General features: G+C 37.8%; 1 long non-coding RNA gene and 1 pseudogene across 1 annotated transcript; one reads left to right on the top strand and one right to left on the bottom strand.

The window, feature by feature from the left end:
- Window positions 1-2,491: 2,491 nt before the first annotated feature.
- Window positions 2,492-36,558, bottom strand: LOC113060283 (mitochondrial 2-oxodicarboxylate carrier-like; annotated as a pseudogene).
- A 1,027-nt stretch (window positions 36,559-37,585) lies between these two features.
- LOC113060359 (uncharacterized) lies at window positions 37,586-39,365 on the top strand. Its single transcript, XR_003278237.1, has 3 exons — window positions 37,586-37,649; window positions 37,810-37,913; window positions 39,253-39,365. It is a non-coding gene; the product is annotated as an uncharacterized LOC113060359 (long non-coding RNA).
- Window positions 39,366-72,089: the final 32,724 nt, after the last annotated feature.

Here is a 72,089-nt window from a genome sequence, read left to right on the forward strand (position 1 = left end):
GAAAACACACTTGCTCACGCGCCCACATCTGTTTAGAATTAATTTCTATGGAAAGTCAAGTCAAATGTCACATGGTTATCTTTAGCTGACTGTGTGCAATCAGTCTGAAGACAGGAGCACGGAGCATGGTAACACTGCACAGGGGCTGCGGCTGGACCAGGCCGGGGTGCTAGCTTGATTTTCAAGGCCGGCTGACCATAAGCAGACTGTTTTCCCTTGTGTACTAGAGCAGTGTGTCTTAAACGCTCAAAAGTAAGTGTCACTTTTTGTTTGTTCTTCTGGTACGGTGTGTATCTGGCTGCCACAGGGAAACCTCGCAATCTGCATTCGTGATAAAGAAAGAGTGAAGCAACTTCAAACGAACAACTGAAAGGAAGAAAAAGGTTAAGGGATTATATAACAAAAGACTTAATTACCTGATATAATGCTTCAGATGACTTGGAAAAAGGTCTTTAATGAATTTAGCGGAAAACTATGAGCACCGTCTGAAAATGTGTCTGGTGTTGTTAGCTTTCGGCGTTATAACTGACATCTATACATAAGATGAGTATAACAATCGCCTTCACTGTCAAGTCAATGGAGCGAAATAAAACGTGGCCTTTTAAGAGAAGGAGGGAAATGTGGTCTGGGTGGAATTCAAAGGATGATGTATTGTTTTAACTCATCCAACTAGTTATCTTTCAGCAGGACCGAAGAAGAAGACTGTGAATAATAGGAAACTGTCTTCCCCGACTAGGCCACAGCGCCTCATATTTTTATGATGACATCATTGGGTGTCCTGATTGTTTAGATCTTATTTGCATTTTGCAGTTTTATCATTTCAACTTGATGAATCAGCCTGCAGGCCAGGAGAGATGAATGAGAGTGACTGTCTTGGCTCTTGACGCCGTGATGACATACTGGATTTCAGAATGAAGGGGAAAAACTAAATAAATAAAACTGAATAAATAAACAAATCAGGTGATTCATTTCATTGTCACTACGGAGTAAAACCACAGAGATTGCTTTCCCACTGTAATCTGTTATTACTAATAACAATGAATTATAAGTAACAGACCAGTAAATTACAGTAAATTAACTTAAGCCTCAAAATTCAGATTATTTAAATGTTAAACAACAGCAACATTTCAGCAGAAGCGGGACAAAAATTATGGAAGACTTGGTAACTGTTTAGTATAGAGACCAATTCTCATTATTAACTATTAGCTTATTAGCATGCCTGCTATAAACACACTGGCTGTTTATTAGTACTTGTAAAGCACTTATTCTGCATGACCATAATCCTACCCAGTACCAAAACTTAACTACAGTACCTTACTAACAATTAATAAGCAGCAAATTAGGAGTTTGAGGCCAACAACATGGTACCAAAAACTTACAATTGTGAAGTCTAGGCCTAAAAAAAAATTCATGAAAGCTACAGAAATTTCTAAAAGTGAGTATAATATATATATATATATATATATATATATATATATATATATATATATATATATATATATATATATATATATATATATATATATATATATATATATATATATATATATATATATATATATATATATATATAAAACATGTAATCTGCTAGAAAACTCAATTAAATCTTTATTATTATTATTATTATTATTATTATTATTATTATTATTATTATTATTATTATTATTATTATTATTATTATTATTATTATTATTATTATTATTATCATTATCATTATTTATTTATTCCAGCAATCAACTGGAAGTCATGAAAATTCATGGTCAAAATGTGTAATCTTGGAGTTTTATTTCTTGGCACCCACAACCATTTTCACAGATTTATCATAGCAAGGAGCAATTATTAACAAAATACAGCTATTACATGGATACTTATAACCATTAATCTGGCTTTAAGGTGTTATAATTGCTGTTTTATAATTATTTTATATTAAAAATGATTTTAAAATCCCCAAATACTTTAGTAGAAGTAGTCCTTTTGTCTAACGATATGAAATTTCTTAACACATTTTAGTGTTAAGTGAATCAAGAGTGCTCTCAATTTGAAATACAATTGATGCAGCTATTAAGAAGTGAGACCTTGAGAGCTTTGAATATCTTCGACATGGAGTGACATACAGTATGATGAATTTACAACTAAATCTTATCAAGTCAAAGTCCTAAGGAAGCCATACAGTAGACGCATCCCTCAGACTTATTGTAAATCTGTCTTGTTCAGTCAAAGATGATTAATTTAGGTTAAAAATGAGGTGCTGTTTCTGTTTGGTATTTTCAGTTGGGGTTAGTAGAGCTACTGTGGTTACTATTACATATGCAGGCATGTGGACAGGTAACTCTCGGATGTCTCAGTAGTTGTGTTCTGTTACATATAAACATGACATGGAATGTTAAGATCCAGGGAGTGACTGTGCTGTTGCAAAGTGTCTGTGGTGGATAGTCTAGATGTCACATGTCTGAGGAGCTGTGATTTCGATCACAAGTTCTTCTGCAGCTAGTCAGACATATTCATAATCCAGCAGCATGACTGCATATCCTATATTCAGAAAGTAAATATCAGTTAAAGGGCATTGATAAATGTCATATGATAAAGGGACAGTGCACCTAAAAATTAAAATTATGTCATCAATTATGCATCCTCGTTCCAAACCTGTATGACTTTCTTTTATTCTGCTGAACAATGAAGAAGATATATTGAAGAAGAACCAGTGTGCGGACAAAAACCACTGAGACATTTATCAAAATATCTTATTTTTTCTTTCCACAGAATAAAAGAATGAACGATGACAGAATTTTAATTTTTAGGGACAATATAGGAAACTATGTATTTATTTATGTTACCTGGTCCAAGTTTCCTTATCTTGGGAATCAGTTCTTTGTATAAGGCAATATATCTGTAGAAAACACACACATACACGCACACACACTAAACTTCATGAAGTTTCATAGTTTTAGTGAAATGGACTTTAAATGGAGGGACATAAATGTCTTAGGTTTCATTAAAAAATATCTACATTTCTGCTTTGAAGCTAATGGGTTTTGAAATGATATAAGGGTGATTAAATGACATCTTTATTGGTAATGCATTCCTTTTTGGAACTTGAAAACTCACTTTATATGGAAAAGAAGAGAATTAACCTCGCTTTAAACATCTTTTGTGTTCCACTGAAGAAAGTCATACAGGTTCTCAATGACACAAGGGTGAGTACATTCTTTCTTTCTTTCTTTCTTTCTTTCTTTCTTTCTTTCTTTCTTTCTTTCTTTCTTTCTTTCTTTGTTTCTTTCTTTCTTTCTTTCTCTCTCATGCTTGGACTGTCTGTGATGCTGGAACAGGTATAGGGCACTAATAGCTGATTTTGTTGAGTACCTGCCCTAATGTGTTCAAGCTGATTTCTGGCACTGGGCCTTGCGGTATCCCTGTCCCAGCCTCTGTCCTCTGCTTGTGCTGGTGTTAATAAGGCTTGAGCCACTTCCTCTCTGCCCTGATGTCTGATTAGACTGACCCGCTGAGCGCCGCGCGCCTCGTTAGGACCTGCTTAACGACGTCTCCCATAGGGACCACTAATTAGCCAGGACTGTGTCGTGTTAGAGGGCTGGACAGGATAGGGTACCCTCTCAGCACCCCTAAAACTAAAACAGCTTCAGTGTCTCTCTCTTTAACCTATACGCACACACATACACACACACACACCCACCGTCTTGCCCAAGATCAGGCCTCAATTCTTTGCCTCTAATAACCAACGAGTTGCCGTTTCCTTTGTACAGAGTGAACGGGGCCAATCAAGGCCCTGAAGGGCCATAAAACTACTGATTCTCTCTCAGAGCTCCCCATGAGGCTTGTCAATTCAGATGGAGAGAGAGCGACAGAAAGACGCTGTGTGCATTATTAGTCTACACTAAGAAACAACAGACCACGTCAGAATCAACACAGTGTTAACACAATGGATTTACACAAGTTCCAATGGCATGCCAGCTGATCTCACACTCGTTGCATTAACATTTTTTTTTTATACTTTATTAATAGATATTATATAAAAAAAATCAGCCTTATATCATTTACCCATTATTACTGACTTGAGCTCTAGATGGTAAAACATGTCCATATCCATTTTATTGATCCAGATCAATTATCCACTAAACATGTTTTGTAAAGTTTATGCAATTCAAATAGATCTTTAGAAAAGAAGTGACAAAGTACATTGGTGCTCATTTTCTAACAAACTGCATAGCTCAGAACAAAAGGACAACATAATTACACTGAGATTTAGAGGGTGCTTAAATATGGCGGTTGTCAAAACTTGCCCTTTTGTCCCCTGAGGGCAAAGGATAAACAAAAAATGTTCTTGTAGTTGAACCTCATAGCAGTTCTGGTTGGTTTTATGCCTCTTGTCGGGTGTAATTTTGACACCTGTAATTGTAGGGTGATGGTTTAGGCCTTACTCCTCCTCACGGTACACGAGAGCCATGCTCTGAAAGCAGCTGCGGTACTTGATCTCCCCTGGAACAGGCTGAGGACCCTGGATATGGCTTTTAGCGATGTCGAAAGCAATGTTCACGCAGGACAAGACCGTTCCTGACACCAAACCGATAGCAAACCTCCTCATGAATCCAGTCGAGGATCCTGGCATACAGACAGAGAGATAAACTCAAAATAAAGAGATTGAGAGCTTTGCTATAGCATGGAAACTTTCTAGAGTTTGTTTCTAAGATGATTAATGACGATCAACACACATTTCCTGTATTTGAAGGGCACAAACAATGCTTTACTGTTTGCTGAAGATGTTAAAGAAATATTCTGTAAAGTTACAATACAATTGTGACTTTTGTAAAATAAAGTGGTTTGAAAGTCTAAAAGTTTACATTAAGATGTATATTTTACAATGAGATGTACATTTTACAAAATGAATATTTTACAAGTTAAAGTCAGCACTTTTGGGATGATTAGTCCTTAAAAAAGAAAAGAATATGGTGAAACACTGAAAATGGAAGTAATTTTTGAAGCATTCAAAAGCAGAAATAAAACTGGTTTTAACTTTACAAAGGAAAGGTTAATAAGTGATTTTATTCACACTAAAATCATTTTAACACACACAGTTTATTGCTACATTATTGAAGCATTGACATAACTTTTACAAATTGGCCCCATTACCTTTCATAACTGCCTCACTGTACCCCTTTGATACTAAATAAATTGCTGAAATAAGTGCTGTCGATTGCGCTTAACTGGACTATTCCTTGATGATAAAACAATAACTGTTTGATGACAGTTTTACTGGCAGTGCCATAATATTCAAAATTATGAGATAACACTATAGTTGATACGCAAATGCAAATTAACGAACACAGAGACAACGTAGGAAGATAAAGGAGCTAATAATTTTTTTTGTGATGTTGATAAGGAGAGATGAAAATGTGTATGAAAAAATGCAAGCAAGTGATCGAGAAACGAAGAACTAAAGAAAGAAGTTAAAGAAAGGGGGCACAGAGTCAAGGATGTAATGGCAAAGCTGAAATAAAACCTCATCAAGTCAGTTTATGGTAGCAGGGCACAGATTAGAGTTTCATGAGAAGAGCAAGGCTTTACTATTGGCTGAAGCAGGTCACATGACCAAGGGCAAACTTTGGGAGAGGATTTATAAACAGAGTTCACGCAGGCAGACTGGAAGGCATATGGGGACAATTTGGGTAATTGGGCTGTGACTCGACACTAGTGTATTACTGTACCAAAAGAAGCCTGAACCAGCACAGCTCTGACGTCTAATTGGCCAGAATATTTTTTACAAATGACAGCAGCCCAGCAGTGACACGCAACATCGACAGCTAAACCTGAATGTCGCATTGTAGGGGAGGAGCATCAATGTGTAACAACAGCGCTCCGCCTTATGTATGGTTTCAACATGAAACACTCCCTTCAACACCATTACATTTGCAGCACACTTTCTTGATGTTCACAGAAAAGAGTCGCTGGATTCATAGCGAATGCTCCTTAAATCTTGGAGCCTGTGCAGGATTTGGTTTGATACCCCTGGAGAAGGATCATTAATTTGGATCCTAATCCCAAGTGAGTGATTGGCTTCTTTGAAAATACTAAAGAAAAGCAGATGCTCCACTTAAAATCTGAATCAACCCAGTCGAGCTCTGCCCTTTTGCATCATTGAGTGCTGGTTGTTTCTGGCTTCTCAGGCAATGACGATCTTAGCACCAGAAAAAGGGGGAATACTAATCTTCAGTAGGACTTCAACTGTAACTCTTCCCTCCCAAAAAATACCTCAGTCTGCTTCCAATTAGTTCATTTGAGTAAATCTAATGCTCCAGTTTATACATGTGGAGCAGGCGTATGGTAACATTTCCATTAAACAAAATTAACTTTTGTTTAGGAGTTAAGCCCTGCCGGATGTGTAATCGGAACCTTTGAGGATGTGATGGAGAGTAAACAGGGAAGGTATTAGTGAGGTTTATATTAGCAGCTCCTCTCCTTCTCTCTCACTCTTTGTTAATGTGCATGATTGACCCCTCCTTTAATTTGCTTAGCTACATGTTCAGTCATCAGCCTGTAAATAGATATTTAAAAAAAACAACAACTCTGGATTTAGTTTCACTTTTAGACAAAAGTTATATGAGATGAACAACACCTTACCATCAATGTAGTTTTGTATAAACAGTTAAACTATGCTGTTTTGGACCCTTTTGACTCTCAGTGTATCGACAAATCAATCAAAATATTATTCAAAAGATCTTTTCAGATGCAAAAAAAAAAAAAAAAAACAAAAAAAAAAAAAACAAACAGGTTTGGAATGACATGAGAGTGAGTAAATGGAATAACTTAAATTTTTAGGTGAACTATTCCAAAATCTATTTTGGGTGCTCTGAAACTGACATACAGGACTGGCAGGTATGGCATCTTTAACATTGAAGTAGAAACCAAAGTAGATCATGTTGAAAATGCCATGCTGTCCTAGGGTGGAGGTCAGGCCCTTATTAAGCCCGAGGAGACTGAAGCCATCTGTGTTTATAATCATTCTGGCCTGAGCAAATGAAGAGGGTTGCTGCAAGGAGAAACAGAGACCAAAAATATTAGGATCCTCAAAATGAATAACTAAGACATTTTGTAAAAAGACAAAGACAAAAACAATACCAAGATGACAATTAATGGCTGTAGTCTCTCACCACTTTGAATCCCCGTTGGCCTGTAGGCTCACTTTCACCACTTCAAATGGATTTACAACCAGTGCCTCGGTTAACCCTGACCCCAGGCCAGCCACAGAGAGAGCTTAGCATATTGAAGCAGGCAGAATTACATTACAAGAGAACATGACGCCACAATACAAACGAGAAACACAAAGACTATAAAGAAAGTCACTCTGTGTTTAATTCAGAAAATACTTTTTTAGATGACCAGTCAACACTTAAGGTATGCCACACAAATCACATAACTCAAAGGAACAAGGCTACTGTGACACTTAGCCTTTTAGAAACGTGTATGTCCAGATGCAGTGCTTGATTTTAACCCACAAATGGATGATTGAAACTGCCACCATCAATCTTCCTAAGAGGTTAGAAAGAAAACTCTGACAGGAATCAAAGATGAATGAACTGGCTCAATCAGAATGACTGGGTCAAAGATAAAGTACTTCATATGTTGCAATAACAGCTCAACACAAATGTATGATGGAGCTAAAGGTTTCACAATTTCATACTAGCTGAACAGAGAAACATTGGCCGCATAATTCCCCAAATTAACAGCATGTTAATGTGTTCATGTTGGCATAGTTCATGTCTTTTGATGAAAAATGTAATTTCAGTTTAGTTAATAATTTGGCATGCCATTTTAATTTGTTGTGCATTTTTCACTGATTACAATGTCTGACTGCAGTGTCAGACTGTATCAGGCACAAATTTCATAAAACGTATAACATTTTTCAGTTTAAATGTGTATCAAACATTTTCAGTGCCTTAGAGACTCAATATACCATTAAGGTTTTTTCTTTCTTTCTGTAAAGCCTCTTATGCTCACCAAGGCTGTTTTTTTAATACAGTAAAACAAAAAAATACAGTATATTATTTGAATATATTTTAAAAATAGAATTTATTCCTTTGATTGTAAGGATCATGGCCCTGTTTTGTTGTGGTTTGCCGTCTCTGTTCCTGGTTTTCCTTATATAGACTTTTTCCTGTCCTCGTTTAAATTATGATTCCTAGTACCTGTGTTTGTTAATTATGTTTGTCGGTTCTACTTGTTATTTCTGAATGTATCTCTAGTATGGATGTACCCTGTGTTTCATGGATTAAAGGTCCCGTTCTTCGTGATCTCATGTTTTAAACTTTAGTTAGTGTGTAATGTTGTTGTTAGAGTATAAATGATATCTGTAAAATTCTATAGCTCAAAGTTCAATGCCAAGCGAGATATTTTATTTAACAGAATTCGCATAGAAAAACCTGTTTGGACTACATCCCTCTAGTTACTGCAGTAATGACGTCACTGTGGCGGGGGGGGGGGGGGGGGTGTGGTTTAGCGAAGTCTGCAGCGGGAGAGAGAATCAGGAGACGAGCGGTAAGTGAGTGGTTTGGGCAAAAACTATCAACACCTGTTTCTCGTTTCAGTAATTGGCGCGGAGAGAGTATAAAACGCCAGGAGACAGAATCAGTTGAGAGAGAGACGGACTGCTGACGGGAATCGGAAACCGGAAAGAGTAAACCGGATGTGTTGTGCGAACGTGTTGATGTCAGAGTAAAAGTCACCAGTTGGTGTTTGTGAAGTTTGAGTTAATAAATACGTCAGCAGTCCAGCCGACCCCTTTGTCCTCTTCCTTTCCTCCGACAAACTATTACACTGGTGCCGAAACCCGGGAGGAAGAAGGACCGCCGCCGCCGCCATGCAAAGCCCGTCCTCCACGTTGCTTACGGACATCATCGCCTCCCTCGCGGTCCTGCACCGCGAACAACACCAGGCCCTGCTGGACTTAAGGACCGACCAGGAAAGGTGCTTCCATGCCATCGTCCAGGCCCAGCAGGAGGGCCGCGAGAGGTTCCGGAGCTGGATCGATCGGGAGGTTTGCGCCGAGGCCGCCGGGCCGCCCACCGCACCCATGCACCTGCCGCTGCACAAGATCGGGCCCCAGGACGATCCGGAGGCATTCCTGGAACTCTTCCAGAAGTCGGCGGAGGCGTGCGGGTGGCCCCACGAACAGTGGCCGGTGCGCCTCATCCCCCTGCTCTCCGGCGAAGCCCAGGTGGCCGCGCAACAACTTCCGGTGGCGAACCTCCTGGTCTTCGATGACCTGAGGAGGGCCATCATCCAGCAGATCGGCCGGTCGCCCGAGCAACATCGCCAGCGCTTCCGGTCCCTGGACTGGGGCGAAGCCGGTCGGCCCTTCGCGATGGCCCAACAGCTCCGGGACTCCTGACGCAAGTGGCTACTGGCCGAGGGAAGTGACGGGGAGCATGTCATCGACCTGGTGGTGCTTATTATTCAATTCCGGGGACAAAAGCATAGTGTAGAGGTGGCGGTTAGTCCCCACCTCTGGCATCCGATAATTTTGGGAACGAATTGGCCCGCGTTTACGGTTTTATTGGGGTCGTTATGTGCGGATGCCTCTTGGGGAAATAAGGCACAGAAGGAGACCGCGCGGGTACAGGTGGGAGAAACAGAGCAAGGACCGCTGGGTTCTGCTTCAGAGGAACCGAACGAAATCGGGAGACTGATTCTCTCGGAGCGTGATGACTTTCCTCTGGAGCAGTCTAATCCTATAGTGGGCCATTTGGGACAGGCAGCAACACTGAATCGCCTCATGACCCATTTCTTTTGGCCGGGCATCCGTGGCCCTCCGCAACATTTCCGCTAAAAGTGGGAGGAGGGACCATCTCAGGGCAAAAACGAAATTCAGTATGTTCTGGACTTGAGAACAAAACTCCACACGTTGGGGCGGCTATCAATGGAGAAATTGTTACAAGCCCAGGACCGCCAGAGCCAACTGTATAACAGGAGAACTAGACTACGCAAATTTGCACCGGGAGAGAAAGTACTTGTATTACTCTCAATGTCGAGCTCTAAATTAATGGCTAAGTGGCAGGGACCGTTTGAGGTCGCACGACAAGTTGGAGATCTCGATTATGAGGTAATACGGTCCGATAGGAATGTGTCCCGTCAGATCTATCACCTCAACCTCCTTAAAAAATGGAATGAGGCGGAATCAGTGATGTTGGCAACGGTGATCGGGGGGGAGGATGATCTCGGACCAGAGGCGAATATCAAACCACAATCCCTCGCCCTGGCTCCAGGTGGAGATCACCTCTCGCCGTCCCAACTCACTGATTTAACTAAATTACAGGCAGAGTTTTCCGACGTCTTCTCGTCCCTACCGGGCCGTACTAACCTGATTCAGCACCATATCGAAACCGAGCCGGGCGTGGTAGTTCGCAGCCGGCCGTATCGCTTACCTGAGCACAAGAAAAAAGTAGTTCAGGCTGAATTAGGCGCTATGCTTGACATGGGGGTAATAGAAGAATCCAACAGTAACTGGGCGAGCCCAATAGTTTTAGTTCCGAAAACGGACGGCTCAGTCCGGTTCTGTGTGGATTATCGCAAGGTGAATGCTGTGTCGAAATTCAATATGTATCCAATGCCGCGGGTTGACGAGTTGCTTGATCGACTAGGCACGGCTCGTTTTTATTCGACATTGGACTTAACAAAGGGCTATTGGCAGATCCCCTTGTCTCCATTATCCAGAGAAAAGACAGCTTTCACAACGCCGTTTGGATTACACCAATTTGTTACCCTTCTGTTTGGCTTGTTCGGGGCATCAGCTACCTTTCAGTGCCTCATGGATAAGATTCTGCGGCCCCATGCTGCATATGCGGCTGCCTACCTGGATGATATCATTATGTTTAGTAATGATTGGCAGCGGCATATGCAGCATCTGAGGGCTGTCCTGAGGTCGCTGATGGGAGTGGAAGCAAGGTATCTGGGCTTCCACTTGGGGCATGGACAGGTGGGTCCCCAAATTGATAAGACAGCCGCTATTGCAACCTGCCCACGTCCCAAGACCAAAAAGGAGGTAAGGCAGTTCTTGGGGCTGGCGGGATATTATAGACGGTTTATTCCTAATTATTTGTACCTCACCAGCCCTTTAACTGACCTTACTAAAAAGGAGGTGCCAGATACGGTCCAGTGGACGGAGCCGTGTTTAGCGAAGTCTGCAGCGGGAGAGAGAATCATGTCGTTTCATGTCATCGAAACGCTGTTATTTTAATCTCGGAGTCCAATCATCTTTGTTTGGCCTTCCCAGGGACGCTGTACTTGGAGATTAATGGTTACAATTTATGTTTAACTCGGTTCCTGAAAATTATAATCCACATGTAAAACTATGCGCAGCACATTTTGATGAGGATAGCTTGCTGAGTACTGCTTCCTCAATCTCAATTAGTTAAATGCCGGATTCACACAAATATTATTCCTGAAAGATGGAGCAGTTCCCTCTTTGTCTGGAGAAGGAGTTGTTTGTGGACCACAACTGGTAAGTGTATTTTATTATTTAAGTTGGTGCGTTTAACAGTTTCTGTAACTTATTACTCAAAGGGCAACGCTGTTTAGCTTTGTTAACTAGATGTTAGGGCTGTGCACCATGGCTGAGGGTGATCTTAGGATGGAGCTGGATAGAAAGGGGAAAAGGATTTAATTGACTGGGAGACTGACCTGCTCCCTCTACTCCCTCCCTCTTGGACTGCGGTTTCCACATCCTGCCTGGAGAGGGCTCTGGTTCCCTAGCCCTCAGCCTACCATCAATTTGATGCAAGCACTGAGGGTCTGCCATTCTCCCTCGTTGCCCTGGCTGGAGAATCCCTAACCTCCGCCTTGGCCCGTAGACCCAGCGGCTCCACCTTGGTTCCTAGCTTCCTCGCCTCAACCATCACCTGTTGAGCCACCAGCTCCACCAGGCTCCATCATCCCTCCGGCTCCACCTCAGTCTGGCATCTACCCACCATCACATATGGAATCTACTCCTCTGGCTGCACCTCGTCACTCCTTCCCACTGGCTCCATTGCACTCCTTCCGTCTGCCAGCTCCACCTTGGTCCTCAGTTACCCTGGCTCCACCGAGGATCTCTAGATCTCTGCCTCCGCCTCATTCACCAGAGCCCTTGGCTCCACCTGGACCCCCCAGATCCTCGGCATCCACCTGACTTGATGGCACTCGGGCTCCTACACCACCTGCTCTGCAGCCGTTTGTCAGCCCCCTGAAGTCAACTGCAATTACTCTTCCATGGTTCTTCCCTCCATCAGCTCCACTTTGGGTCGACATTATGGCTGTGGCCTGGGGTCAGCTCCTCCTGCTCCAAGTACTTCCTGTCTTCTCCCTGGACTGTGTCTGCCGGCCCCCTCCCAGGTTGTCCGTCCTTCTCCTGAGCCACCTCCCAAGTCCCCTCCCCCGTTGTTCTACGGTGAAAGGATGCGCCTTCCTGTCTTCATTTAGTTTAATTATGATTCGTAGCGTCTTTGTCAGTTAAGTATCCCCAGTGTTTAAGTCCTTGCCTTTGCGTTCTGTGTTCGTTGGTTCTACTTGTTATGTTTGAATGTTTCCTACCGTCTCCAGTGTGGATGTACCCTGTGTTTCGTTTACTCATGCCTCCTGCGTGCTTCCTAGATAGCAAATTGTGACAATGATGATAATCTTATGATGAACCTTATATCTTATTATAATGAAAACAGTAACTGCTTATTATTTTTATGGAAATGGTGATAATTTTTTTTTCAGGATGCTATGAATAATAGACAGCTCAAAAGAAGAGCATTTGTTTGAAACTGAAAAAAAGATGAGTACTTTAATATTTATTATTGCTGATAGTGATTATTTATATGACATTTTTTACAATTATTATTTTACATATCATGTACAACTAAATCAGGTTTTCTTCTCATTGTCAGTGAATCAGTAATATATTTCAGTAATTTTAGATTACAATGACTTAATCATCATAAGGTTGTGTCTTTATCTCGTTATCGACAATAAAGAATAACATTAATCAACAAACATTTCCATCAGTAATTTTGAGGAAGATTAACACTGCTAAATGGACAAATAAAATATGTAGTAGGCTTTTATTCTTATGATTTGTAGCTCTCCGTTCAAGCACTTGACCTGTATGTCTGCAGGCTTCAGGCCTACTTGGAGAGTGACAAAGGAGATCTTTGAGTGTGTTTGCATAAGGTGAGCTGGGGATAGTCCACACCCAAACCCTCGATTAATGTGAAATTGTGTGTGTGTTGATTACACTTGCACATTTTGTCTTTTTGTGTGTGTGTATGCGTAGCCATGTATACAAGCTTGTGCATACACTGCAAGACAGTGTGAGAGCCTCATTACTCATTTTCTGTCTGAAAACCGGACATCTCTTTGACCGTGTTTACAGAGCCAGCCATGCGCTCTTTCATTTTTTATTTGTCATATTACTGCATGTCTTCATCAATCATACTGATTCGTTTCAGCTGGGGGGCGGAGCCACAGCTCAATCGCTCTGTTGAATTCACTTACGGGCTGGGAAATGATCTCACTCCACCCCCTGCCTCTCACACACTCCATACATCAATCTTCCCAGCGCCTGTGGGCTCTGTGCAGATTGACATCTCTAGCTAGAGAGGGCGGAGATAGGTGTGATTGATAATTCAGGTGAATGTTTTGCCCATTCTTGACTGTTAGATGAGGCAGAGGTTGTGAGTTCCGCTGCAGGGCTCAGTCGTGAAGCCTGATGCCACTGATAGACTGCTGTCAAAGTAATGTCAAAGCTATGTTTGACATGCCTTGCTGAGCCGCATTCGTCTCGATTACAGTTAGTTCCCGCTGCCAGCACGCCATGTAATGAGGAGAGTGCTTCGCTTGACTGTGAATATGATTGCGTGTGTGTATATATCTTGCCTGTATCAGATGACTTACCATGCCAGGTGACAAAGAAGTAAAGCTCAACTGCTTCTTGTACTGCTCAAAAAGGTAAGAAACTGCAAAGAAGATCAGGACAACCTGTCAGGAAGTGTTTTCAGACGCAACATGCATTCACATATATGCATACAGACAAGATGAATGCTCACACCCTAAGCAAACAAAGCTCAACTGTAGTGAATGAGAACACTCAAGCTGTCAACATGACACTGAGCAAACACAAATACACACATAGATGACAATTAGGATGATGTATAATTCTTTATATTAGTAAAGATTTGCTCAGCTTGACAGATATTAGATCATAAAACATTGGAGGAATGATGGAGGCCTGTTAATAGGTTTAAATCAACAGAAGCAGAGAATCATGGATTCATGTTGAATGAATAGAAAATTCTCTCATTATTTATGTCTTTACAAATCCGTATGATTTGTTCTGTGTTACACAAAAGAAATTCAGAAAAATATCCTAGCTATCATCGCCAATGACGCCATTACGTTGAGCGCAAAAGAACCAGTGAACTGTTTTCTTCAACCGGTTTATTGAATCGAACTGTCCAAAAGAACTACTGGTGATCCGAAAACCGATTCAACCGGTTCTTGACTCGTGAACGAGTCATTATCTGGCTCGGCTCTGTGTTCATCTTCGGTTCTCTCTTCTCAGCAGTTCAGACAGTGTACTGTTTGAGTAAATGAATTACTCTGGGATATTAGTTTATTTGAACTCAGAGGGAGTCAGCCACATTAAAAAAGTTAACAGCTTAAGTCATTTGTGGATTAATGCGTATTGGAGACGTACTGTTTAAAACGATTCAGTTCGATTTGTTGAACTGGTTAAAAAAGATCCAGTTACATCGAATGATTAGTTTGCGAACCGCATATGAACTCTCTCATAACAGACACGGAAGAGAAGACAATGAATAATAAAGTCGTAGTTTTTGCTAATTTTGGACCAAAATGTATTTTCGATGCTTCAAAAAATTCTAACTGACCCTCTGATGTCACATGGACTACTTTGATTATGTTTTTCTTACCTTTATGGACATGTGGAAAGTCACCAGAATATTATTGAGAATGTATCTTTTTGTGCACCACGTAGAAAATAAAGTCAAATGGGTTGAATTACATTATTACATGGTCACAGAATTTTCATGTGAATTTTCATGTGAACAAGTCCTTTATGGTAAAGGCTAAAGCATGTTGAGTCTACAAATCCAAAGCTTTCCAATAATGGAATTAAACCCCTTCCAGATGTTTTTAAGATTGGAAAAGTGAGACATTAATGTGCTCAGTTTCCTGTCAGACAACCATATATGAAGGTGCCTATAACCAGTGGCCTAAAGCCACAGTGAGTGCTCATCTAAACTCAAGAGTATATGTATGTACTGTTTATATATGATACTGAAGTGAGGCCGGTAGCAATCTTTGGCCATTTAGGTCAATATTGGGAGTTTTCAACAGCAAACACATGTGGCATGACGACAAACATAGAGAGAGGCAAAGTATTTTTGATCCTCCAGGCTAAAGCCGGTACTCTGAGGACATATGTATGTGGTCTCTGTGTTTGCTTACACTCAGAAGGCCAGGTTTCAAAGATCAGATCGTATATGGTTTGTGATGAGTTTAAGCTCAAATCAGATGTGATTCCTGTTACCTTCACTGCTCTCTTTGGAGTCTTGGCCAAAATAGGGGAGAAGGATTCCCTTGTAGAAGCCAAACACTCTGTTGAGGAAAAGTCATCACTCGGTTTGAAACACTTGATAAATAAATGAAGATTCATGTACGAGCCACATTTAAGCGTCTATTTGGCCAATTATGTGTGCAGTAATGAAACAACAAAAACAATTTGGATCTCATATAAAATTAATTTCAATATGGAATAACACTGATGGTAAACATCAAGGCTAGACTGTATGGGTGATTTGCCCCAATATGTACTTTAACTAATTATGTACTAACCTCTTACCACTTGATTTTAACATAATTACAAACAAAATGATTGAAACTGTGACACCCAAGAATACCATAACAAGTAAATATTTGTATTCCATTTTCTCAATTTTTACAAATAAGCAAGTAAGAAAGTAAGCAAGTAAGTAAAAACATGTTTTAAAGTACATTTAGACATTTTGGTAGCAAGCAAAAAAAATTATAAAACGAATAAATAAATAAATAAATAAATAAATAAATAATGGTCACCTTATATTAAAGGAAAAGCTAAAGCTAAACAAAATTTTATATGATCTGAGGTTGATGATACATTTTGAAGGTTAAGCACGTACTTGGAAAAAAGAATATAGCATGGAAAAATATTCACTGCATCAATAAATGGAGCATTGTGAAAGCATAATGGAAGACCAAGTGGCAGATAATGCAACAAATATAAATATATATATATATATATATATATATATATATATATATATATATATATATATATATATATATATATATATATATATATATATATATATATATATATATATATATATATATATATATATTTATATATATATATATTTTTTTTCAAATATTAAAAATAAATATATAAATAGATCTACTGCTACTACAAATTTAAACTTAAACTTAATATCTAAATCTAAAATATTTAAATATGTTTTTAATGTAATTACCAACAGAATTAAAGCTAATGTAGATTCAATGTAAAACCAGAAAGATTTAACTATGACTGATTATTGATTGTCTGATTGATTGATGCAGCTGAATTATTGGAAGAATCTTGACTGAATTTGTGTTTAGGCTTTATCCTAATTGGTGCAACCTATCTAAAGTGTCAAAACTTGCTTAAAGAGGTGGTTCAGTGTTTTTTTTAAATCTAGGCTTGATTCTGTTAACATATAAAATGCATTATTTTTCACATCATTTATCTTTATTCCACACTGCTCTGTCTCTTCTCTGAGAAACACACTGATCATTTCCTTATTTTACGAAGCTCCTTCTTCAGAAATAGGCAATGGCCTCTGATTGGTTAGCTAGCCCAGTGTGTTGTGATTGGTCAAACCGCCTCGAGCACGAGTCTAAACCCCCCCCCCCCCCCCCCCCACCTCAGCAGCATGTGCTCCAGATGTATTGTAAACGTCATTAATCTTGCTTATCAATTTGAGCACGATTGAGAAGCAGAGAATATTATCGAAGAGGACTGTGCAGAACCTGTGCAAGCATGGCTTTTAATGGTAGGCCTATTGTTTGTTTGTTTTCTAATACTTTTAGATATGCTGGAATTTGTAAATGCTGCAGCTTATTTTAGCTTTTAATATATGGTTTTATCCTTATTAAAGCTTTAATACAGTACGCCAACTGCACACGCATCCATGTACACCTCTAGTTTTCTCTTCCTCTTCTCTAAAGCAATACATCATGACCCATTGCTGCCTTTTCACAAGGGCGGGATTTATCTGCGTTTGTGATGTCATAAACCTGGGAAGTAACTCATTGTAGTCCCTACCAGCAGTTTTGGTAGGCATTCAACTACCAGAATTTTAAAAGATGATATCCCCGTTTGCATTGAACTTTTAGCTTCGTAACTTTGCAGATATTGTTTATCCTCAAAGACCAACATTACACATTAATAATATTAAAAAAGTTACATTTCAATGAACCACCCCTTTAAGTAAACGACCAAGTGGCTAGATATGACTAATATTTGCAACTATCACACATCTTGACTCATGGTGTTACACATAATAATGCTGAATCCTACGCTGATGTGTGAATACTATGGAAATCCACCCCCATTATCATCTATTGAGCTCAGCTTCGTGGTAATGCACTAATGTTTCCAGGGTACTGTTTCTAAACCAGAACAGGTTAAACTGGTCTAAACACACAAACAAGCACTTATGAATGAAAAACAAAAGCCCTCAACCAAAGGATCTACATTTTTAGGATTTCAATGTCTAAAAAGATTGCGAAAGCCAAACCATCTCTTGGCATTAGAGTCAAAACTGTTGAGATTCTTCAGCTTCTGCTATATAATTAATAATGAGTTATTAAGAACACATAACTGACACAGTATTGCTTTAAAGAAAGCAGCTTCAAGGGATACTTATCAAATAATAGAGTGTGAACTGCAAATAGACATAGACAGTAACATAGACAGGTTATCTGTATGATAAGCAAATGAACACAAACAGTCTTTGTCTTCCAACAGCATTACCATTTATATCTTTTCTCATTTGAATATACTGAGAAAGATGATATATGTTTGAATTAATCTAGATATAACCATACATCAAGGCTACTTGCATAACTGTCATGATACAGGTTTAACGTTTTAACAGCACAAATTGTATTTCAAACTTTAGATGATCCAAATGTGTTGGCCTACCATACTGTATCTTAACAGAAAATATTTTTTTAAGTGTGACAGTCGAATATTTTCTTTGATTTTAAATATCATTCAGGATCTAATTGGCATCCTCAACCTGCTTAAGCAAACGGTGTCCAAAATAAGTGTCCAGATTTTGAGATTCCAGTCTGATCAATGCTTCAGCACGTTCACGCCACCCCTAAATGCAGACATGTGCACTTTGAGAAGCAGACATTGTTTGGAGAGCACATGTACTTTTTCTGAAGCTGAAACCTGACTCTGTTATGCTTTCTGTCAAGCTGAAAGTCAGGACAAGCCTGAGCAAGGGGAGACACCTGAGCTTTTCTTCTTGCTCCTCATTCTCTCATACACAAAACTCTGCAGTATGGTAAAGAGCTAACATTTACCTAGAACTGTGTGTGTAGTTTCGGTATTGTAGTAATATGTCAATAAGAAAAGGTCTGTTATCGGATTTATTGTGGTGCGATACAATTGGTTAGTAGGAACGACAATAAATATTGATGCCTAAAATCATCAGGTCATTCTGCCTCTTTTTTAGAGCTGTACTAGCTAAACTTTTTTGTCGACTTTTCATCAAAGAAATCAAAAGACGATTTAATTCTTTGAAGTCCACATTATACCAATTTTAAGAATTAAATTAAAGATGAGGATTATACTATTTTGTTTAGAATTTGGAAGAAGTTTACCTGGAAACAACAGAAAAAAAGAGAAGAAAAAAAACGAATGAGTGAACAGATGCAGTCATTATTATTATTATTTTTTATCATCAAATAAAATCATGGCTCAGAAATGTTCTATGAAATAGGTATTTAATGTTTAGGGCTGTCAAAAAATTATGAATAACTTGGTATGTTTATTAATCGAATTATCACCACATTTATCAATGTTAATTTCTACATACAGATTATATAGATTTATACAGATTATAAATACACAAATGTATAAATCAACATTACTGTATTGTGAGCAAACACGAAAGAACATTGAAAAATAGTACATTTGTAAATCAACATTAATCTGCACTACTGTGTCAAAAGTTTGGGGTCAGTAAGATTTTTGTTGTTGGTAGTGATTTGTTTGAAATAAATTATTCATTGTAGTTGACTCCAAACTTTTGAACGGTAGTGTAGATTAATAAATGTTGTAAAATTTGTACTTGATTGTTATGATACCTATAAAGTATTAATTAATTGTAAAATCTTAATGTAAATGTATGTAATGTGTTTTCTGAAAATATTTGAATGCTTTCTATATTATTTCCTAATAATATAAAAGCATTAAATTCCCATTACAAAAAGTGTTTTTGAATGCAAAACTATTGTTTTGTCTGCTCTTGGAAAGCTTAGGGGCTGTTTACATGAAAACATTTTCAGCTGAAAATGGGAAACTTTTTATGCGTTTAGCCTGTTTGTTTACACCACAACAGCGTTTTGGGGACTGAAAACGCATATTTCTGAAAATATTATCCATTATTAAGATTATCGTATCGCTGGCCTGGGATATGTAATACAGCGTTTTTGGCAGTTTTCGTGGATATGTGTAAACGCAAATAGTTTCAAAACCGCTGTTGTGTATATGTGAAACTTTTCAGTTTACCATTAGTGTGGAGAGTTCTTGCACATTGCACAAAACAAAAACAAACAAACAAACAAACAAAAAAACTCCTACAGGTTTGTAACGACACTAGAGGAAGTATATGACAGAATAATTTTTGGTCGAACTATCACTTTAATACTAACAGCCTTTCTAATAACTAAAGCTTCAGCTCATGTAACGTCCTTGTGTGCATGTAAGAGGGCTGATGCATCCCGGGAGGGGACGGGTAAAAATGAAACAGATTCTCAGTATCAGTTCTAGCATGTATTGATATTGAACACACGTGTGTGGACAGGGTGGCGTGACAGCTGCATGTGAACGTCTGTCATTGTATTGTGAAAACATGTCCCAGCAGTCAACAGAGATGTCCTCGGCTGATTTAGTTGGGGTGTAAATATTATCGTTTCTGCGAACAGAGATGAGGCGATTAGCGAGCAAATTTACCCAGGCCGTGACCACCACTCGAAAACCTCTGACCCACGGCTAATTACTACCACACATCCCATCGGATGACAAACAATCTCTATATCACCAGCATCACGATGTGTCAGATGTCTCAAGTGAGACACTTGTCAGGTGAGATGGCAACAGAGAGGCATTGTGACAAATTGAAGTGTCTGGCAGAGTGGGACCGACATGAAGGGCTTTTGTCTGGCCGAAACGGAAGCATGCAAACGCTGGTCACATGTTTCCCGGGTGTGGTCAGTCTAAGAAACATCAGGTGGTGAGATAAAGCTCCAATTTGTTACACACGCACTTAAGACCCCATTTGACTACGCCTGGTTTGACTATGCCTGAATGCCAATTTGACTCTAAATGTAAGCACACAGTTGGCCCTCATAAGCAAATGCTCACACATTTAGGTACGTGTGGGTCCAGCTGCTGGAGTTTGTATAGGTGTGATTTGTCTTTGATTTGCATCAAACCCCATTTCTCCCATTCGACTCTTAGCCACATCCTTCAACATAACAATAGCAGAGGAAGGAAATTATACATTAACCAAATTGGATAATGGGGCAAAATGTTTGATCCCTGTTGTGGGACCGACCGTCAATGAATCACTGGGCTGATGGGAAAGTATATGAATGTTTACCTTTCAGTCCTTATCTACGTTAAGTAAGTGTACAGTTGTGATTGTACATGGTGGACCGGGAGCTCTTCTTGTCCTAACCCTAACCCTAACCCTTGTCAACAACCTGAATGGTGATCTGGATATATTGTCATTGCTTCTCAAGCCTTTAACTTTGACATTGGTTTGGGGGCCCAAAATTGCTCCAGGCTCATGAATCAAGGAGTCAAGAAGCAGGGACGTTTCATGAGATTTGGCTTGAAATCAAACATGACAGACAGAGTATAACAACACCACTTCATCAGCTCATTTCCTCAAGTGAGGAATCCAGAAAAGTAGCTTGGAAACTGATCTGATCGTTTGAATTTGAAATAATATGTAATGATATGTAATGATTATGCAATTTTTTAAATATGGGAAAATATGTCAGGTTTTCTATCCGGTCTTTCAGATAAACAAATGTGTTTATCCTTGTGTTTCATCCACAAATGTATTAATAAAAAAGCATTAAAAATGGACATCAGACATGTGACAGTGAAGACTAGAGTAATGGCTGCTGAAAATTCAGGTTAGCAACACACAAATAAATTACATTTTAAATATATATTTAAAATGCATATTTAAAAAAATTAAGCCTGGTGAATATAATAGACTTATATATATATATATATATATATATATATATATATATATATATATATATATATATATATAAAGCTTTTTAAAGCCTTAGCAACTTGCCTTTTGCTCAAAACACCAACAAAAAGTTCTATAAATCACCAGCTGTGACACAAACTGTGAAATAATCATGTACAATCAAGCTATTTATATATGTGATCTAAAACTATTAGTACTTTCTTTCTATGATGATTCACACATGCTACATTGTGAAGCAAGGGAATGTTCATAACATTTCAAATAGACTTAGAGCCAATTTACAGATGGATCTCCAGCTCTGAACTAATTGGTGTGTGGAAGCCGAAGGGCTCGGGTTTCTACCGCACAGAAGGGAGGACCGAAGCAAAATATGGACCGAGAGCAAAAGTGCAATGCTGGCCCATACAGCAAGAGTATGTTTATTTTCAATAATAATTCCACAACAGTAACTCCCACCACCATTTGTGTAAATTAAAACTAAGCGGTTCAGCCTGGGACTGATCATGCTACCGGCTACTGTGTGGTGAGTCCAGCCACAGCACAAACAGTCGGAGAGTGATAATTGGTTTAGAAGAAAGAAGAGGCGTAATCCACAGGAGAGACCTGCGGGATGCAGCCGATGACAGCTCCGTGGCCAGCCAGAGCCACAGCGTCACCTGGGGCCACACGCGGACATATACACTCTAAAAAACGCTGGGTTGTTTTTTCAACCCAACTGCTGGGTTGAGGCCGTTGGATAGGACTTTCGGATGTTTTAACCCAAGTTTGGGTTGAAAATAACTATCTTTTTTAACCCAGCGGGGGTGGGTTGAGGACGCGGACGTGAAGGAGAGCACGCACGTCACGTCAAAATCGTACGTCTCCAGTGCGAGCAGCCGCCATTTTCTCAGCGTGATAGAAGCGAGAAGCGAGTGAAAGACTATGGTAAGTAACGTTAAATATTCAAAATGTAAAGTTATCTTTTATTGTTTACCCGGTTGTATGAAAGGCGGAAACAAAGGAGCTTAACGTTATATCTAACGTTATATAAAAAAAACGGACGCGGTTTTCGCCTCGGACACGGAGGTCTTAACTGCCTCATGTAACGTTACTGAACGGAGGATGTACTTTTAATATAACGTCTGTGAATGTATTTTGTCATATTTACATAAGATTTTACATTATCTGTTCTCTTTGAGGCGTTAACAGACGGTTATGGTCACGGTTACGCTCATGTGAATTTGTCTTTTTTTTTTCGCGGTTAAACTGAATGTATGTTTGTCTCCTAAAGGAAACGGCATTGTGTAGTAAAGACTAGCATAATTATTTTGAGGCTGTTGAAGTGGTAACTGTTAAAAGTATGTTTTACATGTAATGTTTCAGACTTGTCCAACTCCTGTCTTCATTGTCCTCGCGCTGAGAGTTAAAGACACAGAAGCTGTTTGTGTGAGGAGTCACAGACCTGTGTGAGGATGAGGAGGAGGTGTTCTTCTGAAGAGAGGGACAGACGGTTTAAGGAGAGTAAACTTCAGAATAACATCAAGTTATCTTTATTTTTACTAAGACTAAAATAATGTGTGTGTTTTTTTTAGATGTTGAAATCCAGAGACAAGATAACTTCATTCTTTTGAGACTGATGTAAGTTAAATTATTATTACTTTTTTTTTTTAGAAAATTTATGTTTCTGTTGTGTCCTGCCTGTTAACTTCACATTTTGATGCAAAAACGGTGTGATTTTATATATGTATGTATGTATGTATATGTTAATATTTTATTGAAACCATTGATGCCCCTCTTTGCAGAACTCAAACTAACTGGAGTTAAGGACACACAAGTCTGCTTGTGTGAGGAGGTGGTTTTCTCAGCTTCTTCTGAAGAGAGGGAAAGATCGTATAAGGCAAGTAAACTTCATAATTTCATGTTATCAGTTGTTGTTTTTTTACTAAGAGTAAAATAATGTTTGTTTTTTGTTTTTGTAGATGTTAAAAGCAAGAGACATGGGAGATCATCATTCCCTTGAGATTTTATGTAAGTTATTTTTAGAAAATAAATTTTTCTGTTGTCTCCTGCCAGTTTACTTCACATTTTGATGCAACAACAGTGTGATTACGTGCTCATTTCATTAAGACCATTGATGTCTGTGTTTTTTATTGCAGAACTCAAACCAACTTTGGAGTTGTCTGATTTGGAGAGTCATTATTCTTGGTCTTCGCTCTTAGAGGTAAAGTTCACACAAAAAATCATTTACTTGCCCTCAAGTCATTCCAAACCTATAAGACTTTTGTCTGTCTTTACAACATAAATTAATATATTTTTAGTTTTCTCATAATATTTGTTAATCTATTTATAGTTTAGATAATCAGTATTTTCAAGCTTCATAAATATAGAGTTATTGTAGAAGTAAATTCTGATATTTATATATGAATACATCTTAAATTATATGATAGCAAACATGTATGTTCAAAATAAAATATTGGTCTCCCAGACCAGCAATGGAGGACACAAAAAGAGAATATTAAATCTATTCATATGCTTTCCAAAAAATTAGCAGAGTTTGTATGAGTCTGGAAAAACATGGGGAGAGTAAATTATGAACATTTTAATTATTTGGTGAACTAACGGTTTGAAGAGCAGCCCTCCATGTACATGAATATTGTGAGGTATGTGAATGTCATGTCTGTTTTAATGTTTCAGTAAAGAAGCTTTCTGAAAGCAATATTTATTCAAACAATATCACCTGTCCTCACACTAGTGCTGCCATTATAGACTACATGAGAGCTGTGATAGACAGACATTAAACAACCGCACAAAGTGTTGAAACTTTAAAACCGATTATTTACCTATCCTTACGGATGTGAATACACCTCTACCTGAAAATGGATAGTTTAATTAAATGTTTAATTTTTTCAAATTTGTTTCTCTTAGGCCACTGATGAAGAGCAGGCGGTGACTGGGATGAATCCTGGTCAGAGAGGAGAATCTTCTTTCCCCTAAACAGCAGTGGTTTTAAACGAGGACGCTGCCCTGGATGATGTAGAAGATGTCAGATGCTGTGCTGATGGGGTTTCTTCATGATTACATCAGTTATGCTAAAGAGATCATGAAAATTGACTGTGATGCATGATCTGTATTCATGGACAATGAAACAAACTGTAAGTGTATAATTTGTTAAAAAAAAAAAGTTAAATGCTTTTTCTGTGTTGTTTAGTAGAAGAGTTTACACTCTGTCATTCATACACCTGCTCACATTCTTTCACACACACACACATGCGTCTGTTAAAGGTTATAATATCAAAGTTAATGTTGTGATTTATTTGTGTACTGTCATGCCAGAATAGTTGGAAAAAAACCTAACTAATTGTAAATTTATTGTATGTGTTTTCGTATATTTTTATACAATATATACAATTGAACAAAGTCCAATTTGATCTTAAGTTATATTCATCAAATGTTCAATGCTTTTTTTATGAACTCTGTAGCTGTTAATGCCATCCTTTTCTGCATTTCTTCTAACATGTTACTTTTTGACTTTTCTCTTGTTTTTAATAAATATTTTCCTTTTGGTAATTATTGTTTGTGTGTAAAAGTGATATTTAAAATGAACAACATTTGTAGGTTTAATGCCTAGCTCAATTTGGGTTAATTTTAACGTAGAAATGCATTGTTTCCCCACATGGCTGCACTGCGAGTTTATTTTCTGCCAGCAGGAGGCGCTAAGAGCGGGAGAGGTAGGTTTCTCCGGTAACGGCTGCAGAGCGGTGCTGAGCTCACACACACTGCCTTATCAAGCACATGCGAAATGATATCGAACATTTTCTAAATACAGTAGTTTTCCTTCTGAAATACAGTGATAGAAAAACACCCGCTCTGTTTTTTTAAACCCTGCAATATAGTCATTTTAAACTATAAAAAAGGCAACCCAGCAGGCTGGGTTAAATATGATAACCCAACTGGTTGGGTTAAAACAACCCAGCGCTGGGTTCGTCCCTTTTTGACCCAGCGCTGGGTTGTCAAAATAACCCAAATTGGGTTGTTTTCAACCCAGCAGTTTTTAGAGTGTATTCTCACACCTTGCTGCGGATCAGCTTTAGATCCACTGTAAAGCTGTCATGTTGCCATAAAAAGGGCTTTCTTTCAAGCCTGCACACTGTCTGGGATCTGACACGTGCGTCATGTTGTGTGGCGAAGGGAGAAGAAGAAAAACTGAAAGGAGAGCAAATCAGTTGGGGAAGGAAAATAAAAAAAATAGGAGGGAGAGACAGAAACAGATAAATCTCTGCCTCAAGCACTCTATGTCATATGTATGCTTTTCCAGTTAACATGACACGTTTAACATGCCACTGCAAAAGCATAATATAATGAATATAATGACTTCACTTAGTTTTATAGTTTGTGATTTTTTTTTTAAAGCCAGGTTTACAACATTTCCAAAGCTCAAAACATTGCCTGTCACCAGGTGTATGTTGTTACCATGCACACAGGAGTCATTTGTGCCTATTTTCTACACTAAACACATGAAAACAGCAGATGAGAAGTACTGAAAGAAAACATTACAAACCAGAAATGTCATTCACACTTCCAACACTTTCAACCCTTATCAAAAACGGGTAGATTCATACATACATTTTGAAATTCTGAGAGAAACTGATGGTATTGTTATACAGTACAGTACAGGATGGATGGATGAACACAGATCAATGGACAGACAGACAAAAATAGATTTATAGCTTACCCCTCAGTGCGAATTATAGTTCTGAAACAGTCTCCAAGGTCTTTATAGCTATTTGGGTCACCCTTCCCTCTCTGGATTTGAAACCTGAATGATGAATAAAATGATGTCAACTGATAACCATAAGACTTGATTTGCACAAAATATTAAGTTACAAACCTTGATTCCGAAACATTAAACTAACTTTTTAAACCAGTGAGCTCTCTTCCAAGGATAACATACTACTGGTTTATAATCACTAACAAAAATTCACCAAGGTAATGTACTTCCCTGTAATATACTGCTGTAATATTATAATAAATTCATATGTGATAATTTCCAAACTGTGAAAGAATAATCTTATTCATGTATTTACCGTATTTAAGGGGCCTAATTACAAATGTATGTCATGCAAGTAATGGCTGCATTTCACATTTGGGAAAAAAATCCAAATAACATCCACAAGAAAAACAATGATTAAGTATTCATAAATTCTGGAAAACATCACTGCCACACATACATTATGTTCAACATTCCTCCATTTAGATGAGTGAGAGATCATAGAACGACCACCATATGCTATCAATTATCTGCGTGCAAGAAATGTGGGACACTGGCTAATCTGTGGAAAGTGTCGACACAAGTTTTAGACGTCTGTCAAAATCCAAACTGCTCTTCTGTTCTTTCTGAGGAGGCGCTGACTTTCTCAGTCCCTTTAGCCCAGCCGAGAAGTCAAACATTTACTTAACCCATCCTTACCAATTAGCTTTGCTTTTCCTATAGCCATAGACCTTGTAGCTGCTAACTTTGTCACTAACATGCTAGTAACCTGCAGGTAACAGTTCTGAAGTTACGTGTAAATTTTTTTATATGGTACAAATGGTCAAGAGATGTTTTTGTAGCAACAAGCATGCTAGTAACTCCCTAATAAAGGGCAAACTGAACTGTGTAAATGTTTAACGTGGTACCAGCGCGGAGTGTGAGTTTGGGGAAAGGGATTTAAAAGCAAATGTAGAACCTTTATTTTGACACCACACTATGAATTGTTTATAGGCCAGCATGCCAAGACAATTTACAAGGGTTCAGGCTGGGTATCTTTTTGGGCACACAGAGACAATAAATAAACCAACCTTTGGCCTCCAAGAATGAATAGATGAACTCTGAGTGGAAGACACAGAATGAGAAAGATTCTCTTCATATGGCTTTGACTGCCTTGTCAAGAGGTCAGCAGTAAGTCATCCAGGCGGGTGCCTGTTGGGGCCATAAAAGTGCCCTGGTTCCATCGGATGAGAGGGTTTACTGAGGTGAGCAACCTTTCATATCGGCAACAGATTAACAACTTAGAGGGGTGTCCCCAGCATCCAATTTTGTAGATTCCCAAATAGCTTGTAACTCGTGCCTAAGAACCAGTTAAAGAAGCATCATAAATGAACGTCCAACACCATATTAAAGAGAAAGAAGAAAATAGGGCTTTTGAAACAGCAGGCAGTCAAGTGAGGGAGGATGTAGGGATAGGGGCATGCAAAAGGATGGGGCACCAAACCAAAAGATCCATCCTAATTAAAGGCACATGAGAGCAAGGTCAAGGAACGAAGATGGCCTTGTCTCACCAAAACCAAAGTTTCCATTTCTGCAGTACACTGGGATGGCCCGACCCACTGTAGCTCAGAGGTGGCTGGGCAATGGTCCACTTTCAGCTGTCTGACTCCACTGCTGACCTTGGGGTCACCTCATTTCCTCATGCCCCTTGCATACCCTGTCATAAAAGCCTTGGACCAAACGTCACAGCTCAGGGAGTGGAAGAAAATGGGGAATATTTGGCTCTGGACTTTCATAAAGTGTCACCAGGCTTCCCTCGCTTACTGAAAGTAGTTTATAATAGAATAGAAGCTTATGATAAGGTGAACCTTCTTGTCCTCTAGCCAGACTATCAGGAGTGCACCTTTAGACAGATTATCGGAGATAGATATTTAAAGAGTTCAGTCTCGAGAAGGGTTAAGGTTTGATTCAGTTGGTCTTGGTGCCAAGCTCCCGGTTCTAAAGTCAACAAACAGAGGAATTGGGAAAAGCTCAAAGACTTTATTAAAAGATCCGGCTCTCAGAATCCTTCTCAAAGTATACCCAGAACGAAAAGATAGACTTATAGGTGACGATATCTGTGAGTTCATCAAAAACCTCCAATGACCTTCTGTACTCTGTTTTTATTGGACTAGAGCGCCATCGTGCATAGTCAGGTGAGGGTGAAGGTGAGGCCAAAATGGAGCTTCTACGGGTGAAATGAGCACCAGGGGGTAAATAACCCTACCATCTCCACCTGACCCCAACATCCTGTTAAATGGCAAACTCTGAACACCTCCTCTTTGTATTTTTATAGACAGAAGTGAAGTGTTTCAGGTCCAGGCTGAGTGCTAGGGCCTCATCCACATTCAGACCCTGTATGTAATTTGCCAGCACCGGGTCACATGGGGGCGGGGCTTAATAATGATGGTGTTAAAAAAAAGCACTGTGGGAAGGGCAGGAGGTTACTGGGTTGATCAAAAGGCTTGAGTTTGATGGGTTTGCCTTTAAAAGGGCATGCCAAAATTTTAAAAAGGTCTTTTAAATTTGCCTTGTAATATAAAGGGGTATTCCCTAAATGATGGAGCATGGAATGGGAAGTGCATTATTTCATTTATGACTATAATATCAACCCCATGATAAACAAGGTCCCATGAGCAAAAAACCATCCTGCAAATGAAGCTTTTATAACTTTCATATGACTTCCTTTTTCCTTTACTTAACTGAAACTGTGTGACTGTAGTTCTGACAGGAACATTTTTAAATGGTTGGCATTTGATATTGGCCATCTATGTTTCCAGTGTGGCACCATGATAACCAACTATTGTGTGGTATATATAAGTCAATAAATTGTTTGAAAAGTATTCATTGGCTTCAATCACTCAGTCCATTAAAAATTCTTCAAGTAAGAATCTTAGTAAAACAAATATCACTATGGCTAATAATTGATAATTCACAAATGTTTTTAGTCATGGCATTTTATTTCAATTATTCAGTCTTTAATTCTTAGTCATGTTAATACGTTTTCCATTTGCTGCCACTGAACCGACAACACTTTCATCAAGAGCTGAAATAGAAGCAATATTAGAAAAAGCGAAACACGCACGTGAGCAAGGTTTCTTTTACACACAATCAGCGGTGCATAAGAGAATCCAGAAGGCAACATTAAAAGGAAATCTATTTTTTACAGCCAGACAGTTAATTTTAATGAGCAGGATCATAAAGATGGCAGACGTCCATTGCAATGGTACGTGAGGTTAAACCTCTCTAACCTAAATGCTCCATGATCATGATCATGCTACACATGAATATCAATCAATGCTGTGCGACAGCATAAATCAGACTATACATAAGCAATATAACTTTGATACTTGAGTAGCGGGGTGAATATAAAAGTAAAACCAATGAAATGCAATGCTTTTGGAAAACTACAGGGAAATTTGTCTATTAAAAGTGTCTTGATTCACAGACATGCATTGGGCTTTCCTGTGTTCTTTTTGCTTTTCAGAGATGGCTCCTCACTGCAGATCACAAGATCCAGGGGGTGAGGTTGGATCCAACTCCTCTCACCTTCCATATCCCTAAACCTACCCGTCTCCACCCTCTGATCCCTAAACCTATCCATCTTCGCCCCTAAACCTACCCATCTCCACCCATAAACCTACCATCCTCACCCCCTGGATGGATCTTGTGTACTCCAAAACCAGAGTTCCTGAATTACAACTCTACATGTGCACCTCTTGCCCCCTGCCTGGTAAGAACTCAGAAAGTGTGGGTCACAGATGCTCTGAGGCGTCTGACAGACACAGGAGACAAATTAGTTTTCATCAGACACTTTACTGCTTCTCTAAAACGGGTCACTTCAGCACACTGGAATATTTTTGCTTTATTTAGTATGTTTGTAACATGCATTTGGGAGTTTGTGACAACTCCTTCAAGCAGCCCTGTTTAATACTAGGTCGTAATGTGCAATGGCAGTCACATCAGCACGAGGTCACACCGCAGGTACCTGCCACATCGGCACATTAGCAGTTATTTTCTAGAATCTGAAGTCAAACATTTTCTGAATAAAATGTGATGTGTGCCTGTGTGTGTAAAAAAAATATATATATATATGATTTTTTGGTCTGGATATGACTCTGGTCCCTCCTTTAAAGGGACAGTTCACCCTAAAATGACAGTTCTGTGATCATTTACTCCCCCTCATACAATATACAATCAAAATCAAAAGGGTCCAACACAATACTAAATGCCACATTCATTTAATTGAAACGTATGTTTTTTTGATTGAAACGTAATATACTAACAAAATGGAAAATTTGTTTAATATATAGACATACTGTATCTACCAAGCACCAGATGTATTACAACAGGTCTACTCTTACAATTACTTTTATTACTAACATTAGAACACCATTATTACCAACCTACAGTAATATTCATATGTCACGCTATCACACTCCTACTCTTCCATTGTTCCGTTCTAGGAAAGTGAAAACATCCCTTACATTTTAAGCCCACGAATTACACATAGCGAATTTGTTAAGGTATGTAAACTTCTCTGTGATGAAAATTCACTTCATGCTCAGTGTGAGTAGTTCTGTTGCCAATTTTCATTCTTTTTACATAAACACACATTTAATATCATTTAGTCTCAGTAAACTTGAGAACACAGTCAAGGAACGGACTGTGGTGGTTTGTATGATACGATGCCAGAACTTCTGATATAATTTCAGTCTTTAATAATTACCTCAAACTAACTATTACTGTTACTACTATTATTACTTGCACCTGATGTTCCATGATCTGTGGTAAGCTTAAGAGTCAATATTGTACTCCATACACCCTGGTGACGACTTTGGCCCAAATATGCCAGCGGTAAGCCACTAATATAAAAGCCTTTTAATTCCCTTTCTAAACCACAAATAGTAGTTCCTTGAGTTATTTTGAACTGGCTTTAGATTTCCCATTTGTAATGAAACATGCCACAACTAATGTTCTGCTGACTTCTTTCACTGGAGTTGTGAGTAGTTACTGTCCGCCCACTGATGCAATTTGAGTCTTGGCTTCCTAAGCACAGAGAGCCAGAGTCGGATACCTGTTTGCAGCTCACACCGTCAGATGCATCAGACAGGGCAGGGTAGGAATAAGAGATCACTGGAGCACAGCTGAGCGACGTGCTGCTTTACTGGGCCGGATCGGCTCTTAGTCCTCTGAGCTGTGAGCCCTGCTGTTTAAGGGCTGGTTGAGGGATTCCATCAAGAGTGCACCAAGGTTCAGCCACCAGTCAGGGGTGGAAGTTTGTGGGCTCATCTCTCAGCGTCACCGTTCCCAGGGACTGGACGTCATCTGTCACTGCCCTCATCAAACATTTGTATCCCTGCTTAGTGAAGCTTTCGTTCAAGCTTTCTAGGATCTGATGAAGGAGATCTCACGAGGAGGTATCTCCAGGTTGTTTTAATCACTAGCGGTGGAGGAACATAGATAAGCGTGCAGACTGATGGCAAAAGAGACTGAGAATGGCTGATTCCTCAACATGGACAGACAGACTATAAAAGGATCAGTGTTGGTGTTTTATTTCATGATAACAATTCTACTGGTATATTAACAGTATATTCATCATAAATTATATATATTTGAATCAGAATCCTTTTTCCGGTACAAACAGACATAAATCATACCAAAAAAAAAATCATATATCATATCATGTACAAGACTTCATATATTATATCATATGTAAGACTTGTTATATACTTTTTTCAATTGATTTAAGTCATAATGTTACCATTGTATTGGAAACTTAAATATGAAAAAGTCTTTCAAAGATAAAAAAAAAATAAACTGATCAAATGCAGTACATTTTTGATTGATTACTGATTTATGTTTACACTTGTTAATAATATACTCATTAACACATAAATATTAATTTACATATTAATAATAATAAGATATAACACATAGTTGCATGAAATATATACATATGTTAATATAAATATAAAGCTGATATATTCTTAAATAATACATTCTATACTATAATTGAAAAGAACAACTTATTTTCAATAGAGCCATTTATATTATTATGCAGCTGACAAACAAATCAATTTACGAGTTAATACAGTCATATATTGCATAAACCCTCCTCCCCCAATTATAAAAGAACATCAATGCAGACTGTAGGAGGGGCTTAAGGCATGTTTGGGTGGGGTGAAGCGACGTAACTGGAGCCCTTCAACAAGAGCAATGCTAGCTCATTCCTAGTCTCTAATGAGTACGACAGGGCAAACGGCATGATGATCAGAGTCAGATGGGGTGCCTCGAGCAGCCGCCCCCTGCCGAAAGTGCCGCCTGACACCCTTTGTTACCTCCAAGTGAGCTGAGACCAGCCCATGAACCATGTAACTAGGTGGTTTCCAGGTTAATGAAAAGCTGTAACTCCAGTCTCACTGTCTCCTTAGAAGTCTAACTAACCCCCGAAACCCCCTTCTCTCACCCTAGCAAGCCCCCTTTGAAAAAAACGGCAACATTCCAACCCAGAAATGAGCACCGTTGAACACAAATGAATATAAGTGGCACATAGACCTGTCCTCTTCTTAGAGACGTTTATTTGTGAAGGACAGCTCTCGTCTGAATATATGGTAGCGATTTATGACGGTCAGCGGAGGAGAGACCCGTAATTTTAGATTCAGCTGGAAGTGCTTGATCCTGAATATAAACAAGTATGAAGAATGGTAGTAAGACTTTAAAGTAAACATTGATTCAACCTTACAAACAGTCATGGCCTTTAAATACATCCTCTTAATGTTCTCCTAATCTGCTTCCAGATGTTTGTTTGTGAGTTTGTGTGTGTGTGTCTGAGATCGACGGCCCCCTCAGTCGTTTAATTCCTGTCTCCACCTCTCACATGGCTCCAGCACCCTCATTTGCACGGGGTAAATATGAATTCCCAAGTATACATTTTTGTCAGGTTCACCTCAGAAAAAAAGCCTTTGATTCCACTAAGGCGGCTTGTTGAAGAAAGCAAGGAAAAAAAACCCTGTTCACTCAAGTTGGCATCTAATTTGGACCAGTGGACATTAAAGAGGCAGCCAGTCACTAATAGGAGCCATTCCTGTCGGAGAGGAGGTGTGCTGGGCATTTGTGCTTCAGCAGCTCTCTAAGACCTATGCTAATAGATTTCAGCTATACTAACCCTTCATTCTGCCAATTAGTCTGCTTTAGTGTGACTGAAAACCCAAGAGAGAGAAAGAACGTGGGAGAAAGAAAGAGCTACACTATATAACAACTAGATTTTCACATTTTCTTCAGAACATTTGAGTAGCCGTCATCAATTGCAATCTCATCACCACTATAAAGCCTTGTTTAAAAGTTATTAAAACAATTTAAGCATTGCATTTTTAAAGTTTATTTGCCAGATAGAGAGCCAGTTAGAGGAATAGACAGACAGAAAGCTAGAATGCTAGATAGATAGATAGATAGATAGATAGATAGATAGATAGATAGATAGATAGATAGATAGAAAGGTAGTTAGTGGGGAGATAGATAGATAGATAGATAGATAGATAGATAGATAGATAGATAGATAGATAGATAGATAGATAGATAGATAGATAGATAGATAGATAGATAGATAGATAGATAGATAGATAGATAGATAGAAAGGTAGTTAGTGGGGAGATAGATAGATAGATAGATAGATAGATAGATAGATAGATAGATAGATAGATAGATAGATAGATAGATAGATAGATAGATAGATAGATAGATAGATAGTGGGGAGATAGATAGATAGATAGATAGATAGATAGATAGATAGATAGATAGATAGATAGATAGATAGATAGATAGATAGATAGATAGATAGATAGATAGATAGATAGATAGAAAGAAAGAGAGGTAGGTAGTGGGGAGATAGATAGATAGATAGATAGATAGATAGATAGATAGATAGATAGATAGATAGATAGATAGATAGATAGATAGATAGATAGATAGATAGATAGATAGATAGATAGATAGATAGATAGATAGATAGATGGAATATATAGAACATTAGATAGATGGACGGACAGACAGATAGACAGAGCAGTTGTCTGATTGGCTGATCCTCTCAATCTGAGCCTATGAATAATCTGGGCACATACGCTCACATCACTCACTTGCATTTTGCAGATGACTGGATTCACTCGCACAAACAGAGAAATCCAATACACAGGGCTTTTATCACTTCTTGAGGAAGAGCATTACAAAGAAAACAGAGAGTGCACTTTTAACCCTGTCCCTGTGTGAGGAGAGAGCGGCCAAACTGTGGCCTTATACCTGTAATAAACCCTCAACCAGTAGCACCAGATCCTAAATCACTCTACAGGACTCTAGAGTATCGAATGTCGCTTCATACAAGTGTACACACAGAGACACTGCTGCAAACAAACACATGCAAATAGACACGAAGAAACACAAACAAGCACACTTCCTCTTCAAAGCACAAATATCTAATTATCATCTCAAAAAGTTTATTTACCAGAAAACGGTAGCGGAAAATGTGAAACTTCATAGCGTATGTGTGAGGGGTGTTAGTCACAGAGCCAGAGGTCTTGGCAGGGCACCCAGAAGCCGTAAAGGTTTAGTACCAGCCCACAACCTGTTTACTCCATACTGAGCGACTCCAGTGTGAGGGCCCTGATTCATTTTCTCTTTCCCTCTCTTCAACATTCCTTCTTTCCTGCATGACTGAGGTAAAGAGGTACTGCTTCCCAAAAAAATCTAAATTGACTGGAATTAATAATAAGAACTGTAATTAATTTAACGATTCTAGTTCCTGGTAATGATTCCATTTTCATGAATGATTCTTATACAAAATAAAGAATTATTTTCTTTATTCTTTTTAAATTCAAAGCAAGAAGTCATACTTTTTTATTATATAACAAAAGGCCTTTTACTTAAAAAAAAAATTATGAACTGTTAATTAGAGGGCGAAGATGTGTAATAGATTGTGTAAAACAGGGTTGGTGTTTTTTATGAATTTTTTTGATCATGTTTATAATCCTGAATCGTGAATTAAATTCGATACAGCAGGCTCTCTAGGGTTAAGGAAATGTTAATATTTCAGTTGGTGTTCCATCTGTATTGGTGGAGGAATGCACGTGCAAGAGCCGTTAACAAAAACAAATACCAGCCGGTGCCGTTTTGTTAATACAACCTTAATTCACAACTATATCCACATATACTCTCTCACTTTTAGAACCACAGGCATCGAAACAAAGGATATAATCAAGAGAAATAATGAGGTACGTATGTGAGCAATTTGAGGACATTAAAAAGTATTACTTAAACATTGAGGGAGAATGAATAAATGATGCATTTCTTTTTCTACAGAAGTATTTTCCACAAGAATTAGAAAATGCCTACCCCTGAATTAACAACAGAAAGCAACAAAAGAGAATGTATTAATTATATTTTACCTGGTCTTCACAACATCCAAAGGGTGCATCAAGCAGATCTACACAAGACCTTATCATAAGTAATTATGTATCTACCTTGTTAAAATCGACATAAATCAGTCATTAAAATGGGACATGAGCACAACTGAACATGTTATTATTCGCTCACAGGCCATTAAGCTGTCATTACCAAATGCCAAGCTTTCTTTCCTTCTCGTTCACTCACTCTTGTCATATTTCACTGAGCTTTTTAAGTAATATTTCAGCATAATCCAATTTCATTCAAGACCATTCAAGTCTTTGTGCATTTTTTTTTTTTATACTGCACAATCATCCCAAACACAGCTTCTTTTCATACAATCACATCAGAATCCTGCCAAGTCTCTCGAGACTGAAACGTTCGACCGAATCCACAAATAGTTCACCGTGCTAAAATGGTGATGGATTAAATACTACGATCCATATATTTGTAAATACAAATAAAAAGTCACAGAGGTTGTGTGTGATTCCATTCGCCGTCTGTCTAGGCGCATGTGTGCGGTTTGCATGTGTCTGTATTCAGTAGACGGAGGGTTTTCCCCTCAAAAATCCCTATGTAACAGTCCCCTGAATTCACATCCGACAGGAGCTGCTTGGCCTGCTGCCACCTTCGTCACTCTGATCTTGTTTTTGACTCCTTACCACTCCACTGCAACTGACAAGCGTGCGGTAAGGGATCTGGCAACAAAATGGCCTCCGAGCAGAGATGTGGGACGTTGTGCTCGCCTGGCCTGCTAGTCATTACCATCATACATTACATTCGGTTCCAATGCGCTGATGGACGTAAAATCCCAAAGTATTTTTGAATCCTATTTTATCTGGACTGGCCCACAGAGAGGCTGCCGTAATGGCCCACCTAAAGCCAGGATTCCAGTTCAAACGCACTCGAGCTATGACAGAGGGGGTGAGGGCTGTTTAACATGCTGAATAATGGGGATTTCACACTGCAAACCTTGGCAAATACTTCAGATGTTGCGACCACACAGATCAGGTTCCATTTAATGGAGATGGTGAACAACAGCTGAAACCGTATCTGTGTTGGGCTACAAGTTATGTAAATAGTTAACAGCTCAGTCCAGTATCTGTTTTGCACTAAACAGTTCACAGAACACGTTTTTTTATTCAAGGTAGTTGTAAACAAACAGATTGAGGGGGTGTTAGATGGGTGCAATGCATTGAAGTGAGATCGTAGAGGCTCCTTTGCTCAATTATGCATCTGCATCGCAATTCTCAGCTCCGTTCAGCCGTTTACTTTAATGGCTTCCTTCACAGATTCCTCTATGTGTACACAGCTGCCGAGAAATATGCTCCTATTCTAATTTCTTCCATTAAATGTATTGTCCATAAACAAGACATTGCCTCCTCGGGGATTTTCCAGGAAAGTAATAATCAAGAGAAATTCCAAAAGAGGAATTGCAGTCCCCCCATTATGACTTGCAGACAGGTTTGTGTTGACTTTTTGCATGTAACGTGCGTCTTCTGAACGGAGGATGTGGCATGTTCATGAACATATCCTAGCAGTGGGACAGGGTGAGGTGGTGTGATTCATTTCAAGGCTGACATGAGCTTGTGGAAGATGCATCAGTGGGACAAAAATGAGGAGGAGGCAAATTAGGTATGTCATAGTCTACTATAACGCTGTAACGTTTATCATTAATTAATCACGGCTGCCAGGGCATCACAGGGGAAAATAATGTTATGCACACAGGAGACACATGTTTTCCATTTCAGCACTCTATCCATCCTGAAGACGTAAAAGAGAAGGAGGCCTGGGAGAGTCATCTCAGCAGCAAGACAGCTGGAGGAATAGACCCATCCATACTTGACGATGAGGTAAAGTCATATTAAGGGCTATGTCCTTTTAAAATGCCATACGATTCGATAACCATTTTTATTGCGCAGTATTAATTTAGCAAAGTAGGACATGCTCCTTGAAGACTATGCTTGTGTTGACAGGAATGTTTTTTTTTTATCCCAAAACACATTCTGCTAGTCAAAATCATGGTCACTGTTGAGGTAAAGGTGGAGGAAGCCTGAATCCATGTGAACCCTGTTGCTGCTCTGAACTGAACAAGAGGTGCTCGTAGAGGATCAAAGGTAGGAAGCAGTGAGTAGTTGAGAAAGCCCGTCACTCATTTGAGTCTAATGAACTCCATGTTTGGCGGAAAAGAAAAGAACACCCTAGTTAGGCAACAACACTCGAGAGTTATCGTCAAAGAGGGGAAAATGCACAAACAAGGTGAGAGGGCCAAAGAGTAAACCACAGCCATTGTTGGCATGTTCCATATGGGTGGATTTAAGTGAGCAGGAAAAAGACAAAGAGGGGGGGGGGGCAAGAGATGGAGAGACTGAAACGGAAAGCAAGACTTTCCCTACACAACACTAGCAAGTAATTAAACTGGCTTAAGTGGATGCAAGCTGTGCTCTTGAAATAAGAAAGCCTCTGCGCATCAGCCACACTATATGAAGAACTGGTAATGTTATTGACCAAGAAACTATTGATAGAAAATGGGAACCACAATGGGAACAGGGCTGTCATTAAGGGGCCCAGTTTGATGCAGTCTACTCATTGGACCCAAGGGAGAGATGATCTACCCATTAAACACTTATCCTGGGCTCTGTAAATTTTAGCCCTGGATGGGAACAAGATCATTTTTGTACACTGGACAAAATTTTCTGAAAACCATTCAACATGACAATTATTATAAGAAGAACCATTCTTAATAATTGAGCACCAATAATAGTTGATAATAAATAATACATGATTTTAAAACTAACATGATTCAATCAGAATCATTTCTGAAGGTTCATTTGACACTGCAAAAAAAAAATCAGCTTTGCAACCAGCAGTGTAAACTGTATGTGCGCTGTGTATATTATATTCTTAGTGTATATACACATATATGCTAGATTCCTATACAATTTAGACAGAATCACACACACAAGTAAAAATATTAAAATTGACAGTAAAAAAAAAAAAAAAGGTGAGTTGCCCTCAAAAAATACAGTTGCTACGTTTTAGGGTTATTTTTTATCAACTGGTATAATGTAAACACACCCACGTATCATAATATCACAATGTTGTTGTCTAAAATAAATAAGTATTGATTCTGTGTTGTCGATTACTCAACAAAATAGTTGTCGCTGTGGTATAGAACAGAATAAAACACCTCTGCCATGTGTGGTGGTAGTGGAAAATGGCTCGCTTGTACTATTTGCATGTTTTCCTTGACAGATGAGTACAAACGAACAAACACTTATGATAAGCATGTCAAAATCAAGAAATTCACTAGATGCACAGAACATGATTGGCCACCTTATCAGATCTTTAAGTCAGGCATAGCATCATGACGGAGTAATATTGACTGAATTCAATTGGATGGAAAACATGAGCCTCATTTATCTTTCCTTTTCTTTTCTTTTCTTTTTTTTACAGTACTTCCGTGTTGGATCATTGCATTGCATCCATTTATCAGCTCCAGCATCTACCTAAAATAGGAATGCAAATGACAACCACAGATTCAACATGGGCAGCTGCTGGCACCAACATCTACTGTGAGTTTGCTGTTCCAAGACAATTTTATTTTACAACTGATCAGCTGTCACAGATAATTCATCAAGGAGAGCGTAGTCAAACATGATCAATAGCATGTGCACTTCTGATCCAAGAATCTCGGGCTTTCCCATCTAAAAGCTCTCTTGCACTATGGGATTTCTGTAGCTGTCAGCAGATGCTACTGTTTGATCATGCCCCTTAAGTGGAGTAGAGAGTGGAGAAAGTGGAGAAATAGAGAGTCTCTTTCTGAGATCCTCTGCAATATTGTCATTTAGTCAAAGTGCAGGCAGAAATTGACCTGCCATCTGGTTGGTGTTTTAGGCTTAGTTTCGCCTCAGTGAGTGACTTATCATTGAGTGCCATTATTTGGCATGTCTTTTGTCTCTGAGTCACAATAGCATTGACAGTTTCTGTCATCTACGGCGTCTACACTGCAACAGATTGACAAGGAGAGGCAACTGCCCTCAAGACGCTGACACAAACAACACCCTGCAACAAAGAAATCAATACATGTTTGTGAGTTTATCATTAATGACATTATCTGTTTTAATGATGAACTCTTAATCATGTAAATGATTTAACTTGCATGGAAATTTTAACCACAGTGTATAGGAAGTCACTGAAATATGAGTCACATACGAAATGTGAGGGGCATGGCACATACTCAGGAAGTGCAAGACTGTAAATTTGATGTCATACATTTGGAAAATATATAAATAACCTGAAATTGAATAAAATCCAATCAGAATCCAAATAATTCTGGAAATGTGTAATCATAGTGTTGTTATTGTTAACTTTAATACTTCAAAAAAATTTCAATTTTACATGAAAATAAAATAAAAATAATATAATAATAATAAAGTATAATTTATTCCTGTAATGGAAAAGCTATTTTTTTATCAGCCATAAAAATATTTAATAGGCTGATTTGTTGCTTAAGAAATATTTCTTATTGTTATCAATATTGTTGTGCTGCCTAATATTTTTCAGGAACAGGAAGTTCGAAATTTGACTGTTTTTACTGTCAATTTTGATCAATTTACTACATAGTTGCTGAACAATGCTGTTCATTTCATAAAAAAAAAAATCTTTTGCACTTTTAAACATGGTGTATAAATATAGCCTAAATATATATATTTATATATTACACAAAAACAAATAAAATCTGAAGGTGTATTCCAGTAGTGGAGGTACTTTAAGTGGAAACAAACGTAAAGACAACTTTTCCAAGAGGGATACAGTTCAAACTTTCTAAAAACTGAAGCTTGCAAATAAAAACATTGTCACTGAAAACAGCAACACTTTAAAAAACTAGTCTGACTAGTGGATGACTAGATATCCAGAGTGACCCCAGCACACACGTTCTAATACATCAGCATCGCTGTATTACGAGTTACCTCAAGCATTTATCTTTTGTGGCCTAACTAGGTAATGTTCCTAAAGTTAAGATAAGAACAGACCTCAGAGGTGATACCACATGTACTCCAGGCAACAGTTCTTTAGTGTGCATTCATAATAGTCTGATATTTTCCCTGATAGAAGACCATACATCACCACAGTTAAGATCGTTATCTTGCAGTTGGTCTTGGCTCAGGCAAGTACACGATTCTTGCTCCCACGCAAAAGTGAGAAAGGAAAATAGCGCAGTGACAGTAAATGATTGCTCAACATGCACAGGTGTCATCAATCATCCAAAGACAGTGACTGAGTGAGCAGATTTCTCCTGAAAGCCCCTGAGAAAAGGTTAGCGGGCGAGGGAAGGGGTAATCATGTAAAGTACAGTTTCGTGAAGGTGGGTTGTAACCGAAGTTAACCACCAAGCACCATAACTATCGGTGTTGCTTCACTAATGCAGCTGTTGGTATTGGCTCATCAGCTGCATGGGTTACAGTCACACTCGAGTTACTTCAAACCAGGCAGAAAATGCTCTTGGCTCTGCCTGCTTAGAGAAACTGAGATAAAAGGCCAACAATTACTTGTATTATAGTTAATTTACATATCAAATGTATGTGCTAATCCTTCTGTTTGACACTTCAATCAGTGAGAATGTTGTGGTTATGACATGCTGAAAAAGTCAAGTTGTGCAACCATGTGTGAAACAGCAGTGATGGTTTTGATTGCCATTCGGGTCAGTCCTCAAAAATTATTTGACTGGAATTTTTCCTTGCCAGGCGTAAATCTTGGCGACAACAATATTAGGACGCCTCTGAACTCTCTCCCGAGATGCCTTTTGAGTGCTCTTTATAGGTTGGTGAGCGAAGAGTTGCATGTCAGGCATTCCTTTTCACGTCAGTCCAGAGCGGCAAGGTTCAGCTGTGTTCCCGTTTCCACCGGTAGCTAATGGAGCACACCCTCATCATCGGTGACATCTCCACACTTGTGAATAAAGGCTTCTCAAAACTCACAGACACAGGAATGCTAAACATACAGGCGGCACGACCGCACAGAACCATTTGTCATCCCGACTAACAATGAACATCTGATTAGCCATCAGAGGTTTGAAACCTCACACCGGCATCAGATTCCACGGCTCTCTCTCACCAGTGTGAAAATACAAGAAGTAGGTGAGCTATGCTGATGAGAAGTTCACTAGTAACTGTCTGTTATGTCCATATAAGTATGTACACATTTAGATGACAGATGATTCTAATGATACTGAATTATAATTGCATGTAAGCAATGGGGATCACTGTAAAGTAATAAAATGGATTGTTTTGGTTCTGGATCCTTATTGGTTAATGGCTTTGGCGTTAATGACACGAAAAACTTTGTCACAGTGCATTTCAACATAGTTTGCATGTCATGGGCATATTAGGATTTCGCAGAACTTAATGGATTTGCCTAACAAAACGTTTTAATGAAACGGCCTTTAGTTTGAATATATTCACATTATTGAAGTTTTATGTACCTTATAACTAACATAGCATTTTAAAGGAACTAGGAAATTGTACTGTAAATACATACCTGTAATGGAGAAATGCAAGCATCAATTTACATATTCAAATATGGTAACTTGGGGTTGAAGTGTTTTGTTTAGTAGGAGAAAGAATAAATGAGGAAAATACTGGGTGAGGGGGGGGGGGGGGTGTTGAAAAAACAAATATGCTTCCAGTCATTTGTCAAACATGGCTGATATTCACTCCCTAGAGGTTTTTTCCCCTTCATTGAACCGTTTTTATCTGTCTATTACTGCACAGGTCTGAATTTTTTAAAAACATTTCTTCATATAGAAATTACACTGCTCTATACAAACCATGGTCAGTATGAGGAATTATGTAAGTTTGTCCTAAAAATGTACTGCTACACCACAAAGGTTTTCTGGTTATACCATGGAACATGTATATGGAAATCATTCAATACCACAGTAAACGTCAGAGGACTTTTGTTTTATCATCTGATGCCATCACTGTATCATGCCACTGCCACTGTGGTAATGAGGCAGGGGCACAAACGGGTCAATGACTTTACATTTTGTTTATTTTTAGTTTTATTTATTACTATTATTATAATTATTTGAAAATGTTCTATCAGGACGTTCTGTATACTCAATTGTATGATAGAACTTACTCTGTTACTCCACTTGCCATTTTTAAAGTTGATATAAATAAATGTTTCGATTTTTTTTATCAACATATTCCTATTTTTCATTGATGCAGATACATAAATATGAGTAAAATCGAACAATTAACAGAGTTATTTTTATGCATATTTATTAAAAGAGACCTGACGTGACCTTACCTGATCATTACAACGGATCACATTTCACAAAAACTCAGATGATAACATTTGTAACACATAATGCAAATACCATGAGCACTACATATAGATACACAAGAGATAGAGAAAATAGGTGGACATTAGATGCAAATCTTGTGTTAACTGATGCTGACAAGGATGTTAAAGATATATTTGGAGACGTAGTCCATTCTCTGGAAAAGTTTTAAGCAAATTATTATTATTATTATTTTTATTTTTTTGTACAAAAATTTAATATGGGTACATTTTCTAGCAAAATGATACAGTTCAGTTCAGTTCAGTTTTTTTTTTTTTTAAATAAAGATAAGAAAGAAGCTTAGTAATAGTGATTTTGAAGTAATGTAATCCATGAAGTAATTCATCTATGTCTTTTTACTCCTGGCAATTATAGTTCATAAAAGTTTTGTTCATTTGTTAAGTTTATCATGATGAACAAAACTTCTTCATACACTTTTGTTGGTCAGAGAGCTTATTTTCTGCAAAAAATCAAAAGTACTATTTTTTAAGGTTACCAAGATGATGCTGACTTCCGGTTTGGTCACTGCAGCACTATATTGGATAATAAGTGCAGAACTTAATACAGCAAAGTGAAAACTTTGACCCAAATAAAACTTTGATTTTCAGATTAAACCATTTCTCCAGGTATCGAGTTCCCTTGCTGTTGAGGGCAAGCTATTTCTTTCAGCTTCAACTAGGTAGGCCAGTTAGCAAAAAAACTAAAAGGATTCGTAGTTATCAATTTCCTTCTTAGATCCCTATAACCCAACAGATCTACAGCTAGCATATTCCAGCACTCAATTCAGTGAACACCATCACCTGAAAAAGCTAACACAACAAAAACCAACACATGCAAAAATGCTGCCCACATTTACATTAACATTTCCACAGAATATACACGGAAGGAGCTATTGAAGTCAATGCACCGTTTCCTCAAACTAGCCTAGCCACGCACAATCTCTGTGCAATCTGATAAGCCAGTCACCATCAAATAGGGGCAGTTGGGGCCCCCGGCTACAGGGCCCTGTGTCAGTTTCATGTCTGTTTTACTCGTTTCAACTGTTGTCTGTGTTTTTATTTAAGCTAGTTTGGTGTTTTTCATGTTAGTTGGCCATTGGCATGCTGTATAGTCATGCTGTGCCCTGTATTTTGGTTAATACAAATGATATTTCTCATGTCAATCACCCCAGAGGATGAGCTGTGTCAGTACTGTCACCTAGTGGACAGACATGAGAGAGTGAGAGGCAGGGGAGAGATGAACACACACTATTTGTTGACAGTGCACAAATAAATACACACCTAGGAGCTGCTACATTTTGCAGAACAACCTTGGCAATCTTCACCTACCATGAAAAGCAGAGTGAAGTGAAAGTGTTTTGGGAAGTAACAGAGGCATGGAAACATCCAAATGAGAGTTTGAAGAGAGAGAGATGAGGACGACGTCCTTCTCGTTATATTTGTTCTGCACTCACAAGAGCCGTTCACCGATGTCCCTTAAAAAGAAAGTGAGTGCACTCCGTGGCCATCTTGATAACGTCCCAACGCAGCTATTTTCCCATGCAGGTGAATGCCCTTTCGAGTAGAGTGCTTTGAATTTGGAAAATACCCTTCAAAAGAGTTTTTGTGAAGATTTAGTTGCAGGAACATATTAAAAATAATGTCATATTTATCTTCTTAAGTTCAAATAGGGTTCCAATCTAGTTTCAAATTCCAACTTGCTGTACTGTTGGTTACTAACAGGAGTTTGTGCCACATTACTGCTGGGCTGCACATTATATATCATATGATGTTTCAACTCATTAATAAAACTTACTTTGAATTTCCAGCTAATGTAGCACCACTTATACTGCATTACATTTCAAAGCTACAAATGAATGAGGACCACTGTTCTCACAAGTGTTACCAGCGATTCTTATAAAACTGTACCTATCTATTTTTTACCTTACATTTAAGGTAATTTAATGTTTTTTATCATCATATAGTTTATTAACAAATCTAACCTGAAAAGTCAGTTTTATCATATTACTACTGGTAGAAGTGTGCTTGGTTGTGAAATATAAGAGTTGGAGACAACGTGACCTCTTCAAACTTGCACACTGTGTATGACCTGGACAGCGGCTGTGGAATGCTTTGTCCACTGCTTTGGAAACGCTCACCTATAGTCCATAAAAGCTGATAATGAACCTAATTATGGGCCGGGAACAGCAATAATAGAGTTTTAGTGGGGCAGTAAATTCTTTAATTACCTGTTAACACCCTGTGTCTCTTTGGACAAGTGCAGGAACCGGGGCCCTGGATCAGTGTCGACCTGAGGCACCGCTGGGGAGAGCTTATGTGAGCGAAGACTCATCCCTGCTGTCCTATCACTCAATAGTAAGCTCGTCGTTCCTGTACAGATGAACAGTTGAACCCAGCGTCTCTTGTATGGAGATGCAAGATGGGTTGAAAAACAGCCCACTGCCTGCAAGGTGCAGGAGCAGATCAGAGAATGATGGGAAAGAACAACGGACATTCTTAAGGAGTGATATGATCTTTCCTTTCCCCAGGGGTCTTTTTAAGGAAACAACGAAAATATTCAGTGGAAAGAAATAAAGATCTACAACAAACATAATTGTGTGCTTGCATACTAAATGTGTCTAACATAGCTGATGATGCTACAAGCTAGAGTTGCCAAGATGTGCGTGTCTTCCCTGCAGTAAATAACCTCTTGTTGTGTTGCGGTCAGTTTGACTTGCATTGGATTTCCAAACAGCTCGAAACAGCGGCTTCTTTCATCTTAAAACTGTGTTTTACTACTTTTCATTTAGGGTCATGAATAGGCAAAGTTTCGACACACGGAAGTGTTTTGGAAAGGATGTATGACTTTTGTTTTGGGGTCATATTCAACACCAACCCCACTGGTTTCCATGCAAAAATCAACACTGTGAAAAACCAAAAATCCTCATCCAAAAAAATAACTAAAAATAAAATAGATACATTTAAACTTAAAGAATAAAACTTAAAACACTAAAATAAGAAATACATGAGAACTTTAAGACTCAAAGTTTACTCAAGGCTGAAGACTCGTCTTCAATCAACCAATGAAATCTGTGTATTTATGTAGTTGAGTTGAATCTTAATTATTATTCAGTTGCAGCACTGAAAAGTGAAGTGAGAAACGAATTTTACCCTCAAGGGTTTGAGCAGAAAAAATAATGTGTGTGTGTGAGTCTGTACAATAAATATTACTTCAACTAAATACAAATAGCAATTTTTACTATTATTTATTAGCATTTTAGTGTGCTAATATTCACTACCCGTAGCCAAAATTTGTTTATTTTATTTTTTGTGTGTGATTTTTGGCTAATTGCAAGGAAACCGATGCAGGTATATTTGACCTGCAGCACAATAAATGTTAACACAAGTTTTTTAACACAACTGGAGGGTTAAGAGTGTCTTTGCTGTTATGGTAGAATTGTTGAAGGGCCCCGTGTGTGTCCCCTCCTCGAGTTTAGCGTGAGAGACTGAAGCAGGAAGCCATTACTGAAGTGTAAACGCACTCAGCCAGCACTGGCCAAACACAAGAGAAACATGTTTCACCACCCAGCCTCAGAAAGAATGAGAGTAACACACACACACACACAAAGTACAAACACATTAAGCATCTCTTAACTGTTGGGATCTACACAAGTCTTGGTTTTATAAACTTCATACAATCTTACACAGACTCTTTCTTTCCAAACATTACATAAGCGGTGCTGGCCAGCCATGGTGGTGGTTTGGGTCTGATGAGAGCTTGTGATTGTGTTACATACGGCAGCGGTTTGATGCAGTAATTATGAAATCAGCCGTGCGGCCTGCTCTTTTTTGTGCATTTGAGCAATTGAAAGAGGTTGTGTGATGTATTGTCATTATTGGAGGCAGTGTAATGAATTATCCTGAGCCATGGAGCAAATATCCTGTCCGATCTGATGACATGGCAGTCCTGACAGTCGCTTGCATCAGGTAACTTGGCAAGAGCAATGCATGGAGTGATTCCATGGGCACTGGGGAAAATCTAACTTGTCATCATAATCCGTGGTTGGTATACAGATGCATACAACCACATGTGCACACAGGTATACATACACAGAAACTGCATTAGGGTAATGAAAAAATCTTTTAAAAATCTAGTTTAAAACACATGTGCCAAGTTCTTAGAAATGCAGTCTTTGTATTCATGTTGGTTTCATATGGTTTTGAAAAAAAAAACTTTTTCAAGAAAAGTTTGAATTCAATGACTCGAAGACTATATTAAAAATATCATGTGGTATAACCATCAAGTAAAGAATAATATTTTCATTACACCTTGAATATATTGTACACGCACACACCACACACACACACACACACACACACACACACACACACACACGCATACACACACAAATCTTTTTAATTTAGTGAATTATTCATTTACAAAAGAATGATGAGATCAGATTATAGACTTAATTAAAATGACAAAGAATATTTAAGTTTAAAGCAATATTATTTCATAATTTTAACAAAAACACAGATCTCTTTCACATATCACCATCATTGCAGAGCAGCAGTATTCATGCAACCAAGAAGCATAACCACTAATGAAATTCAGCACCATGCATGAAAACAAGCACCATAAGTCCATAATTGAAGGGTCAGGATCCTAATACTGGATACTTTCCAAACCAGCCGATTATGCTTTGAGCTTTTTTCATACAGCAATTTGTCAAAGGATTCAAAAAATATTTCAAACTGTCAGACCTAAATTGTTCATAAGATTGTGGCATTACAGCAGATTTGTAAAGAAAGCTGTGGGTTGGGACATGAAACGCTATGAACGATGTACAAGTAAAAATTTGTTTGCTTACACGTACATGAGAATGCATCACAGTTAAACTCCAGTGAGTTTGGAGAGATGGTATTACTATTATTATTCTTAAGCAAAATTTTTAAAACAACATTATGAAATATTATAAAATAGATATTATTTTAACAAACATACTAATATTATTTCAGTTACTGTACTATATTTTAATATATTTTAGAATGTAATGTATTCCTGTGATGGCAAATCTGAATTTTCAGCTGCCACGAAAATTATTTAATTTTGTTGATTCGATGCCCTACAAACATTCCTCAGAGACTTTGGTCCATATTGACATGATTGCATCTCACAGTTGCTGCAGATTTGTCAGTTGCACATCCATGATGAGAATCTCCCGTTCCACCACATCCCAAAGCTGCTCTATCAGACTGAGATCTGGTGACTGTGGAGGACATTTGAGTAAAGTGAAATGATTTGAGCTTTGTGACATGGTGCATATTCCTGCTGGAAGTAGCCATCAGAAGATGGGTACACTGTAGTCATAAAGGAACGGACATGGTCAGGAATAGTTCTCAGGTAGGCTGTGGTGTTTAAACATTGTTCAGTTGGTACTAAGGGGCCCAAAGTGTGCCAAGAAAATATCCCCCACACCATTACACCACCACCAGCGGCCTGAACCATTGAGACAAGGCAGGATGGATCTATGCTTTCATGTTCTTTGCCAAATTCTGACACTAATATCTGAATGACCCAGGAGAAATTGAGACTCATCAGACCAGACAACGTTTTTCCAATCTTCTATTGTCCAAATTTGGTGAGCATGTGTGAATTGCAGCCTCTGTTTCCTGTTCTTAGCTGACAGGAGCGGCACCCAGTGTGGTCTTCTGCTGCTGAAGCTCATCTGCTTCAAGGTTCGAAATGCTATGAACGATGTACAAGTAAAAATTTGTTTGCTTACATGTACATGAGAATGCATCACAGTTTGAACTTTGTGACATGGTGCACATAATCCTGCTGGAAGTAGCCATCAGAAGATGGGTACACTGTAGTCAAAAAGGGACGGACATGGTAAGCAACGATGCTCAGCTAGGCTGTGGCATTTAAATAATGTTCAATTGGTACTAAGGGACTCAAAGTGTGCCAAGAAATTCCTTGTTGATGTCAGAGGTCAGAGGAGAATGGGCAGACTGGTTAGAGATGATAGAGAGGCAACAGTCACTCAAATAACCACTCGTTACAACCAAGGTATGCAGAGTACCATCTCTGAACGCACAACACGTCGAGCTACATCAGCCTTAGAGGTTTGAAATATAGCACCCAAGGCAAAAGGACCCTATAGTTCCACCTTGTTGTATACTGTATAAAACAGCAGCCTGAACATTCTTCAAAGCATTTCCTCTTTCACAGTCAGTCATACAGGTTCAAAGCAACATGGGGTCGAGTAAATAATGATTTTTGGGTAAACTATCACTTTAAGGAGGAAGAGAAGCCACACGTTGAACATAACATATCTATAATGAATGGATGGTTATCACCAACAATAAATGATGGAAAGCAAGTTTGGAGATGTAGACAGATCCAGAAAGAGAGAGAGTGAACGTCTATTTGAGCTCTTTCTCTGCCTCTGGCAGATGTGGACAATGAACTCTTGACACAGCCAAAGCCACTTTATGTTCAACATGTGTGTTTGTTACTGTCTCTGGCAGCCGGGCTGAATGTGTGTGTGTGTGTGTGCAGAAGATGAGCGTAGCAGCAGGATATGTGGCAATCTGGGAGGTTGGGCGTAATGACACACGAGGGACAGATTAACTTCCTGTCTGTCAGAATTCCATCAGAGAGCAGCTGATTTACAGCCTGCATTGACCAGGCTGCCTGCCCTGTACCCAAAGCAAACACACACACACACACACACACACACACACACACACACACACACGCACATGGATTATTTGTATAAAGGCTTTGAGAAAGCATACATTAAACTGGGATCCTGCCTACTCTTCTAATACCGTACCACATTTGGCGTGTCTATTATAATGCAGAATGCGTGATGTGCAAATCAGTGTGTTGGTGTGTTACTGCACATTAACCCCTCAGTGACACCCAGCGTGCCATGGCCTGCTGGTCCGGGATGGAGAGAGGAAGACAGACAGATGCATTAAACAACATGTCACCCCCAAACACAACAATGATTAATCACTGCAAATTGTAAGCACCTGTACGACAAGCTACGTATCGCCTTCCACACACACACTTCACTGTGTCTCTCTCTCCTGACGGCAAGGTCTCTTTTTAGGTTGTTGAAATGCAAATGACACATAAATACTCTACATCTTTAAAGATCTCTGTATGAGACATGATTTTATGTATTCAGGATGTCCTACATGAATGCAAATGGGTTAAACATTTATATTGTTAATCAAATACTCTTATCCTTAAATTCCATTTAGTGTCAAAGCATAGGATCAAATATTGTAAAAGCAATTCTGGTCTGACACGTTTTTCCCCTTAAACTGAGGAAAACAAACATTTAATTTGTGTACCGTTTATATTTAAATTATATTAAGTTTAAATTGTTTAAATTGTTTACTATTTTTTAAATTAATTGTTTAAAATAATTTTTAAATATATTTATTTTTATATTTTTAAGTATTTTTAAATATATAAGTTCAAATATATTGTGTTTTTAAATATTTTCTTTCATTTTAGTTTGACGAGAAAAACAATCTGTAAGAATCTTATGATGTTTTAAAATTGAAGTAACAAGAGGTAAGACACTACATGGTGTGTTTTAAAATCATTTAAAAAAAATGTTTAATTGTATACTAAATACATGTTTTTAAATTGTATACTAATTGAAATGAGAAACGGGTTATACATCTATCCCTCGCAGCCTCATTTGTGTAAAACTAAACATAGCTCCTACTATTCCTAGGCCACAGAATTGGCCAAACTTCATAAATATTCTTTTAAATCCAGATTTTAACACGAAACTAAATTTGTGGATACTATGCGCCATTTCTCATGCATTATCCCTCAGCCAATATAATAGCAATTCTCAACTAAATCTCACTTTCTGCAAAAGAGTTTGAGCTCAGAGCAAGAAAGTACAAACAAAGAATTAGTGCTGTAACCAAGCAATGAGGAAAAATCCTGAAGGAAGGAAAGTGAAAATAAATAAATCAGAACCATAAAAATCATGACTGACTCTTTTGTAAACTCATGTTTTCTGTTTGTAATACAGTATATTTTGATCACCGCGCTTCTTTGGTAACAAGTTATTGAAAATATCCATCTTAAATTTATTTCTGTTTGTTATTAAAGTATTTTATACATTTATATATTTCGATTCTATTTTACAATGTTTGTTTTGAAAGAGATGTTAAAATCCCCAAAATTATGTAATTATAGTGTAGTATTACTCAAGTATTAATATAGTAATTTATTCAATATAATTCAGTTATAATTAGTGTTAATTCAATATATTTATTGTTCATGTGTGTGTTTTTTTTTTTTTTTTTTTTTGGTAAATACAATTAATACAAATAATTCTGGTAATGATTTTGAACAGGAATGTGGCACTTTTCAGGGTTTAGTAAAAAATTGATGACAAAACTTAGGTTATGACTAGGGCTGTCACATTAAGACATTAATTTAATGCAATTAATTATAAAGAAAATACAGGTTATGAATGAATTACCTTTATTAAAAAAAATATTTGAATAAATAATACAAAATATGCAATTAAAATATAAAATGATTACAATCATGCCACCTGACCCTTTATCAATTCTATAAAGAATTAATTAAATATATTTAAGTATATTAATAAACCTATATTAAATAATTGAATTAATATATTTATATATTAATACATAAATTGAATGTATGCATTAAATACATAATTTTATTAAAATATTTAATTAAATTAAGAATTTATTTTTATAGTTTTCTGTATTGTTAAGAAAATTATATAGTTAAATAAAGGCTTGATTCATTAGATTAATAATTAGAATTATATTATTAGTCGTGGTCTAATGGTTAGAGGGTTGGACTCCCAATCGAAGGGTTGTGGGTTCTAGTCTCGGGCCGGACGGAATTGTAGGCGGGGGTAGTGCACGAACAGCTCTCTCTCCACCTTCAATACCACGACTTAGGTGCCCTTGAGCAAGGCATCGAACCCCCAACTGCTCCCCGGGCGCCGCAGCATAAATGGCTGCCCACTGCTCCGGGTGTGTGCTCACAGTGTGTGTGTGTGTGTTCACTGCTCTGTGTGTGTGCATTTCGGATGGGTTAAATGCAGAGCACACATTCTGAGTATGGGTCACCATACTTGGCTGAATGTCACTTCACTTATTTCTTGTAAAGACAATGTCTATTTCACATATTTAAAAGTTTGATGATAATTATGATTGTTTATCATTCAAATTATGATATTTTCAGATTGATAATTATGCTTCATTGCACCATATGAGAGCTTCAGGATTTTAGGTTTCCCTAATTAAAAACAAATGAAACAACAAAAACCCCAATAGTATATACTATTCTTACATCTTGCAAAACTATCAAACATCCATGTTTTGTTGTCTGTATGTTCACAGAAAATGTAATTCTGTGTTGTGAAATGTCTCAGTGAAGTGGCAGCGGGCAGCTGGCCGGTCCCCAAGAGAAGGGGAGGACAGAGTGGCCCTCTCTGCTCGATCACCTGAGCTCATAATGCTGAAATCGCTTGCCAGCCCAAACAGACACTTCGGCTGATGTGAGGAAATAGCAGTGTGATTAATGTGGCCTAAATTGTGCTGCGTTCACTGCACCCATGTCCCAGTTTAAACAGTCGCTGGCCATCAGCCTCAAACCACCACAATGTACCCATGAATCACACGCACCTGCCCACATCAAGCAGCACATACATGACGTGGACCCATGTGACAGCCTACAGCTTCACGTTTATAATGAATGCGTCAGACATGGGAGTGCAGGAGAAAAAAAAAAGCACATTTCACAAGATGATTAAAGGAGGAAAGTTTTTGTTTTCTTTTTGCAAATGAAATGATAGACATATCAAAGGTTGCAGACTGCTATAATGCCATCTAGCACAGAGTCTGCGGACACACACAGGAAACACAGGAAACACAGCTGAAATAGGCAGTGAGAGAGAGCGAGAGAGAGAGAGAGAGAGAGAGAGAGAGAGAGAGAGAGAGAGAGAGAGAGGCCCCCAGTACCTGCCTATATAGTCTCCTCTCTCCAAATGTTTATTTTGGACCAGACTGGTGGCCAACTGGTTGCAATTGACCCTCTACAGGGACGAGTTAGTGAGCGAACATGAAACTTTTCCTTTTGGGAGAGAGAAGGAGGGGAAAGCCACACACATACTGCAAGCTCAGACACGCAAGCGCACATGCAAATGAGGAAACCGTTCCCCACAAACAAAAATGTGCACAAAAAATTTACAAAACAATAAAAATAACAAAGAAGCAGCGGAGACATCAATCTACCAGCAATTTACAGGAATGCAGGTCATTTTAATAAACATGGACTTTGTGTTGAAATGTGCAATCAATTTTCAGCTGTAAACACTGTAAATGCACAGGGAAAATCTTTAGAAATTAACATGATCACAAGGAGCATGTGTTGCCTGTGTGTCATTACACTAGAGAGTGCACTACCAGGAGAGAACATAAAATCCACACGCAGTAAACAGCACTGGATGTAGTGAAATCGCAGTAACCTGCAGTAAACACATGATCCTGTCAGACATTTAACACTAGACCATTTAAAATACTAGCAGGAATGAAAGGTTGATGAATCAAAGATTGCGTGTCATTTGAATTAGCTGAATCAGTTAAATTTTGTAAAATGTTACAGGAATATTCTGACTTAATACTCTATACATTTTTTGGACACTCTTTATAATTTCCAGAAGTCATGATAAAAATATGTTAACCTATATAATAACATATTATATATTAACAATATTATTATAAATATTACATAAATATTGTTAAAACTTTAGAATGGGGGGTCACATATTCACTACTAAGAGTTTCCCCTGAACAAACTTCAAAATTGCTGCATGTACTGTAAAAAAAAAGAAAAAAAAAGAAGATCCATAAAACTACAGTAAAAAAAAACAAACAAAAAAAACTGGCAGCTGCGGTACGGTAGCAATATTTTTGACTAACTTAAATTTACATTTAAAAAACTTATTTCACAAAACGGATGAGAAAATACTAAGGAGAAACAGTTATTTAAATGAAAAAACATCAAATGTGAAATGTAATGCAGGGAATTCTGGGAATGTCAATTGAGGGTTTTCCACTGTAAAATATATGTTATTTTTCACTTTTGATTGTTTTTGGTTATGAATGTAAATGAGACACTGTGTCTTCTAGGGGTCGCTACGGGGAACGCCTCGTCGTGGCCCGTGTCTGATGCATATATTGAAAAAACACCAACAAGTTGGCCGACAACAGCCCCTGACGTCACTACTGGTGCGACTATAGAATAAATAGGTGCCGGGAGAACATGTCATTCACAACACTGACGCTCTGTTTGGATCACGTTCCTTAGGTCTTTGATGCGCAATTCCTCCTACCACTGGGGGAGGAACACAAGCCACGACACCAGCCTTCTGTACACGTCTCTGATCCTCAGACTGAGACGGACCAGGACCCCTATGTTGTTCGGGCTCAGACCTGGACCTTCGTGGAATGAAGAATTTGAAGGCAGCTGAGCGCACCTTTGCCCACCTGAACTTCTCGGCTACCGTCTCAATGGAGGTAGCAAAAAGTTTGGAAGGCGAAACAGGAGCATTGAGAAGAATGCTGTTGCGTGAGAAGAATGCTGTTGCGTGTGCCTTGAACATGAGCAGAGCTTTTTAACTAAAAAAAAATGCTCGCAATGCTAGCAGATTGCTCCTTCAAGGACATTACCTGCGTGCTCTTCACATAAACAAAAAATGCAAAGATCGTGTGTGTCACCGGGTGTCAAATAATGATAACACGGATGCACACACCGTCTAAACGCTTTGCTAGTAGTCGCCATGATTGATAGAGAAAGGTTCAAAATGTTCAAATGCATGCTTCAAACAGAAAAGTCAGTGAAGACAAAGAAGAGAATGACTTGTTCTCCGGCGCCTATTTATTCTATAGTCACACAGGTAGTGACGTCAGGCTCTGTCGCCGGACAACTTGTTGGTGTTTTTTCAATGTATGCATCAGACACGGGTCACGATGAGGCGTTCCCTATAGCGACCCCTAGAGGACACAGAGTCTCGTTTACATTCATAACCTGAGACGTTTTTTGGAAGTGAAAAATAACATATAATTTACAGTGGAAACCCCTCAATTGACATCCATAGAATTCCCTGCATTACATTTCACATTTGATGTTTTTTTGTTAAAATAACTGTTCCTCCTTAGTATTTTCTAGTCTGTTTTGTGGACAACTTGTTGGTGTTTTCTTTCAATGAATTCTTCAGACACGGGTCAAGACAAGGCCCATAGCAACCCCTAAAGGATGCAGTTCAAAGTTCAAAGTTCCCTTGAAAGGGAACTTTACTTTACTGTAAAATTACATGAAATCTCCATTACAGTTTTCATTGTATATGATAGGGGAACTTACTGTTAAGCAATTAACAGGTTTTTAATGTAACATTTTAATGTAGTCTTTTACTGTTAAAATCGCAATAATTTTTTTTAGTGTATTAATAGTTAGTAATGTAGTTGTTTATAAAAATTGGAAAAGTTTAGGTTGAATAAGATTAAGTGGTCTTAAATATGGCCATGCAGAACAAATCAATAATATGTATATTCTAATACTAAAAAACAACCAATATGCTAGTAATATGCATGCTAATAAACAACTAGTTAATAGTGAGAATTGGTCCTTAAAATATATTTTTTTGTTTTGTTTTAATTTATATGAACATAAACTGTTGGTCATTCAAACAAGTTAAAACGACATCATCCTTTTTTAAATTAATATATTTACATCAAACATTTCATTATTATTTAAAAAATGCAAATAATGCAGGTTTGTAAATATGATAATAAAATGATAATACGTGCAGAAAAGTCAAAAAGTTTGCAGTCTGTAAGATTTGTAAAATGTTTTTGAAAGCCAAAAGACATTCGTGCTCATTAAGGATGCATTTATAAAAAATAATAATAATTGGAGCAAAAACATTAATATTGTGAAATATTATCATAATTTAAAATATCTGTTTTCTATTGTGATATAATGTAAAATGTAATTTATTCCTTTGATAGCAAAGCAAATACTATTCTGAGAACTGCAAAGGACATTTGACAAATATATATATACTGTGGCTATGAATTAAGAAATCATTCCCTCGTTTTATTTAAATCGAGGCCACAATTTACAAATTTATACCATTGTTTATTTAAATTGTGAACGTGATTTACTGATTTGTTCCATCTTTTGAGTAAAATTTAATTGTGGGTATAAATTAGTACAACATGGCCACAATTGACTAAATCTGGGAAAAAAGTTGTAAATTTTGGCCACGAATTAACGAATCATGGAAAACATTTCTTAATTCTTGGTCATGATGTGTCTTTTTTAGATAATCATGTGTGGTGCTCTATAGACCCCAAACTTTGAATGGTAGTGCTTTCTGTGTATATGTGTATAGGACATCATCCTGTATTATCCTTTTTAACATGCTGATGGATGTTATAATTTGTTAAAACTATTTTTAAATGTCAGATAGATTTGTGCCTATAACTAGTGTGAGGTGTTACATAAAGGGGGAGCATGCTGCACATGAATGACAAGAATTAGAGTCTTTGCCTCCAAGCTCAGCCTGAGCTTACAGTCAGAGAAACAGAGGGAGAAGTGAGAGTCGCTGAGAGCAGGTCTGGCCCTGTAGACTAAATAAAAGCTCTTAATCCTCATAAACTGCTCCATATGAGCATTACATCCCTAACTCCACACGGAACTCCTCAGGAATGGAACTCATTTCAGGTTTAAAACATTACTAGCACTGCTCCTCTCCCGTCCCGGTAATGAGCTCGCTGCCCTTCACTCCCTCCCCCATCCTGACGACAGAATGAGCTTAGGATGAAAAATGCCTAGGAGCATGTAAATGTTAGGGTTGGAAAATGCAGAAGTTGTGGCGGTGTGCGCGTGTGGACTCAAGGATATCAGTGTCATGGCGCTATCTTTGCCTTGACAGCAGGGAAAACAGCATGATTGCCATGTAATGTAGCAATGTCATCATTTACTCCAAAATCAAATTTTCTGTCTTGCATGAAACACAAAAAGGGAATTTTAGGATTTATGTTCACGTTCATATTTAAGCTTTTACAATATAGCCTAATGTAAGCAAATAGGACAAAGGCTGTTAAGCTTCAAAATGTGTATTTATACTTAAAATGTTCGGGTTAAAAATTCTGTTAAAGAAGTATTTTATGCTCACCAAGGATTAATTTATTAGATGAAAAATCTAATAATCAAAACAGTAAAATTTTGAAATATTATTACAATTTAAAACAAATGTTTTCTATTTTAATACATTTTAAAATGTAATTTATTCCTATGATGCAAGGCTGAATTTTCAGAAGGCATTACTCCAGTCTTTAGTGTCAAATGATCTTTCAGAAATCATGCTAATTTGCTGCAAACACACACACACACAAAAACACATACAGAACACATTAACAGTTCCTTTAAAGAAAGCAGCATGAGGGAGTAAATAATCACATCATTTTACATTTTGATAAAACTATTCCTATGAATTTCAGTTAAGACCTCACACAAAGCCGTCATAAGGTACTTTTATGCCACTTTTGAGGTACTTTGGCAAAGATTTCTGAGCTCAATGGCCTCTGTCCACATTCACTTTTAAAGAGTAGAGTACACACGCTGATAAACATCTCCTTCTGTGCCCCACAACATTTTTTGACTAAACTAACCCTTTAAATCCATAGGTTTATATGATAAAGCAAGTATAAGTTGGTTATAAATCCACTGAATCTAGCTGAGCAAGAGGCAGCAGGACAATTCAGGTTTGCATGTGACTGCAGGGCTCTCATTCATCACAGCCGTCACGTGAAGACCAACACAAATGAGTGAATACGAGAGAAGTGGATGTGTGTGCCCAACTGAGCACACTTTGGGAACCAAGAAATGAGCAGAGAAGTGCCAGGTCCGACCACACGAACACCACGTTCGCCCACAATTGACAGACCACTGCAAACTTCAAATTTGGAGAGTAAGAAAAAGCGATTTCGAGAGAGAACAAGAAGGAGACGGAATGAGTGACTAACAGAATGAGAAATCCAGACTGAAACGCTCTTTAATCGGCTTGTGTGAAGCGTTCAGGTAAGTCCGTCAGACACAGGAAATGTATTAACACTGACCACAGTTTACTCTGTTAACCACACTGTGGCCCTGTGGGACATGCCTGCAGGGCAGTGTCTGTTTACATATACAAAAAACACAAGCGCGCACACACCCCAGAACACTGCCCAACTTCTCATACATTTATTACCGTCAGTTTTATTCATATAAACATCCATACAAGATCAATTAACACCCTGATAAACCGCTGGCGTGCCTATGGCGGGTCATAAACAATTATTTGTGGAACATGGCTGTCAAATATATGCCCTGTGTGAGTTAATATTTCGGAGAGAGACTGCAGGGAGCACACAGTCCGAATGGCTTCCCCCCTGAAGGATTCAAGCCTATGCAAACATCACTGAGCACAGGCACATTCCTCTGCTGAGGGTACAGGCTGAGCCACTGTATGAGGTCTAGTTTATTTACACATCAGGACAGGTAGTTCTCACCATCAATAACTTTATGACAGGAGTCAAGAAGAAAACAGCCATTTGTGAGCTGTGTTCCTATGCTCCCCATACTACTGATTTAATTAACTGGATACTACATGTATTTGATCGATCTGACTGTGTAATGCAAATAAAGTCATTTTACTTTTCACGTTTTTTCCATCAATAGTGCATTATATTTAAATGGGTTAAATATAATAATAATGATGATGATGATGATGATGATAATTGTATACACATACATACTGCTGTTCAAAACTATGGTGTCAGTAAAATATTTTTAATATTTTTGGAAAGAACAAAAGGTTTTATTTAGCAAAGCTCCATTAAACCGATCAAATGTGTCCGATTTCTATTTCAAATGAATCAAAGAATCCTGGAAAAGTTGCAAATTTAATCAAGATAATAATAAGAAATGTTTCTTGACAAGCAAATCAGCATATTAGAATGATTTCTGAAGGATCATGTGACCCTGAAGACTGGATTAATGATGCTGAAAATTCAGCTTCGCTATTATAAGAACAAATTAAATGTTTTAATATATTACAATAGAAAACAGTTATTTTAATCTGTACATAGATAAAAGAACTTAGTGCACCTCTGAAGGCACCTTTAATTTCTGAAACCAAACAGAATTGCAGTCCGTTTCAGTTGCCCAATACAAATATACTGCTCAACCAATGCTGCTGTTTTATTGAATAATGGCAGGGAATGTTCTGCAAACTTGTTCAGAAAAATAATTTTAACATGCCGCTATAACTGTACAGACATTACTTGCTGCATCTTTAAAACAGTAGCATTTCAATGCAAAGTTCCCCAGTGTAACACGTGACAAATAAATGCCTCTTGACTATAGAGCAGTTAATAAAATAACATAATAAAACAGATGCAAAGATGATGCTAATGAGATGAGCTGAGGTAAGATAACAAATGATATGGCTAATATTTGCTAATGTCCAGCAGAAAGCCCTCCATCTGTGTTCTCTTGCCACTGTGTCTCTGATCTCTTTCTCTCTCTCTCTCTCAGTCTATAGCAGAAGTCCTCTTGCTCCCCCTACTCTTTCGTCTCTTTCCAGGAACTATGTCTCTTCCATGGCTGGAAGGTTGTAATTTGTAACAGGCGACTCGGCGGGCTGAGAAGCCCTCCTCTTATCTGGACAAGGGATCACTAGCAAATCATATCAGAAGAAGAGGCCTGTTTAAATAGAGCCCTAATTACAGCAATCATTTGTTGCTGTCTCTTTTTTCTCCTTTCCTCTAGCCCTCGCTAGCATGCTTTTTTCCCCTTTTTCTCCTCCTTGCTTTTAAAAAATGGAGCTCCCTTCATTCTGAGCGTTTCCTCTTTCTCGTATCCAGTAAATCCTTGCTTGTGGTGTGGGCTTGGGGGGCTGACAGTTGCATGACAAGAAATGTTTCCCTTTGTAAGAGCTTACTTCCTCCTCATGCAGTTTTAGCCTAATTGAAACATTTCCTATTGGGCTCAATCAGGAGGGCAATTACCTAATTATTCGCTTATGCCTAACTTAGTCCTGTACTCTGACAGAGAGAGAGAGAGAGAGAAAGAAAGGGTGTATTTACTAGACTGCGTTTTTTAAACTAAATTCATTACTTGTTTTTTCCCTCTTACTTCTTCTTTCACTGAGAGAATCGCTGTAGGAAATAACGTGCTACTTAGTCCAGATTACACATATTTGAAAGCAGTTGAGTCAGCATTTCTTTCAAGTTACTCTAGGTGTGATTTTTCATTTTTATTTTCATAAAACATTAAAATGATATATATTTTTTTTCAGTAGAGATGAAGTAGTGTTATGAAATAAGACGGGAGGCTCTATGAAGCTGAAAGAAGGTGTTTTATAGGCTCATAAGGAAAAGTATTATCAAAGAGGGAGAGAGGGAGAGGAAATACGACCAGCAGGCATTAACAGATCTGGAATGTTTTGTACCGGCTGAAACTTCCTCCATCACATCTGATAATTAGACAGCTCATAAAACATTAATTAATCATGGATAAAGAGATTTGCTCACTTCCTTCTGGGATTCATAGTCAAAAAAAAAAAAAAAGAAGATTAATAATAATAATAATACAAATAAATAAATTAAATAATTAATATAAAATCTAAATATATATATATATATATATATATATATATATATATATATATATATATATATATATATATATATATATATATATATATATATAATATAACAACAATATATATATATATATATATATATATATATATATATATATATATATATATATATATATATATATATATATATTATCATGATATTATTAAGATGCACATTGTTGTCTTGTAATACAAAATTTATTTATTCCTTTGTTTTTGCAGACTTACAAAACAATTATTATTTTACATTATTTATTGTATAATGGATACACACACACACACACACATACATATACATATATAGTACACATCTCTCTCTCTCTCTCTCTCTCTCTCTCTCTCTCTCTCTCTCTCTATATATATATATATATATATATATAAATGAACCATGTAAACATATCAACCTGTTAGAAAGCTGTATGTTTTCAGCTGTAAATTCACCCTCAGCCCCCCTCCTTTCTCATGGCAGAGACCCACCTAAGCTCCGATAGGTCATCACTTCAACAAGTGTGGGCTGTTGAGCTCCTAAATCAATCATTTAAATCTATGGCTAAATCAGCGAGCTGTCTGGGTTTAAGCACACATGCCGTAGCTTAATTCACCCGAGCGAAGGAGCTCAGCGGCTGTATTTCAGCCAACATGTGCGCCACTGTTGTCTAAACAAGCGCTGTAAGGCAGGCTGCAGAAGAGAGTCCTGGCTGCAGGACATGGAAAGCAGTTAGAGGACGTCTCCACGCGCACATGCGCAGCAGATACACAAACACACACTAACACAGGCCGTGGAGAAGACTGGAAGGGCTTGGCTTGAGGTCATGGAAATGGGTTATAATGTAGCCTTTCACTAGGGAAAATGAGAAGACTGGCTTTCCTCGCGTGCACACACACACACACACACACCAAACACACATACATACATACAAACACACACTTTTGCATACAGTACAATGGTCAGTGTATCCATACACACAAACACGCACACACATCCGCAGGAATGATGGAATGCTCTCACAGACTGGGTGGGCCGCTTGACTGTTGTATGCTAGGATGAGATTCAGGGAGTTAACAAATTAATCCTACAGACAAACCTGACAATCACACACAGACATAGTCGCAAAGAGACAAACATATTTATGACTTCAGTTATCTGCATTTAAAGGAACAGTTCATCTTTTTTTCATACACCGGTAATCAATAGTGACATCGACTGTCAAGCTCCAAAAATCACTTGTAAAAAACTAGGAATGTGCAATATATCAGTACCATATTTGTATCAATACTGAGTTTTAGAGTTTTTTGTTTATTTATTGTATGTCAACAAGGCACATACTTCAGCATTTAATTGTGCATGCTCATTTTTTTCCTTTTGGATATTCATTTATTTTGAGACATGTAATTTATTTCAACGGTCAAATATATAATTAGTTCATAAAAATTTACAAATGTATACAATGTTTTTTTTTTTTTTTTATAACACTTTATTTTAGGGTCTCTTAACTTGTTGCTTATTAGCATGCATTTATTAGAATATTAGCAATTTATTAATTCTAATTAAGCAGAAATGAATGCCTTATTCTGCATTACTAATCCTACCCAATACATAAACTTAACAACTACCTTACTAAGTATTAATAAGCAGAAAAATCGTAGTTAATAGTGAATGTGTTCCCTATTCTAAATTGTTACTTTTTTATTATTATTTTTACATTCATATTACCTTTGCCATTACTTAATACCCAATCTTTAAAAAATACTTTTGTTTTATCAAATCTTAAAATATACATTTTTCATACTGTATTTTTTTAATAATAAATGTACTTGTAGCATTTTAAATCATATATTTTTAGAGCGATTATTGATTTTTTAAAATAAATTATTGATTTATTAATATCTAATTATTTTTTAATGATCAAATATCAATTATATTAAACGTCAATGCTAATTTACAGATTTTGAACCAGCTTTGTATTGTTACAATGTTTAATAATTAAATCAAGCATGTGCATTATTTTATGTTTTACCTGCTCCAAGATATCCACCAGATGACATAAAGTGCATCATCAGGCAGACTTTTGATAGCTCCAGGACTACTGTGAAAACGACTGATCAAATTTCCAAATTATTGTATCCCAGCTCATGGACAGTTTTATCAAGCCCAATGCATTATGGGTGTTAAAGTTTTCCTATCTTTTTTCTCCACAGCATTTTCTTTCTGTTTTCACTAACAGTGTAGCAAAGATTTCAAAATAAAATAAAATGAATTAAAATAAATAAATAACACTGTGTTATTGCATTGTCTATTGCATAGACGACTTTTATTAAAAATCTATTTGCCATATTTGATTGAAAAATAAATAATGACAATTTTTTTTTTTTTTGAGTAAACTACCCCTTTAATGTAGATCATGACAGAAAGAGTTAGTAATAAAATAAAACTTGACAAATCACAGATTTACCACATGTGCATTTGATACAGCATTTCCAGTCAGATCAACCACAGTTCACATCACATTGTGTGTATGTGTGTGTGTGTTTGTGTGCATCTACATTATCCGCTCACTAACCATTTAAAGTCAAGAAACAGAGAGAGGGCGATGGAACGAATGGAAAGAGTGACTGTAGGAGAGAGATATATAGAAAGAACAAGAGTGAGACAGACAGAGAAGGATCGCCCAGGTGGTCCTGTGTACTGTGGCCGCTGGGCACTGATCTGAAGTGAGGGGTAGAACCTGAAACCCATGCAAATGTGATCACTCCCGCTCCCACTGATTGGGGCGGCCGCGTATGATTAAATATAATTGCAAAAAAACCTTTTCCAAATGCCTTGGCGGTTTTGAAAAAATGGGAAGGAAGGATTTAGAAGCAATTCTTCGTCTTTGAAAAACTGGGGTGAGCTAGTGTGTGTGTGGTAGTGCGGGTCCGTAAGGTTAAATACAGTGTGTGTGTGTGTGTGTGTGTGTGAGTGTATGCTGTAGTGTGCGTGTGAGAGAAATAAGGCTGTTTTCATTGTTGTTTCAGAGAGCTGGTTGCTACATGCAGGGAATGGGGAGAGAGGGGAATATTTGCTGGCAGAAGTTCTGCAGGGTTCAGAAGCCGCCTGTCACCCGGCCGATGATTGATGTCTCAGGCAGAACGCTTAAGTCAACAGTGCATGAGCACGTCCAGGCTGTCCTGAGCGAATAAAACCACACTGAAGACTCCACTCAGCACCCATTTAGAGGTCAGCAGTCTCAGAGGAATGACAGCCCTCACCATTATCTTATCAAAAACACCTCGCAACAGAGCCGTGTGCTGGAGAAACTCTGTGCTACAAGTGAACGACACAATGTGACGTGACAAAAATGACCAAGTTATGCAACTGTATCGTGAGATGGATTATGTGAGCTCCACACCAGGGAGGCCCATAATAACTAAATAAAGCGATATGTTAGCATTCCCATTTATCTCAATGGCAGTTACTTGGCCGGCACAGGACACCCAGAGAGTGCAAAGACCTAAAATACCCACTATGACATAATAAGATATTTCATGTTTGTTGTTTTAAAAAAATAAAATAAAAATCATGTCAAATGTCTGAAAAAAATACCTATATTATTATTATTATTATTACATCATCAACAACAACAAATCAAGATAATACTAATTATGTATAACAGATACAGCCATGCAATAGTTGATCTTGTGGAGATTATTACTTGTACAGTATTTATTGAATATTTGTCTCATAAAAATGACCATTTTACAAAGCTTAGCTGATTTCAGGAGTGTTTTATTTTTGTTGTTATGTGTCACTTGCTATCAGTCTAGACGGTGTGCAAGAACACATGGCTGTCAGATGAGTGAAAAAGAATGGAACAGATATACTGAATGTATATGGGGAGTGGGGATGCGCTCCCCCATTAACTGGGCATTAGCATGTGTGAGAGACGAGTTGGGGGTTCTGGGTCACTGAGAGCGGGAAGCAGGTGTCCCTCACTGATCTATGTGCAGTTCCACTTCAACACCTCATCATTACACAGACATGCAGACACACGCAACTTCTCCCAACTCACCTTACATGTTTTATGCTCTGCTTCTAAGATCCTGCCGTAGCTCTTCGTTTTTTTTCCGAAAATCCTAACAAACATGAATAGCTATTACAAGCACCTAAAATAACAACACTGGGAAGGTTCAGGAAGTAGTCACCCATTCACTTAACTGGAAGAAAATCGGTGGTGACTTGGAGTGTGTGTGTTTGTCCATGTATGTGTGCTAACATTTATAAGGTTAAAGTCAACATGAAATGCCATCCACAAGCCATTTTACTTAATGTAATGCATTTTCAAGTAATATGGGATAATACAAAAAGGATTAAAAAATGACAGTTTTGTTCCCCTGTAAAATTAAATTACAGGTTAAAAACGTAAAAAAGTGTTCATATAATTAAGAACCATGACATTGTGGACAGCGTATCGACAAAGCACAACAGAGCTGAGAGTGACCCTTTCCAGAACTCGTTCCCATTTCTCCTTCTTAATCACTTCCTGTTTGTCATGGCGAAAAAATTGATAAATAAAAAAATAAAAAATAAAAATAATAATAATAAAAAGATTCAATATGGAAACATAACATTAAAAATATAACAACACAAAGTGTACGTCTGAACTAAAATACAATTATATATATATATATATTTTTTTTTGTCCAATTAAGCCCATCTTATTCAGAATGCTTGCTTTAAATTGACAAAGCAAATTAACTAATTGACTAATGAACTACTAGGCTGGCACTGCCATTGGTGCCAGGAACTGGTGACTAACAGCAAACTCAAGGTTGAGAGATGAGGAGTTCAGAAAAAATGCGGGACTTGGATGGAAAAAGTACAGCACCGTATCTCCATGTTCCGTCATGTAATCTGATGGTTGACAACATTTCACAACATTCTGTCAGCATTTTGTACAGAGCGGTCTAAACGTTTTATGAACCTCATCCCAACATAATCTCTTCTGCTCAATCACAGACGCATACAGATCAACAGACGGAATTAAAATGCATAGATATCCTTAAACATATGTGGGACTCTGGAGCCAAGCGGAGACTAAACTCCACATTCTCATGAGCTTGTATTTAAACAATGTAAAATTCAATTCACTATATTTAATTTTCAAATGTAGCCCATCTGCAGAGTAACATACAATGGTCTAAATGTGCACAAACCAGTGGAAATACCTCTTGCTCTCCACACCAAACAGCGACACGGAGAGAGAAAGTAGAGGCAATGTTGCGGTCCCTGACATTTTCATCAGTGTGTTTGTCTTCCCCTCCAAATGAATGGCAGATGCTGTGTGAAGCTTTGAGCAACGGCGAGGCCTTTCTGAATGGCCCTGAGATGAAGGCAGTAGAGAGAACACACGCATACACACTTACACACACACAGATTTATGTTCCTGATATCTTATTGCTGCAATCTCTAGTTGATTAAGAGCAGACCAGGCTGTGAAGCAGTGTGTATGCCGATATAAGACGTGCAGAGCGGAAGGACTTTAACGCTGAAACGCTGGAGGTTTTGGCTGTGGTGAGGCCCAGCGAAGAAACGCTGCCATAGGGACCATGTTAAATCTGGCCAAGAAGAGAATCTCTGTCTCGACATTATCAACAAAGAACATCACAGTATAGACATGACCATGGCACGTCACTACAGATACGATGGGCTGTTGGGGGCTTGACCGGGATATACTGACTGACTGAGGATTTATAGTAACACTTAAGGAACTAAAGCATCACTCTTGTAGTGCACCAGTGCTATAGGAATATTTGTGAGATGAGTGAAACTGAACTTCACCTACACTTTACTGGCATTATGATGTGCCTTTAACATCCATGGAACATTTCCATTGTTATGAAATATTTTAAATAGTTTAGGGAAAATGGGTCTTTAATTATTTATTTTGCATAACCGCAAACCACCCATTTTGGAACCTTTAACTCCGTATTTTCTCTTGGCTGCAACCTTACGAATTTGTAAAGTGCAAATTAAAAATATCATGGTGGTCACTAATGGATATTCATCATTATATGTCGCAATTGTGAATTTTTATGAATTTGCCTATGCAGTAACATTTCCTATTATTCTTTGTAACAGAGGGAATGCTAAAATTAATAGATAAAACATTACACGATCGAAATATTTTGAAACGTTTGCTAAATAGTTTCTTGCTTTAGTTGGGAAGTGAAAAACCATACAATTATGTATAAAATCATTTAACATTCCTGTTGAGATTACAATTACAACAAATGTAGAAACTTCAAAAAATTGAGAGATGACTGCTGAACCTCTGCCATATAGAGTCTATAATTAATAATTCTGTACTGTATGTTCCACCCTGTTCATTTCTTAAAACAAATCTATACCAATAACAAATACATAACAAAATCATCTTCCTCCCCACTCTCATTTCTCCTTCCCAAACCAGGGATGTGTGTTTCTCCGAGCTGTGGCCCGTGGTCTGATTGCCTCTTATTTGGGTTAAGTGATTATTACCCCCCTGTGGTATGGGAGGGGATGCTGCTACAGGCTGGAAACAAACCTTCTTTCTCTACTTCAAACAACATAACTGCAATCATCCAAATTTTGGGGCTAATACAGAATTGAACCTGTTACTATATTTGGGCCAAGATATATTAGCCTTTTTTCAGTAATGGAATAATAAGTACCATTTAGCACAAATTTACCACAAAATGTAACACAGGGAAATTAAATTCTATAAAGAGCCAAATGTATACAGTCGAAAGTTTGTACACACCTTTGTGTAATGCATGCGAGTTATGATAAAGATACTTTGATCTAAATGCTTATGCCTAATATCTTGACATTAATTTGGCAGACCCATATAGGTTTCTATGTATTAATTAATTTATACAACTAACAATTAAAAAATACCTTGTAAAGTTTTTTGTGCCCAATGTTATACAGACTACAAATGATTAACATGACAAATATGTCGCCCTATGAGGGACCTTCTTCTTAAAATATAAAAGCAGGTATATATTTTCAATGCATATGTGATAAAAAAATTGGCTACTTTAAAGGAACTAAAATAAAAAGATAAAATCCATAATTCCCTTACTCCATTTGTGTTAATTTATAGAATTGACTTTACTACCATTAAAAAATTAGAAAAATAATATGTAATAATATGAGTAGGACTATGCAAACTTCTCAAATGTTCAGTATTCACTGTTGAACATGCAGTATAGGAAACTCGCAGATGAATTGAAAACTGATGGTTATGGTCTCAAATTTGGGTGTATAAATGCAGAAACTAAAAAAAGGTGACTTCTACGTCAAAATATTTTAGATAAATTTATGAATTTAAGTTAATTATTTAAAAAAATATATACACACTTTAGGAATATTACACCAGAACATTCACTGAGCAAGTCAGATTTTAGTTGCGTGATCATTAATGAACTCTTCATAGTGGACGAATTTAGTACAACACTATTAACATACAGATGGCTAAACAATACAGTAAACCTGCTGATTATTAAATATTAGTTCACTTCAATTAAAAACAAAAAAAGATTGCATGCAGATACTTGTTTTTTCTTTCATTTACTGTATGTGTGATTAAGCATCTGACTATAACTGCACAGCTCATGTGTGTGTGTGTGTGTGTGTGTGCGTGCGTGCGTGTGTATCTTTAGTTATGTCTGCAGACATGTTAAGCCTGAGAGAGTGCTGCCCATGATGGCTTTATACTGCTTTGAGCAGTGTCTTCAAGTCTTCCGCGAAAACGTTTTTTACGACCACATGTTAAACTGTCTCTGATTGTGTAATTCTTAATTTTTTTTTTACTGCAGGCTGGGGTGAACAACGTGCATGATGTGTTATTCTTCCATCCTCCACTCCATAGATAAACTGAGCAGATTTAAAGCATACATATCATCGCTTCCACATGGACTCGTGTAAGAAAAACTTCAACTTCAGTCCAGTGGAGTATCATAAAAACACACAGCACAGACCACTGGAACCTCATTCTGCTCAGATAATTTCTTAGTCTACGACGACAGCTGATGTCTTCACGTGACTTACCTCAGTTTGATAAAGACATAAATGAACTTGCCTGAACCCAGATGGAGTTTATCTGGTGGTGACTAAGGTCACAGAGACAGTTTCTCAAATTATTTACAGTGTTATTTATGTGTAAGTGACATAAATAAATACACTATATGTAAATAAGACCACTGACAGAAACACACTGCCTTACATCTCTCTTCTAAACAGCAATCAAACAGCATACAGTAAAACCATAACCATTTGCATATCTCACATAATTGAATACATTAATCATTTGCTTATCACAACTGGCCGGAGTTTGCATATAAATAATATAAATATAAATAGCAGTAGTATGAATAAATGTATCAAGCATTTTCTTTTTGTTTTCAAAAGATAAATGACTCATGACACATCATATCATGTCATAAAATTAAATAAATAAAATAAAGCAGAGTATAGTTATTATGCCTCCATGAACAAGATAGACAACCCAGAGTGTTCAGAATAAAAACACACCTGTCTTTGCTTTGATTACCTGCAGACGAGACTTGTCTTGTTTTGTTAGTTTGTATTTTGTTTTCATTTCAAAGCTATGGAGACCAGAACTTTTTTTTTTTTTTTTGCTAATGACAGGTTAGACTGATTACAGTTACTCAGTCATGACTGATTTTATTTTATTTTTAAATAAAAGTAGAAATCTGTAAATTGCCGAAGGTTAATTTAGAGGTGCAAAATAAGTAGGGGATAATTTAGTTAACCCTGACAGACTGATCATGGCTGTTTAGGTTGTGATAATGCCAGGCTTATCTGGTTAAAAACACTGCTAATGTTATGCTATTAAATAAATGAACATGAGATATAAATTTGAGCTCAAATCATTTTATAAGCCTTCTTGTAGAGACCACAGAGGGATTGAACTCGAGCAAAACTCTGTAATAAATCTTGCAATTGACCCTCATAATTCACAAGTCATTATTAAAATGTATTTGACCTCTGAATCAACCAAAATGCGTTGAAATACAACATATAAAATGCTAATTATGAGTATTAAATATCATGGTTCATATTTATATTTCAGAAACTGGAAGGTAGAATACATGCATAATTGTCTTTTCAAATTAATAATATTACACAAATCACATGCTGCGTACAAACACCCATATACACCAACATTAAACATGAGATAAATAGTATGTGCTAAATATACACACTCTCACAAAGTAAAATAAAGCATGTAACATGCTTTCCCACATGAAATGTAAACATAAAAGTTTTTGGAGAAAAAAAAAGCAACAATAATTATAAATAGTATTGGCTACTAATTAAAATGAACATATTATGTACTTATTATAGTAATTAAAACCTAACCCTACCCCATGTAGTTACCTTGTATTACGAGAACTTTCTTAGATAAATACACTGTAAGTACACTATAAGTACATGTTAGTACACGTACTGTAAAATAAAGTGCAACCTTATTATTTGATATAATTATTATCACTATTATTAATAATGTTGTCTATGAGCAGAAGCAGCATCACTTATTACGCCCCACACTGGCAATGAAGAGTACTGTCTCTGGCTCACTTCTTATTCTCAAAATAAGGCCTGTCAAAAAACAAAACATCAGCTGGGGGAAATGTGCAAGACCACCAAGGTAATTTTCTCTACTCCTTATATTTGTTTAAACTTTCATGGCTTGGCTTGGGCTCTCCTGGGCCATCTTTCACTCCTTGTTTTCTGCACCTTCACACCCAAAGTCAGTGGGCAGCGGAAGCCTCTTCCTCCAGCTGACCCCCTACGCTCAGGCTGACCCCAAGCCCTCGGTCACATTAGGGTCCTGACCCCTCCTGGGGCTCGACCGGCACCATGGACACTCTCACTGGGACAGTGGACAGGAACGTCCATCTGCTTTGGCCTTGTGTTGTTCAACCTGGCAATGTTGCTGCAGGTCTGCACGCTGAAAAAAAAAAAGATGGGATGGGAACAAATGGAGCTACGGAAAAAGCTGAGAGATGGATGAGCTTACAGGGTGGCCGAAGCATCTGGAGCCCTAATGCCATGGCACGAGGGGAGGCAATGAGCAGTGCTGCCATTAAAGAATAAAGACAGGCTGTTGTTTTATCTTCCCCTGTGATTCCCCCACTGACCGTTTACACTGGGCAATAAATGGATTTTTCTCAAAACATATTTGGCTTATGATGTCATGAGCCACCGTTAGGTTAAAAGTATTTTCTTTTTTTGCTTTTTATGGCACTTCCTGTCAAAATACAGCCCTGTGCCCACATGTGTGAGGTAAGATTCTCCTTCTCTCGCTTTGACTTTCTCTGGTCTTCTTTTCACACACTACGATTCCATTCCAGTGTGTGGGCCCTTGAGCAGATGGTGGGAAGCGAAGGGAAGAGTTACAAAGGCCCGTCTGGGCTCACGACTCAAACTCGGGCAGCTTTTATGATCTGTGTTCCCTGTCCTACAGTAAAATTCACACCACAGCCTTTCCAGTGGAGCAGCATCACTGGCGACCCAGCCAATGATAACAGGTCAACTCGAGTGGAGAAGCAATCTAAACACATAAGGAGAAGCTCTCTGGAGCAGAAATGCCAGCAGGCCTCTTTCCTCAACATCATTTCTTTCCAGGGGCCTTCCGAGGACTTGGACATTAACTCACATTCAAGGAACCCCTGAGCTCTCCGCTAATGACTTAGAGCACTAATTCATGGTGTTTCCAAAGGCAACCATCGCAATTAGCATTGCTCATACTCGAAGTTGTGATTTTTATAAAATTTAGACCCCAAGTATTGAACTTTGGTGTGGAACTTGTCCCGCAACATTTATGCTGTGGACAAGACATGGTGTGCTAATACTAGAGGGTGTGCAATTACCTTTCTAAACCTTTACACTGAACTTTTTTGCCTGGTAAATAAAGTGTGAAAAAAAATAAATAAAAAAAATAAAACCTGGGGCTGCATTTCCCCAAATGCATCATAAGCCCAACTAGATTTCAGAACCACTGCCACCAATGATCTCTAAAATCAGCTTAGCTCACAATGCTCTTGAGGAACACAGCCCTGGGCCATATTGGAGACCGGAACATCACAGAGGAGGGGTAGCCAACCCTGTCCCTGGAAGTTTACCATCTTGCTGAGTTT

This window comes from Carassius auratus, chromosome 42 (assembly GCF_003368295.1).
Source record: "Carassius auratus strain Wakin chromosome 42, ASM336829v1, whole genome shotgun sequence".
NCBI lineage: Eukaryota > Metazoa > Chordata > Actinopteri > Cypriniformes > Cyprinidae > Carassius > Carassius auratus.